General features: G+C 37.3%; 3 protein-coding genes across 9 annotated transcripts in view; 2 read left to right on the top strand and 1 right to left on the bottom strand.

The window, feature by feature from the left end:
- The first annotated feature begins 13,253 nt into the window (after positions 1 to 13,253).
- On the top strand, positions 13,254 to 59,532 carry LOC117425788 (mitogen-activated protein kinase kinase kinase 1). Of its 3 annotated transcripts, none has more exons than XM_034924256.2 (20): positions 13,254 to 13,768; positions 36,515 to 36,665; positions 37,560 to 37,787; positions 40,166 to 40,366; positions 40,662 to 40,778; positions 41,880 to 42,028; positions 42,478 to 42,599; positions 42,882 to 42,963; positions 43,813 to 43,999; positions 44,260 to 44,538; positions 47,836 to 47,957; positions 48,275 to 48,366; positions 48,875 to 49,067; positions 49,693 to 50,968; positions 51,738 to 51,890; positions 53,316 to 53,478; positions 54,260 to 54,391; positions 54,737 to 54,879; positions 56,384 to 56,515; positions 56,633 to 59,532. In XM_034924256.2, exons 1-20 carry the CDS (start codon positions 13,299 to 13,301, stop codon positions 56,780 to 56,782), a joined length of 4,542 nt encoding a protein of 1,513 aa, XP_034780147.2. In that variant the 5' UTR covers positions 13,254 to 13,298; the 3' UTR covers positions 56,783 to 59,532. The 3 variants fall into 3 exon arrangements, with proteins under 3 accessions (XP_034780147.2, XP_034780146.2, XP_033898990.3); XM_034924255.2 differs by having other exon boundaries at positions 43,810 to 43,999; XM_034043099.3 differs by lacking the exon at positions 13,254 to 13,768 and adding an exon at positions 34,632 to 34,744 and having other exon boundaries at positions 43,810 to 43,999.
- A 3,579-nt stretch (positions 59,533 to 63,111) lies between these two features.
- On the top strand, positions 63,112 to 69,795 carry LOC117425345 (SET domain-containing protein 9). Of its 2 annotated transcripts, none has more exons than XM_034042247.3 (6): positions 63,112 to 63,275; positions 66,328 to 66,692; positions 67,302 to 67,425; positions 67,877 to 67,992; positions 68,407 to 68,512; positions 68,720 to 69,782. In XM_034042247.3, the coding sequence occupies exons 1-6, from the start codon at positions 63,178 to 63,180 to the stop codon at positions 68,805 to 68,807; spliced, it is 897 nt and encodes a 298-aa protein (XP_033898138.3). In that variant the 5' UTR covers positions 63,112 to 63,177; the 3' UTR covers positions 68,808 to 69,782. The 2 variants fall into 2 exon arrangements, with proteins under 2 accessions (XP_033898138.3, XP_058868730.1); XM_059012747.1 differs by lacking the exon at positions 63,112 to 63,275 and adding an exon at positions 64,450 to 65,435 and having other exon boundaries at positions 68,720 to 69,795.
- A 774-nt stretch (positions 69,796 to 70,569) lies between these two features.
- LOC117425013 (mesoderm induction early response protein 3-like) overlaps positions 70,570 to 72,089 on the bottom strand; it is an 11,347-nt gene continuing 9,827 nt past the window's right edge. For all 4 annotated transcript variants that reach the window (XM_034041669.3, XM_059012736.1, XM_059012734.1 and 1 more), the window contains exon 13: positions 70,570 to 72,089. This exon is cut by the window's right edge and continues 2,449 nt beyond it. The gene's annotated coding sequence lies outside the window, so the exon portion shown is untranslated.

Below are 72,089 nucleotides of genomic sequence, written 5' to 3'. Positions count from 1 at the left end.
CAGATGATAGAAGAAGAATATAGTAATACTGTATGATTACTAAAGGAATCTCAAAATAATTAAAATAATCCCACTAAAAGATTCTTATGTCCCAATTTATTATGAGAATTTTGATTCTGATAGTAGTACTCTGTCATTGTTATACAAATCCTTAAAATATTATAAATATATAATTAGTCGTCTTCTTATTCTTAATACTACCACTATGACTACTACGACTACTACTAATAATCTATGGTAGTATGTTCCAAGTGTAATATAAAAAAGGGAAATGGTTATGGTCTTCAGTATATCGTCACAACACATCATGTTATTAGGGCTGAAAAAATTAAACAAATGTAGTTATTTCAGTTGGCTCTGCTGAAAAGTGAAAAAGACATGAACATTTATATTTTAGATAAGTATTTTTTCAGGAAGCACCTGTTGGGAGATCAAACAAAGACATAGTTAGTTGAGAGCTATCAACTAGCGAATTCGACTGAATTAAAAATAAATACTAATTCAACCTGAACACTAGCACATATCACCAATAGGGGTAGGTATATAGATACAGGAAATAATAAGAAACAAGAGTTTGCACATCATTATTTTAAAGTATAGTCCTCATGTCTTTACATGTATTTATTTAAATAATTTAGAAGGAGGTACACTTTCAAGCACCTTTTACGCTGTGGTTTTATTATACCAGAAATGAGGGACAGACCGCCTCTACTGCACGCAGACGTATAGTATATGGTCTTAAAAGGGCATGTTGAATTTGAAGCACTTCTAATCCTTAGACTGTATTACAGAAAATGAGAAGCCTTCAGAGCATGTGCTGCAGGGCAGTGCAGAAGGTCACCCCTTTGATATCTGATCTGGGTATTGACACCTTAGTCAACTGGGCTGTGAATGTTGGGTTTAAAGGAGAGGTTTAACATCCATTTTTCTTCTCCTTATTGGAACTAGCAAAATTATCACTGCTGTCACCCATATTGTTGTTTTAACGTTCTTTTGGTTATTTGTTTGTTTTTTATACTTTTAATTTGCTATTTGCATTTTTTTTAAATACATGACTGCTGCGTGTTATGTTATGTGTTGTAGTTCAAACTCACTCCAATGGTCTAGCAGTAATCAAACCATGTGAACTACAGCAAAAGCATGGGAATGCAGAAGTATATCTACAGCATATCTTTGCATATTATAGATAATTTATTATAGAATTATAGAATTAATGTAAGTATAAACAGATGCATCATACATGAACTCTGGGAAATGAACAGAGGGAATAACACAATGATTAATGCTGTACTTAGAACATTGCTGAGCCTGCAATAAAGGCAGACCCTGCTTTTAACCTAATCCTCAAATGACTGCTTTAGCTGTAAGCACCACACAGACACAAGGATTAGACGGCATGTGTGGTGCACAAACCTTGTAGTGGTAACCTAAAAAAACATGAGGGGATGAGACACAAGCTTCAAGAGATGCCCTCGTTTACACTGTAAAAATCCATGTGTCAGGAAAATTGCTTCATGAATTCACAATGATCTCATACAGTATATTTTAGCTGTTGCATTTCATTTCTGCCTGTGTCTTTATATTCCTCCTTGCAATATAATGTGTCAGCTGCCACAAGCCGTCCCATAGTTATCATCAGTGTAAGCTAAGGAAGTTGGGATACTGGAGGAATCTGGTAAATTTATCTTAACAGTGGCAGATCTAATCTAAATGCAGTCACTTTATTAAACATTAACATCTGATACAGAAACACAAAAATCTAGCAAAACAGCATAAAACATGTGTAAAATGCCAGTATTGTTATACAGTAGATCAATTTCAATAGACCCCAGAGTCTGCAGTTAATACTTGTTTATGACAACAGGAAAATGTCAGTTTTTTGACCAGGCAAATTTACAAACTAAACAGGTGCACATGGTCTTTTTGAAAACTGTATTATTATAGCTTTATACTGAATTAGTAGTGTGGTATATTTCAGAGGCCCGTGGCTGTAAGTATTAATCATGTCCATACACAACAAATAAGGGAAAGTTGACTTATTTATTTATTTATTTATTTATTTAAATACGGTAAAATTATGCAATACATTCCTAAATTTTTTCTTGATGTTTTGAATATATTGCAAACATCTCGGGAGTGAAGTGTAGTTTAGTTTAGTTTGCAGTTAGACCAACAACGTGGATTGTATTTTTTTTTTATTTTTTTTTATTATTTAATAGGTGGCCCACTGGTCTCACCCTACTGAATGTTCTGAATGACGAGTTCTCCGGGTGAATTTGATGCCACCATTGGTGTCACTTGTATAGCACCTGAAGTGTTAGTGACAACTCAGCGATTAGTCCCTAATTTAAAACTTGCCTCATGAAATTTACACTGACCAGAGATCAGAGGTCTCTGTCAGCCACTTTAAAATCAGTTTATTTATCAAATTCCAGTACTTTTGGAACGTTGCAGAGGATTCTACAAAAATAAAATAGTAAATTAAACATGGTAATGAAATCATGTTGCAACCCTGAAAGTTTTTGCCCTGTCTTCAAAACACAAGTGGGGTTAGATAGATGCAGGGTTACATATAGTACAGAGTATTCAGGCCCGGGACTTTTGCTTTTTGTTAATGACCTCATTTGTTTTTGCCAGACCCTGATAATGAACTTGAAGGTTCTGTTCTATATGTCAGCTTAACGCTTGTATTTTCCATTACCACAACTGCTTACAATTGCCTTTTCTATTTATAGTTCTAGATAATTTAAAAGAATTAGTGTGAAAATCTTTGACCTCGAGGACCAGTGTGAGGCATTTTGGTTGTTTTTAATGCATTGTATGCCTGCTAAAAGCATTCAGAACATTACAAAAATACAAACTAGTAAAAACAGGTTTGGGCAAAATTTGAAGTTATAGAGTTACATGGATTTTTTTTATGTTGTATTCTGTAAGATAAACCTACATAGGGTTGAGAAAAGACATGAGGTTGAAATTTGGCTTTAATATTAATAAAAATGATTTGGTGAAACAATACAAAGAGTGTGGTGTTATTTCTGAGTGCAGAAAATGTGGGTGTTTAATTGCTAGATTAAGTGCTTGTACGATGCAATAATACAGAAGTGATGTAAGTGTAATTCTGATTTTGTACAATACGCCGATATCTTATCCAAGGGTAAAAGGAATTAACTGTGTGTGGCTGTTCCGCTTCCCCTAGCTTTAAATCAACGTTTATAAGCTTCTTATTCTGTAGACTAGGCTTTGGTGACTCAGTTATGAGTTAAATCCCATTATATCATATACACTACTGTTCAGACATTAGAATCGACTGTCTGTTATAAATGTTAAAGAAGATAAGACCACCTAAAGCCCCGAAAATTATTAAAGACAACAGTGATAAAACAGAATTGAAGCCATCTGTATTAATGATGGTAATGAGATGTAGCCCAGAGACTGTGAAGGCATGTACAGATAGGATAGGTGTTTCTGAAACAAAAAACTGGCAAAGGAGAGAACAAAAAAATGATACATGGTGAAAACAGTTAAAACCTCAGCTAAATGTGTAGGTGGACACACAATCTTCTTGAGAACATGAAATAACCCAGGGGCTTAGAATGCTGTAATTCGAGATGTGAACCTACAGTATCTATCTGTAACAGGGATTTGATGTGGAGACTCACTCAAGCATATGCTCAGTTTATAGCTCCAACATTCAATCAAAAATCTGTTAAAAATAAATAAATAAATAAAAGAACTAAACCATGACGGGTCTTGGACTTCTTCTATTTGTGTCGTTTATACCAGTGTAAAGTTTGCACCATCTTAATAGAAAAACCGACAGTGATTGTAATTTTAGAAATTACTTTTTTCCCTTTTTCTTTTTTTCAAATGTCAGCTGCTGTTTTGCTATGATTGTAATTCTCTTATTCCATTTGTATGCAGCAAAATTGTTTCAAAATACATTGTGAAGATAAGTGCGTCTTCCCACATTAAAAGCTTAGTAAAGCTTACAGCTTAAGTAAGGCAAACCACAGACATGCATTGTTAAGATTAAACACAGTAAAGTGTGGTAAACACATGGTATCGGCATGATACAGCAAAACTACTGTGCAAATATACCACGCTGAACTACCACGATAAACCTAAGGTGAGGTAAGAAAACCGGGATTATCCTGAATTGAGGGTTTCCTAAATTTAAGACAGTCAAGGGTGTTAAATTGTTGTCTCCTTTTATTCTCTGAAGTTGTACTGTGGCTGCTGGTTTTTAATAAAAAAAGACAGCTACCAGTAAGTCCTTCAATGGAATCAGTCATTGGGCTCTGCGACAGGCTGCTGTTACTATGCTATCAATGGTTTCTTTATGGCAGGTGCTTATCCAAACTGTACCATGTTGTGTGTTGGAATCCCAGTGAAAGTGAATGGCACAGAGATTCTGCTCATCGTATAATGGGGTATTTATTTAAAATTGTGAAACACTGTTTCTTCTTTTCGAAGAAAAAAAAATGGTGAAAACTTTATAATAGAAAATGCTTCGTGGATCAGGCCCAATCTGTCTCATTCTGGGCAAGAGCCCAGACAATCGCAACAGATGCCCACTTCACCTCATGCAAGAGCTTACTGTTCACAGCATGAGCTGCTGTCTGAAACGGAGAACTGGGATTTCAATTTTATGGAGAATTAACATGTGGTTAAACATGACCATAAAACATTCATCAAGTGGCTATTACAAAATATACACATATAACAGTGGAGGGTGGCTTTAAAGAGTGCCAAAGCGCTGGCATTCCTACAGCGGGAAGCTGAAAACAAATTCAAAAAGAGTTGTTATCCTTTTTGAGGTAGGTACTGTAGTCCCCTACAGTTCACGGAAAAACCAATAAGACTGTCAGTTTTCTATCTGCCTCTCTTTCCCTATGACCTTTGGCAGCAATGCATTTTGCAGAATTTCAGAATTTTCTATATTGCAATCGCTATAGTTTTCCATTGGGATCAATGGGGCCAAGTGGCAAGCTGTTGTCACCGTGGTGATTTATTTTGTTGTACACAGTTCATAGACTACCCTTTGCAACAGCAGCCATCAGGTTAAGGCACCTATGTGTATAATTGTTATTACAACATGAAACAATTCTATCAAACTACTTGGTACATTATTTTTCTTTCTGTTATGCCATGCAGTTGGTTGTACTTAATTAATGCAGCAAAGGCTTTTGAAGGGTTTATTTTTAATACTGTAAAGTGTTCAACAACAAAGACGAAAAGAGTGAAAGACTAGGATTCTAATTATCAAAGTCAGCTGATATCCAGTTTGTACATAAAGCCTAAAATGGAAAGCAGTGATAAGAGCAAGCAGTTGGTGAGACTGGTATGTCCCTTATCTGAGTAAACATATGAGTGTATGATAAGTATTGGCCATTAAATCAAGCGAAACGGGCAGCTTCCCAAAAGGAATAGCTGCTTCACATGTCTGCTATGGTAGTTTTTAAAATTGACTGTATCAGTTTTCTGGTTATTAAATCAACCAAGATATAATTTAGTGGGGCACAGTACAAAGAGGTGATTGTTAAACTGCATAAACAATATATTTTGATAAGAATAAATTGCTCAAGAAGTATTCAGACTTCCTGTGCTGTACATTATTTGGATCTTATTTTCTGCTGGGTGCCGACTTCATGGTCTCCCTAAAGTTCAGCACAGCAATGGTTTAGCTCCCATATTAAAGAACAAAAAATGACCTGCAATTGTCTGTGCATGTAAAGTAAACCTTTCAACCTCTTTCTATTGGTTTTACCTCAGTATAGGATTAGCTCAGCCAGCAGACAGTAAATGGGAGGTACGGTTACATTTTAAAACAGACACATGCTTTTGACACTAATTTTAATTTTAGCTGCACTCAACAGTCTATAACGGTAACCGCAAAAATATGATGAAAGAAAAATAGGAATTGAAACTTGTCACTTGCTTGTTCCTGTGCTGTTGCTTCTTTCAGACTAAGCAGTTTATTTTGTGCATGTCAAAACCCATAAAGGAGTTAAGAGGTGTTTTAGGCCAGGTTTTAAAGATGCCAACACTTTTATGTGCTTGTGTGTCTATTGTATCCAGAGTAGTCGTAGTAGTCTCTATTTGAACATGTTCGCTGTTTCTATTGTTCTGTGAAACAAAGCAAAGAGATTCTAAAATGGATCCAGAAATAAAAATATCTCAAGAATGCAATATGAATGCAAAGCCTGAATTCATATTTCCTGTGGGAAGAGCATAAGCTCCATGATACCAAGCCCTCTGAGTTGTCTGTTTATGATACGCGTGTCTTTATCTTCATCCATCATTTGGAAGGCCAGCGCATACTGCATGTTTCTGCAAAACATGTGGCAAACACAACACTCAGCCAAGTATACAGTTACAACTATTTTGGCTTTTCGTTCCCATTGTAAAGGTCTGTAGTCACAGCGGCTAGATAGAAGGTTGAGATGAAGGTCAGGCCACCCAAAGGGCAGAATGCTACCAATAACAACATTTCCTGTGTCACGATGAGAAACCATATAAATGGGTTAAAGATTGAGGAAATACACACTTTGGAGGCAATATAAGCCCTACTTTGTTTATGTCTAAAGACAGTAAATCATTGGCTATTGTGGCAAATGTTTTAGTACACTATGAGGTAAGTCAGAGGTTTTATACCATAGGTAATTTTCTTCTTAAATTTGTGAAGACAACTGAATGTGCTCTTCTACCAGTTCATATTGAGATGTCCCAGCAACAGAAGAGCGGCCAATTTGAGCATATCCCCCCCAAGAGGCAGTGGTGAAAGGGTTGAGCAAACTGGTGAGGAAGTGCCAACGATGGATCATTACTGCTCTTTATGAGAAAGAAAGAAAGAAAGGAAGAAAGAAAGGAAAAAGATTATTTAAAATAATAGTGACATTTAATTTAAAACATTAACATCGTATTAACAGCTTTGTTGCCACTATGTAAAGACCAAGTAACTGCAAAAACAATAGATCAGTCTGTGGCTCTGTAATATGCTGGCTATATGTACATCAGCCAACTGTCTCTCTTTCCGAACAGTAGCCATCAATAATTTCTTGCTGTGGTCCATCTGATAGGAAGCCAGCCACAGCCTCTGGAATCTCTGCATTCCTTGCTGCTATGTTTTTGCAGTTGTCGTCTTGGTTTATAAATTGTTCATTTATAGCAAAGCCAGCACCTGCCCCAAACACCTCACGCTGCCAAGTCGTTGAGCTGGCAAAAGGGGCTGCTGAAGCTGCCGGGTTGTTAGGTTGCAAGCAACAAATATAGCTGGATTAGCATGTTGCTTTGCTAATTTACACTGGGGTCTGGATTATTATTTTAATTATATATACACTGACTTTCACAAGAATGATTACATTTTTAATATATCTAAACGGAGACGACGACTGCAACCCTTTGACGTTTTTTGTGTTGTCTATTTACATAGCAGCCTTCTAACTGTAGGTCCTTCATGATGTTGTTTTTATATTGCTAGTACTGTACCATAAGACCTGCACATATTTAACAGGACTGTATATCACTATAGCACTTCAGTATACATAAGATTCCTCAAGTGCATCCTTGTACTAGACCCAGTGGCACCAGTCATTAATTAAATGTCAAACATATACAGTCCTAACATGTATGTGTGTACTTACACCACATGAGTGACTGACTGGGTCAAATTAGTGAAGGCGGTCAGAACCATGTTTGGAATACTGAAGTTCAGAACTGTGCAAGATGGTTTACACTACCTTAGTTAACTTTACATATTCCTGGTTGTCAATTAGAGACCCCTTTTAAAGCTGAAGTGTTCAAAATCATGCTAAGAGTTACACTCTAATCTAATTATTTGGTATCTGTTTACAACATTCTTCCATAGCCTTGACAACCGTCTTGCATGTCTAAAACCCATTTTGGTTTGGTTTGGTTACAGTCTTCCTTAAAAGTGTATGTTCATGAGTTTGTTATTATGTGCATTACGTGGAATCTGGATATACGGTATGTTTAATTTGAGATGTACTTATGAAGTACTTGATGTTTATTCGTATATGTTCTATTTTGAAATCAAATATATATGTTAGCCTACTGTTGTTTTTATCAAATCAGTGGTTCTGGTAAGTCAATCAGAAACAGATTGTATTGCATACCCGGTTCAGTTCTATACAACATGTTATTACAATGAAATGATTAGATATGAAGTGAAGTGTTATTTCCTATTGAATTGGTTTTACAGTTCTCCCAGGAAACTCTACTCTTTGTGTAAATGTAAAGTGTTACCTTATAAATTGTTACCATCTTTATTGTGTATAAACAATTACTCAAAAACTCAATGAAATCCAATGCTAACTCTGAATAGATCGACACACATACAGGCAGAGCATTGTCCAATCCACGTGTCTCTACAGAATTAAATAAAGAAGGAAGCTCTCTGAAGCAGCAGGAAGCCGGGACTGGCTTAGAACAGAGTGTAGTGATAAACTGAACCCACATTGACAGGAAATTGGATTTAGTGGCTGTCCTGTGCTGCTCTTCTTCCTTCTGCTGTTTTGAATTCATTAGCTAAACTAAATGAAGTGACTGTTTCACTAACTTTCTTTTCTCTGTACTGCTTTATTCAGCTGTGCTGAGTACTTATGTTGTGGGCTTTGAGTGAATGTTTTATTCTATTTAATCTGTTACTTTTTTGAAGGAAAATTCATATCTTTGCAGCTGCTTGAAGTAAACGGCATGATATTTGTTGGAGGGTATTGTATTTTAATATTCAAATGCTTAATTACTTCACCCCATAATAGAGCAGTAATCATTAAGATTGCCTTATAAGTCACTATTATTGTAAGTCAATTATTTTTTTAATTAAAAGGTTTTTTCCAATCAGTTGGATTTTCCTGCTGTAAATGGTTACATTTAAGATTAAGTTCTAAGGTGCTTCAGATGTGTGGGCTAGTGCTGATACAGCAACACAAGCTCTGCTACTGTAGCAAGCAGTGACCCAGCATTCATACCAAGCAAGATCTGAGATTTCTATTGAGTTGTGTGTTATTGTTCACAGGTTTTTTAGTTGTACAGTATAAGAGCACTCGTGTTGATTGAAGACGATCAAAATTAGACAGCATAAATTAAAGGACTGAAGGACAAAATGATCTCAGATTAACAGCACACTAATAAAGAGGTGTTTACAGCTCTTGAACTTTGAACACTCTGTCACAGGCAATTCAGTCACCAAAGAATACAGATCTCCGGCATGAATCAAACACAGTCATAATAATTTTATAAACTTTTTAATTCAAGTTTCCCTAGAGGGACACTTTATCCAAAAATTCAACCACTGACTTTTTGTTTAAAAAGGAGCTGTAATTACAGCTGACTTTATTGATATACAAAAGCGGATCTGCTCAGATTTATTCTCCGGTAAACCTCTTTTTAAGGGGTAGATTCTGGAAAACCATTCTTTCATGAAAGTAGCTCCCTGTTTAACTGGTATGTGGTGGAGAATCATATACAGTACTGTACAACTGTGCAGCTTTGAACGATGAAGTCCCATTGAGGTCCAAGGACATTTTTTAGCTGCTATGGTTTCAAGTTGTCCACCGCTTGACATATAATACAAGTGAATGCCATCCGCTCAACTGGCTAAAATTAGCAAAAATAAACATCTCACCTCAAGCTATAACTGACTTTTTAACCTAGTACACTTGTAAATGTCAGACGACCGAAGTGAACCCACCATTTGAAACTGTTATATTCAATATAATTCTGAAACTGTCAGTTCTCTTGCCAATTCAGTAATGACAAATGTATATGAAAGAGTATTCTGTTATTGCTACCAGCAATATAATAACCATTTCTAATAACTTCAAGAGTAAAATTAGGCACAAGAAAGAACATAAAAATGTAATAATAAATGCATGACCAGGGGCAAATTGTTTGAGAAAAAAATCCTTATCTTGCTTACATTTACAATGAACACCCAGGTTACATTAACTGCTATTTGGACTATTAAACAGGCTCAAATTAGAGGAAAGAACAAATATAAGGAATATTTTATTATATAAACATTACGACCAGTTCTGGTAGAATAACTCCCAAAATACACTGCTCTTTTGTACTGTTGTATCTTCTAGTAGCACTCCTGGGCTGTTCTGTGATTTACATTGCTATTAACTACTTTTGTAATACAAATAGTACGGTAAAGACAACCAAAGCTAACATTTCGACTGAAGAATAGATGGGCTCCTGATGGCAAATGGCTGCATCTTTGTCAAATACAGTCCTATTTGAAGGCAATGCAAAGTTAATGGCATTTTTTTTCCCCTGAATGAAATCAAACAACTAGAATGGTATAAAATTAGCAAGAAATAACTTTTCAAAAGGAGCAGTTCAGTTATTGAATAGCTTCTTACGACAGTATAGGAATGATTTTGCCCCAGTGGTTTTGATCACTATATGCGGTTGATTCTTATATCAATGATTCTTATAAACGGATTGCACTTATAAACGGTTAACATAGTGACTGACCTGCCCTATCCAGCACATGTATTTGAAGCTATATCCAAATGTTGAATGAATATGTTTCGGTGATCCAAGTACCTTTGAATGAAATGATGCTCATTACCTCTCACTGCATTGGACTGATTGGACCATCTATAGATTTGAACATTACTTTGGTTTTCTGACCTTGTTCATTGGTTAACATCAAATAAAGTGCCTTAAGAAGAAGGGCTCTGGTGCTGTCGCTCTTGGCGGAGCTGGCAGAGTGTTCACCCAATGACCTCAGGTTTGTGGGGTCAAACCTCCCTTCTGTAATGACTCTTGGTTATTTGTTAATTAATTAGAGGGGCTGCTTGGGTGAAGCCTAGAGGCAAACATAGCTTTAGTGGAGAAAAAAGATTACCATCATTAACGAAAATCAATAAAGCTGATAACCAGTAACAATGATGAACGACTGAGAAGCACATGAACTGGAATTACAGCCAAGGGAAATCTATATTTCAAAACAAGTAGGCTTGCAATCTTTAGGTGCATTAACACATAAATAAATAAATCGGATGTGTCCACAATATTATATCTATGTGATCACTTAGATGCAACAAAATGAGTTTACTAAGTGACAGCTGGAGGAAGACCAATACAAATGGATGGAATTCTCAAACTACAAATGCAATTAAGAAGGTGCAAACGTGGATATAATAGATGGCTTACATGCTCACTAATTAATCATATTAGTTAGCACTGTATACCTTTATTTAACGGCCTAGAGATCCATTTTAAGCCTGTGCTTGAAATCTGTACTTTCTTCTTCTAAAATGTGTGTTCAAGAAAAAACTAAGAGTATACAGAATGTTTTAGTGATAGTTTGCATTTAGGCTGCAAGTCTAATGTCTTTTAACTATATATGCAGTATATATATATATATATATATATATATATATATATATATATATATATATATATAGTTAAAAGACATGCTATTCACACCTCCACCAGCGTTCGTGTTATCTTTTCATAAAGGTAACTGTAGCTAACACATGTTTTCCATAAAACCTCCACCATGCATATCCACTCATTTATATAGGTCTCAAGTATGCAGTTTTGAAAGACACATTTGTCATATCAAATATGTATTTTCATTTCAAAACACACAGTCTCATCTGGTACTACACTAGATTACACTGATTTAGACTCTTGTACAGTACTTCCTGGCAGGGCCATAACCAGAGCTGACATTCTACCGAGGTCACACTTAGGTTTCAGGCTATAGCTGGCAGTATTTATATGACTGCTTGGTATTTACTAATCAACCTACAAATCTATGTTTCATGGCAAACCAACAGAGAAAATTAAGGAGTCTTTTGTACTTCACCAGAATATTTACATGAGCATCAGCATTGATGATGCAAAACAACAACCGAGGACACAACCTCGGTGTCCCCATAGCTAATTACAGCCATGCTTCCTGGGTCATTTCACCTGGAGAATGAAATTGTCCCCACCCCTTGGTTATTCTGGTCAGCTGCTTCTCCTATTGACGGACATGCCTGCAACCAGTAACATGCTTTGACCCAGAAGACACTGCTGAGGTGAAATGACCCAGCAAGTTCAAGTCCAAACAGATAACACACAAACACGGCATAGAAAGAGAGTTTCCGTTACCCTAAAGTAGTACCAGATATCATGTTTTGAAATGAAAACAGATGTGTTTCTTTTAAAGCTGCACACAAGACCTATGTTCTATAGGTATGGAAGAACAAACTGGCTAAGATTAATGGAACTGTTTTGTTAGTTATAATTACTTTAAAAGCCCATGTGTTTGCGCCTCTGGGTTTATTTGTCTGGTTTGTGAAACTGTTAGGCCATGTTTCAGATAGATTACAATGTTTGGAGCATATGGACATGCACACAAAACATGACTTGTGATCATCTTCAGGGAATCCACCATGCTGATAATTGTTTATATTGCTTTGCATAACGTCAGACATTTGCCCTGAGGAATTGAGCAATATGTACCTTTGTTTAAAAACAGAAACTTGACTGCTTTAACATGCACTGTTTACTACAGTCTGGCTTTTAAAGCTAGTAGATTATGGTGCATAAATAACCTTGATATATATTGGACTACATCCATAATTGTTCTAATATATCAAAATATATAATTATCCACATGGTGTGTTCTTGTGAGCTGCATTAGGGGATACTACTAATTTACTTTGTGTCAACCTTTCTCCCCAAAAGGGGGGGACGGGGGACGGGACTGGGGGGTGTAGTTCATTTAATCCCCAACCAATAGTCCAATAGTATGGCTGTCATTTAAGATTGTGGCTTTCAAAAAACGTGATTCTCTCAATCCACACATGTAAATCATTGTGACCTACCTGGGTGTTATACTTATAGCAGTGCACGGATAGTTAAGGTAATACACAAATATGACAACAGTATATGACTTTCTTCACCTATATTATAATAACTTAAAGATTGCTTTATAACAGTTGATTATACGTGTGTGGTTTCGAAAAAATATATATTAAATGCATTTGTGACATCTCCTATTTCTGTGTGTTTCACCACGTCATTTCTAACACCACACTGGCAGTTTGTTTGAACGTACCATCGGTTTTTCGTGAATCCCTCTACGTTACTCATTCATTACAGTGCAAACCCTTTGTGGTACTTACGCAAAACATGTGGCTCTAGTTACGCTCTTTACGGTTGTATGTAAACACCGCCAGGCCCTCTTGCTCCTCCCCTCTCCCCCTCCCCCACTTCACTCTACTCCCTCTCCCAAAGATCCTAAATGATAAACTCGCTGACAGAAAATGGCGGCGACGGGGAGCCGGACCTCGCCGTCGGGAATTAGTGAGCTGAGTAACGACAGTAACGCTGGGAACTCTTATCAGAGTAATACTACTAGCGCCCCCGTTCCCCCTAACAGCCCCGAGGCAGCTAGGCAAAAATCGTGGAGGCGTAAAGAACTACGGAAAGTCAGGAGCGTTGATCTGGATAAACCCGAGTCTCTGCTCCTGTCGCCCGAGTCCGGAATTGCTCCTGTACCAGCGCAGCTTCACTTCTTATCGGCTTCTTCGCCCGGCGGATTTCAGCCGACCTTGCTGCAGCAAAGCTACGCTCAGCAGAGTAATTCTTTGAATAACCGCTCTCTTTCTAATACGAGTAACACCAGTCCATTTACCGCTACTCAGGAATTGTTGAACATTAAATGCAATACAGAGAACAGTTCTGATTATGGAGCATCTGGGGCTTCATTGGAAATGACCTCTTCTCCAAATAGGTATTGCACTTTTTTTGCTTGTTTTTGTTTTGGACGTTTCTTCAGAAGTGTGGTTGTATTTAGATCGGGATGAGTGCTGCTGTTTATGGCTGATGGGAATGGTTTTACATTGCGGTTGGATATGGCTTGGCTAATGTGATTTGAAGATTTATTTTTATTTTTTAATCAGAAAGTACAATCTCTATCTATCTATCTATCTATCTATCTATCTATCTATCTATCTATCTATCTATCTATCTATCTATCTAGTGAATAGGCTAGTGTTGCTATATATTTTATTTAACCTTGACTGATAGTACTTTACATTGCACGTACATATTTTGCTTTGATCGTATTATTATCTGGAAACTTTAGGAATGATAGCGATCGTCTGTCTATTCCTGGGGCTCCAGGTTGCAGTATGATTTACATTGTAACTGATGGTGAAAAATATGTTGATACAAAAACATACGTTCTGTGGCCAGAATATTACACGTTTTCTGTGTCATTCATTAGTTTGCAATTAATCTGCAAATCTGTTTGGATTTTCTCGGATTTGAGCATACGGGTATTTGCTTTCCCATTTTGACAAGGAAAAATGATTAGGCTTCTCCGGAAATGTTGTAAATGTGTTACTTTTCATACACAATCAAACAGAATGTTTTTGGCATTCACTTCTTATTGGTAGTATAATAACCAGTATGTTTTTATTCGTTCTCTTCTTGGAACGTTGATTGTTCTTCAGTTTGTATAAATCATTAAGTGTGTATATTTAAGTAAAATTCATCAAGAACAGTTTTGTTTAGCTGTCCGGCTCCCTACAGAGACCGGATGTATGGATGCAAAGCATTATTACGTTAAACCACATATCTACACATTATCTGTTCTTGGATAGGAGTGTAAGATAAAGAACTTCAATACTGTGTATGTGTGTGTGTGTATAAATAAGTAAAATATGCATGTGTTAGCTACCTATTTAGTCAGATCCTTAATTCAACTTCTCGTTTTAAATATTTGAATTGATCATGTTCTGCATCCGTTGGATTTTTTTAATAGATAAAACTGGTCCAGCTTTGTAAATCAGTTTTGTTGATTTGTTGTAAATTATATATACAATTATATATATATGGAAAGTTTTATTTATTTTGACGCTGTATGCTAAGACAACAGAAACAGTTTTTTTTTTCTTTAGCTTTACGTGGTATCCTTCTTGGTGCTGGGTGAGGTTATGTTCTTTGTTTGTATAATAATGTATTTGATAGTGTGTGAACTGAACGTCTTCATAGTTAACATTCCTAAATTGCCTACTTTTGTCAGACTCGAGTTAACCGATTAAACAAGGAAACTGTTTTTGTTTTTTTAAACTGTGCTGCCTGAACTTGGACTATGAGCCTCAATAACACGTGAGCAGACACCAGTTCTCCATTACTGTAATATCCTGCTGTGCACCACTGCATACAAACTTGATGCCGAAAACATATGGTTAGTATAGAAAGTACCCCAATGAGTCGCAGGCTGATTTGTTCCCCCTTTTAGTAATAATGTTTGTATTGTTGGGTTTTAACTGTTTGATACTCCCGCAGGCAGACATGAGGGAGACATTACAGGTAACTGTTATTCAATAATTATACCTATAAATTCGGTTGTGTCAGACTTTACTATAAAGGCTATTTGAATTACTGCAGTATGTTGACTATTTGTATTTGCAGGAAGGGTAGGAGTAATCACAAAGTGTAAGGGGGACTGGAAATAAGGTGAAGGAATAGGGTAAAGGTTTGTAGCAGTATGGTGATTGATATTTTGAGGTTGGAGCAGTAGTGAACAGATAATGGATGACTTGGGTGTCTCAGTACTTTGGCAGGGTTCCATTGGTAACACTGTTGTCTCTGATATCTTGAAAGGTAAATTATCTGGGCTCCACCTCATTCACACAGGCAAGACAGCAACCTGCATCATTAATGAGTCATTGTTGAAGAATGGAAAATGTGGCTTGAACTGTGCTCTGTTCTTTAAAATATCTCTATGTACTGTGTGAAACCGTTTGTATGGTAGACAAAGCCCTATTCATGATTTGCCAAAAACAATCCAAATGTAGTCGTTGAGAGGTTACGTTCAAATATGATTCTGTATGTTGATGGAATTCATGGTATGGTGCTTACTAGAACTGTTCATTGCTACCTGTGATCTTTTCCCAGTCCCATCAGAATGCAGCATGTCATGCAGGCTGTATTGTATTTATTTGCCTTTTTTTACAAGCTTTTAGAATATAATTTTTAAAACTATTGTTTACTACAGTATGCCAGTATCATATTTAGAAAGAACATAAAACAGATTATTTGAAAGAAATAAAAAGAAAAGCACTGCTGTCGAGTCACTTGAAATCAAAAAGAGAGCAAAAAACTGACCAAACCATTTTTACAGACACTTAAAATGGGAAAGAGGTCAAGTTTCCACATTTTGCCTTGCTCGCAACTTAATATACTGATAGCACACTGCAGAATGATGCTGACCAGACATCTTGGCACTGTGCTAGGTTCTTTTTTTTTTTAACCCTTTCAGTCCTGGCAAGACCTCCAGTTTCTGCCTTAGCACCATACGTTAACATATGCCCTCAGAAATCAGTGGAAACTCATGGGACTTACTGTAGGTCCCAGTCTGAGGTCATGTATACTGTAGTCGTCAGATGGCTGAGGCATCTTTATGGGCAGTAAACATGTTTTGAATTGTATAACTTAATTGATATAATATACGCTAGCTGATCATATTGCAGGGCAGGATGCATATTGTCATTTGAACAAAACAACTCCTAATGAAATGTCTCCTGTTCCAAATAGAGGGGGGAAAAATCCTTTAAAATGTTAGCGACTGAATCATGAAAACCAAGCAAGGCATTCTCCATATTTACACTCGACACACAAGTCTCAAATATTTATTGGCAGAAAGTACCTGGAGCTCAGTGCTTTGAGACTGTAGTTCCTTAACTTGCATGTACAGATATAAAGCACCTCCTATACCGTCGTAGGGGTACTGATTTTCCACGATTGCAGAATTAGGCATTGGGAACTGAATTGGCATTTTGGGAACGGAATTCTGCTTTGCAACTGTACCATTTAAAAAAAAAAAAAAAAAAAAATAATAATAATAATAATAATAATAATAATAATAATAATAATAATAATAATAATAATAATAATAAAAATAAATAAATAAATAAATAAATACAAAAAACTGCGCAAAGAGTCTTTTACCGCAGTTATTCTCCTATAAAAAATAATGGATTACGTTAAACTACACTACCCAGAAGCCCAGCGATTACGCTAGTGTAAAACATTTTTGTATGTTTTATTTGGATAATCAGATAACGAGAAAACAGGAGGTTTTGTAGGCGTTACGCTGATGGACTGTCTGTCTCTGCTGCGGCACTGCCTGTGTCGAGGTGTTTAAAAAAGCAGCTAGCTGTTTTGTGAGTTGTTATTATTATTATTTGTTTATTTAGCAGACGCCTTTATCCAAGCGACTTGCAGAGACTAGGGTGTGTGAACACTTACAATTACGTCTCGCCTGAAAGACGGAGCACAAGGAGATTAAGTGACTTGCTCAGGGTCACACAATGAGTCAGTGGCTGAGGTGGGATTTGAACCGGGGACCTCCTGGTTACAAGCCCTTTTTCTTTAATCACTGGACCACACCGAGTTCTTTTCTGTGGAATAATTTTGAAGTTGTATATACAGAAAAGTGAAAAGTACCTGAAAAAAACGATCGTCAACCCACCTGATTTAAAAAAAAAAAAAAAATTGAATTTATGTATTCATTTATTTAGTTATCGCAAATCCCCGTCACCCGCTAAACACAAGGAAACAACATGGTGGTTGAGGTGAAACCTTTAGTTTTATAACTTATTATTTCAAAATTTATCATTCACTCCTTAATAATACTACGTACTCAGAGTGATTTTTAGTTTTTTTTACTCATATTGCTATAACATGTCTCTCTCTACTCTAGCTACTGTAGTAAGAACTGAAAATTGTAGATTCAACGAGTGGACCAATAAATACTTATTTATTTTACCAGCTGTACCGAATGCAAAGCCAGTGTGTTTATTGTGCAATGATTGTGTGTCAGTGGTTAAGGAATACAATATGAAAAGGCATTTTGAAACCAAACAAGGCTTTTAGAAATATGTATCCAGAGGGCACAGTAGTTAGAAGCTCAAAAATAGAAGCAGTTATACTATTAATATGTCACAAACATTTTTAAATGTTTATAGTGGTACTCTGTTAAATTCTCACACTGTTCTATACTTAAAGTAGTATTCATATGGTAAAATGTGTAAGTCTTATATGAACATTAATCTATATAATATTTATTATTGCTTAAAAATGTGCAGAGTAAAATACTCCTAACTTTTTTCCAATCTGGCCCTCTTAAATTAAAAAAAAAAACAAAAACAAAAACTAGTTGAAGAGCCCTGCTCTAACTAAGACAACTCTATCTGTCCAGGGTATACGAGAAACACATGCAAGCAGTTTCACAGTGTTGTTGCAGATGAAACTACAGATGAGAGAGAGAAGTGTCCTGAACATTGTATTTAATTTGTAATTTTATGAAAATTGTATATTTTTGTAATAATGCCCCTTGTTTTCAACTAGTCTGTATATTGTAATGCCAGCAATAAGCTGTTTTTTCAAAACACCATTATTTGTTGACTGACCTACAGTACATTGTTACTAGTGGACTGCTTTAAGAAAGATTTTTCCTGAAAACTACAGTATCTCAGGGACTTAAATAAAAATTCCCGAGAATGGAAAACCAGGAGCCCTATATACCAGTACTTGCATGTCACTTGTATAAAGAATAATAGCACAGACTTTCTGCGAAACAGGTTGTTAATAATGGCATCTGTATTTGATAGCAGCACAAAACAAGCCTTTAATAAATGATACAGACTTCTCAGCTGTTCAGTCTCATGCCCTAATTTCTATTTCTTCGCCATGCTGAAATGTTGTACTCTTGGCACTTGCTTCTTCACAGTTTCAAGTAGTGTGCAGTATGCAGAGTCACAGAATTGAGAAGTAGATTTTGCATTTAGCATTTTGATTTTGGCATATAAAAAAAACACAGCCCATAGGAACAGATCAGAACCAAGTTTAAAAAAAAAAAAAAAGAAAACATGACTAAAGAAATATATGTTTTTTACTGCAGTCTTGCTTTTTTGAGTTGAATAAGGCAAAGTTAAAAAGGGTCAGCTGAGTGTGAGTACAGTAAAGTTGTTTTTATTTTTGTAGACTCCCTTCCCAGTCTCCGGAGAATATTACATCGCTAGGTCACCATTTCCCCTAAGCTCACTGACTACTGTATGCTCAAGAGGATCGAAGTTACATTAAGAAGGTTATGATGTCCTATAAACACAGGGCTGGAATTTCATCTCGGGAGTCGCGCATTTTCCAAGTTGTTCCCGCATATCTGCAACTTTCAGTGCAGGAAAATCCTGCAGAGATATTTTAAGACACCAAGCTACTGTATTTTTTACCCAATTTAGAATGCCTGCAACGCTACAACAACCTATAAGGAAGTGGGTGTCGGTGACGAAAACACTATGAGCCGCATTCTGAGGAGTTCTGGTTAAAATAAATAAATAAAAGTAGTGCTGGATATTTTAAGTGCTGCGAGACTTTATTCTCTTGTACGTGATTCTCGGCCGGTATCTTTAGGCATTATAGAAACTCAGTACACTGCAGTAAGTAAACAGTTTTGAAAAAAATATATATATATATATGTTAAGTCCATCTAGGTGTTGTTTTGCAAGTGGTGGCTTTCGCTTTAACTCTTAAAACTCAGCCCCATTCATTTTGGGGAGCCAGTGCCCCAAAGATTCCGTACATATTACTCAGGCACTGTAAAAGCCACCTACCTGGCTTGTTTAAAAGTATAGACTATGGGCTTTTCAAAGACGTATTCAGTGTGTGTGCGGTACTCCTAGCCGGAAATACGACTGCCTGAATTAAGCCTCTTTATCATGTGATAGAGTTCACAGCTTAGGTTTCGTTTTTGAGTCTATTGCTCCGTCATTGTAGCAGCTAGACTGGAACGGGTGGTATCGTTAGGAAGCTTAGAAGCTCAGCTCTCCCCCCATGTCCATTTCATAGAGGTTCAATGGTGCATTTTTTTTGCCATCTATATATAGCAGTGACCAAACATTATTTCTTTGAAAGTTTTTTTTTTTTTACATATATTTTCTCATCTCTACCACATATAGTATGCCTGATCCTGTTGCAACTTACATAATATGAAAGGAATCTTTGTGGCCTTTCATTTGATATGTTACATGCATGCAGTACAAACTATCCAGCAGTTAAACATACTTAAATGAAAACCGTGAACAACAGACGGAAATAGGGCTGAGTTTAAAGAGTTTAAAAAAAAAAAGAAATGGAGCGCTGGTTAAAAAGAAAAGCACCTTTTTCTTCTGCTGCATGAAGTAAGATGTATTGTCTTTTGTGTGTTGTCAAATCTGAAGATTTTGTCAAAAACCAGTGGAAAATTATTGGAGAAATTGTGGCAGGCACTTAAACTAGACCCATGGCTAGGGGCAATAGAAATAAATTGATTTTCTGATTTAAATTCTTAAAATGTTCCCTTGCTTTATTTCTATTTGCCAACAATATCATTGAACCGTTTTTACCCAATTTCTGAAGTGTCATTCCTTTCAGAAGATGTGCCTACTGTAGCTTCAAAATCGGTACATCCATTTTAACTCAGCAAGACCCTATTACTCTATGTTGGCTTCACATTATACCCAGAAGTCATTTCATATTTATTATGTTTTATTTAGAGCATCTATTTTGAGTAAGGAGCCTTTTTTTACTCAAAAATGAGCCTACAAGGTTCCTTGAACATGTTTGGAATACTTTGCCATCTAAAAATAACCCTGCACTGTGTACTAGCAACTATCCGTTTTTATCTTTTTTTAATATAAATTCTTCAAAGTTTTTGCAGTTTTAACCGTTTTATTGAGTCTAATGTTTGTCTTAATATAAGGGTTACTGTGCTTGAAAGTTTGAAAAGCTAAACACATTAACAGTGTACCTGTAGCAACTGTTTTAGGTTACATTGTTTGTTATGAAAGTAATTAAAGGGGCATTGTCCTTTTTCTGATCAGCATTTTCAATAAAAACCTCACAACAGGTATTCATTTTAAAAGCTTAACTCTCTCAGTGACTACAAGCTGATAAGATGGGATTCTAGTAAATATGACTTTGTAATTCCAAACAACATAATGTTTTCTTGGCAGACATTTTATTGTGGAAATGCCTGATAGCCCAATTCACAGTTTTAATGAGTTTTTAAAAGTATGCTTTTTATGAATAAATTATAGTTTGATAGTGAGGGAACTGTTACAGTTGCCAGCTTCTTTTAACAACAGGCTAGAGCAGTTTCTTGAAAACCTGATTTATTTCACAATATAAACAGACTTTGAAAAACATTCTTTACACTTTCAACACTGCAGACCTATTTGTGGTCAAGGAAAAATAACTCCATTCAGCATAAAAGACCAGTTAACCTGTCTAGGTTTTTTTTTTATCACTTTTCTGTAACTTATTTCTATATAGGACAGTAGACTAAATAGAGAAGTACGGGTTTGGGCTTTTGCAGTAATACTGAAAGAGTCAAAGAAGTCCAAACTTAGTTTTGTGAATACGGCCCTGCTATTCTTCAAGCACTGAAGTGTGAAATGTACAAATTGTCACCAATCCCAACCCCAAACTGCTCTTCAAACGGAAGAATCGACAGTGTAGGATTTTTCAGATGGGCGCTGCCAGCTGTTTTGAGTTTAGTTCCTGTGGGGGTTCAAACATTCTGATTTGTATAGCATTGTGTACGTGTAGGTGGCTTTTCTTAATCCTGACACATCATTTTAATGCAGTAATTACTTCCACTAGTACAGTAAAACTTTTTGAATAATTGAAACCTATTTTTTTTTCATAAATGCTTTAGGAAACCCGAATGTCAAAGGAACAGTTATTTGCAAAATGATTCTTTTTGCAAATCTTGCAAAACACCTTCTGTATTTATTCTATTATCTCATGCTATGAACTCCATACTCCTATCCATTGTTCCTGCATAACAAAAAATATGGATTGGCTGATGGATGGTGTTGGACTATAGCTGTATCATCAAGTCTTTGGAACTGTTCTGGTTAACAGTGTTACCCTTTATAACACTGACTGCAATGCAATCTGACACCACTGTGTCTACTCAAGTGTTTATGTTTGTGCTAGTGCAGAGACAGACTACTTTAGTATGGACTGATGTATTTCTTTATTTTAATTCAAATGTTGCGCCCATTACATGTTTAGCCTAAGGAATTCAAAATGTAATCAAACAAAACAAAAAAGTATGTTGTGTTTTAAATTCACAGTAAGTAGGCTAACCCTGTTTTAACAGATTGGTGTCAGTGGGTCTGGAATGGTATTGCGGTGTACTTCTGAAAGTTCGTACCCAGTGGCTGTGTGTGTTTTCTTTTGCAGAAACGTGCCCCTTACTGTATGTGTGCAGATGTATTGTACAGTAAGCATCCAGTAAGCATGCTGCTGTAAATACTGCCCAGCTCTTCCCATCTGCAGTGCTGGAGAGTATTAACTTGTAGGCCTTGTCATTGTGGTTTTGTCTGCTTCATAGTCGTGGTTATTTAGCTTAAAGATCAAACACATTAGTTGGTTATTTACAGTAGCACAAAATTAACATTACCACATCTAAATTGCCCTATTTTAATATGTTACTTGTGTTCAGCTTTATTTTTTAGCTGATAGTGGCATGTAGAAGTCTCTGAGGACTACATGTCCAGTAAATTAGCTTAAAGTAATCTTATGTAGTTTGAACGATTGACTGCAGGGACTAAAGGTTGCTAGAGATCCTCAAATTATCTTCTTTTGAGTTTCTTCTTTTACTGTTAACAGGAGCCCGCTGCTGCTGCTGCTGCTCTGTTTTTGTGAGCCAATTCCTGTACGTCAGCCTGTCAATTTGTACGGCTCCAGATATTAACATTAGGAATGCTAACAATGAGCAGTCTGTTAGAGTACATTGATGAGTGAGTCCTAAAACTGGCTTAACGTAGAATAGCCTACACTTTACAAAGATACACTGTTTAATTATTGTTTAGAATGAATAAATACATTTGTTTACCTATTCTGGTTGACAGTGGTGGTTGTAATTAAGAGAGTCTTGTATGTACAGCATTACTGTGTTTCTGCTCTTTTTACAGTAATATATTGTTAACTCCCCTCCCCCCCTCCCCCAAATCTGCATTTATTACTTACTGCAGAACTCTGCTGCATTTCAAATATGCTGACACTTGATCACAGGCATTGCAATATGCTGGCAATACTGAAGGTTGCAGCAGTGTGTTCATACTGTCTCAAGTAAACATTGTGTCTTTTGGTACAGAGCTGTAAATTCTGCAAATGCTTTTTTAAGCTTTTAGGTTTTAAGGTGGGTAACAAGTAGACGAGATCACAGTTGACAGGATACCTGCAAATTATACTTGTAGAATTGTTCTATTTTTATATTATTCTACAAAGAAATCTACCTTTCAGTGACGCACATAAGATGCGTCACAGGAAATTGCCCCAGAACACACAATAATGAAAGCTGCTTAATCTGTTTAAGCAAGCATTTGTTAGAAATCTAAATTCAATAATAATAGGAACGACGCTATTTCAAATACAATGTAGGTGAGTGGCACTCTTCTGTAACAATCTTCTGCTGCCATTTTATTCTTAGCAATATGTTTTTCTGAGGCCACAAAAAATATTTGTGAAAGTGTTGTAGATTGCAAGTGTTACTGGATGTGCGGTAAGCTGTAGTAAAGTCACAGTAGTGCTTTGTGTTCTGGGCTTGGCACTGGCCTGATAGTTTAGTACAGTGAGGCCTTGGTGTATCCAGGAATATATTTGGGGTTGTTCCTTTTGTTACAGCTGGGCTGCTTGATGCTCAAGGAGGTGCATTGACTTAAAACACCATAGAGCTGCTCTGTAACAACGCAGCTGAGCTGGAGTAGCAATCTGAAACCAGGATCTTTAGAATGGGGCCACTGCAGTAGTGACCCTCATTAAAACATATGAATGATGTTGACTGCTCAGTAAGGATTACAAATGTTAGTACCCGATTTAAAAGCAGAGCTAAAACCATTAGGAATGCACTTGGTTGAAGTTGCTGTGCAGTGTTAATTTGTTTTATTTATTTTATATTAAGTTGCTGTCCTTTTCTTAAATGTATCAATAAAATGTAATTAAGTAATTGAAATTAGATTTGGGTCTACGTGTACCATTGTTGGTTACCTCGTATCAAATACCGTAGTGTGCTGAAGGCTAAGAGTTTTAAACTGAATTATGGGAAGTGTGAGCCAAAGGTATTTTAATTGCTTTTCTGGTGGTCATCTGGACTTCCCCTGAAGTTAATCCTTGTTAATGCTGTTATGTTTTGCAACAAACTGTAGACATTTCTGGTAAACATTCACTTGTGCACTTTATTTTTTCAAACCTGGTGAACTGACACACTGCATTGGAATTTGAAAGTGCTGTTCCGCCCTCTGATTGGGTGGTTATCCTGGGTGTGTCTGTGTGTATCCCATGCCAGTACTAGAAACGTCCAGGTGTATACAAACTGTCACATACCCCACAGGCACTAGCATTAGTGCTTACATATTTGTTACAACACAAGCAGCCAGGATATAAAGATGGCATCGACAGGAATGGAAATCTGCAATCCTTTTTTATTTATTTTTTTAACCTGTCAGTAAAATAAAAATAACCTCCAACCATGTCAATACTGTAGCCTGCTCCTGCTATATTCAATAAGCAAAACTGTATTTTGCTCTCCAGTATAAAAAAAGAATCTGCTCACTGTAGGAAATTTCTTTATATACTTCACTGTTTAACATTCACTATGATTGTAGGGGGTTGTATGTTTTATCATGAGAAGTTCAAGTAGTTACAGTATGGAGCCTGAACCATTAAAAATGCTTTGTTGCTAGGCAGCATGAGGGGGGGGGGGGGGGGGAAATACCCTCAGATGTAATTCTTCAGAGATCAAAAGTCGGCTGCTTTGTCACTTGGCACTTTCCATTTAGTAACTGAATAGAAGAAAGCTATTGAGGGAACAGGGTTACGATTTAAGAGACTTTAATGGTTTCTAGTAAATACTGTACATGTTATAGTTTTGTATTGTTACTTGGATAAAGGCATCTGCCAAATAAAGCAATAATAATACTAAATAGCTGCATGAAAACACATTAAGATAAGTCATAACAGTTTGAATTTGCCTGGAAATATTTTCCCTTTGACAGTACAGTGCTGCTGTGTACTGTAGACAGGCTTTCTCTGTCAGGTGATGGGAGCTGCAAACATTTATTCAAAGATTAGAAATCTACATTTAAAAGAGGAATAGTAGAACATCTTTTACAGTTTATATTTATACCGTATCTGTAGCCTAGCCTTTCACTTTGGATTTTGATGTACTGCTAATTTGGTGCACCAGCACATTGCTTTTTAAAGTTTCTCAGTTATTGCTCAGTATTTATTTATTTATTTATTTATTTATTTATTTATTTTAATTTTTGAGAATTAAACTTTATGATTATGTACAGTATTTCCCCAGCTGATTGGTCAGATTGTGAAATGACGGTAGACTGATGCCAGTGCCGCCACTATTTAGGCTACATCTGCATTACCAGGAACTTACACAGAAGTAACGTGTTACTGTATTATCCATTGCAGTAGCAGTATATAACATGTGAGAACACATTTTTTGTGAGAAGGTACAGTCATGTTTTAACGTGGTTACATGGATAGTTGCATATTATTACAGTTGTGTGTAGTTGATGAATTTGCATTTTAATGTAACATTTTAAAATCCATTACCAGTCAACAGTGTATTGGCTAAATAATAATTCAAACAATTACAAGACTTCAGCTGTGATGGTTTCCACTCAGCTTGTTTCCATGTACTGTAGGCTTTGTGTGAAACGCATGGACTTGTGGAGTTTGTAGCTCGCAGAGCCTGTGTTCAGAGCCAAATGCACACAGTGGGACGTGTCTGTGGGCATGCCTGACCAGCTCTACTTTTATGAGGAATGTATCAAGTCATCTGCTTGGTTCTGTTGGCTGAACCATTTGCACTGTAGCTCTGTGTGTTATTACTCAATAATTACAAGTGTGGAAAGAGGTTAAAACACGTACATTGTGTTTAGTTTGCTTTAAATGTCTATGTTGTGTTTTCATTTAAGTTACCTGTAGCCATTAAAGTCGTGTTTAATACTTTCACTGTAAAATGGCTTTGGAGAGTTAACACAAAAAAATATACTGTGCTGTCATGACTCTAGATGCTGAACTATTGATTGTAAATATTAAATACAAATAATTTTGTGTTATTCAGTCGCTGTTGTCCAAGAAGATACAGTACAGCCTATATTTCACTGTGGGCATTTTTTATTTCTCTATTTAACTTTAGTCTAGTTAGCAGAATGAGCAAGCTCTAGATTCTATGTGGAAGTCAACATTAAATATGTAATCCTCCATAGATTTGTTTAAACATGAAGATGAATTGCAGTACATTCTACTGCTTGTAGTCATATTCTTATAATGAATGACATTGAAAAGATGAAATGCAGTGTACTGTTGTACAGTAGGTGAGAACCAAACGTCAGAATGAATTCTACTATTTTCACAGATCTAGATTTATACATCCTTTTGAAGCTATTTTAATAGCTACAGTAACCGTGAGTGCATTTTATTGTAAGGCTGTGTTCGCACTGAGTTTGTTAGGGTGATTTGGTTTGTTTGGAGTGGAGTGTGAACAACAAAGTTAACTTGACAAATAAACCAAACTGAGTCTAGTTAGAGGTGGGCTCAGTTAGTTTGGTTCGCTTGCTACACTTCAATGTGAACAACAGGGGAACTTGGTTCATTTGCACACAGGAAACAAACCATGCACTTTAACCTTTGCAGCTAGATGAGGAGGAAGTGAAGTATCCTGGTTATTGTTGTGTAGTTGGTTGGTAGTGCTGCGCGCCTCGTGTGTGGTATTCTGCAAAATTGAAAAGTATAAACATAAGTTCAGTCACAAAATGTCAAGTGAAATAATATGGACAGTGAGAGAAACTTGACAAAGTTTCTCCAGCTCAGCATTATAGCCCTCCAGCTCAGCATTACTCATTTCAGTAGCGACAAAAATGATTGAACAAAAAACAGATTCACCCCCCCAGTCAGATATCAAGATGCACTGCAGACAGTGTAAACATCCTGTCCACTAATCATGAGAAAACAGTTCACTTGCAAATTGCAATATGAACACAAATAAACCAACAAACAAACTCTGTATCGCACCCAAACAAACAAACTCTGTACATTTGCTTCCAGGTAAGTGTGAACACCAAGCAAATTGATTAAAAAAAGTATATATATTTAAACCAAAAGAATTGAACTGAGTTTGTTTGTTTGTTTGTATCAAACCCAATGTGAACAAGACCTAACAAATAAAATGCTTCATGGACGTAACTCCTCTGAAATGAACTGGACAGTTTATTAATGCGGTGCTATGGGGCAAGATGCTGCAGCATCACTGCAGACCTATTTTGCTTCATTGTTCTACTGTAATACTTCCATTCATTTCCATTCAGTTTTTTTTTTTTTATAAAAACCATTAAGTGGAATGTCATGGTTTGTCTTGCAGTAGCTACTGGAACGTTACAGTAGTACTGTAGGCTGGATTTGTAGTTTCAGTATTACATTTACTTTTAGGGAGATCAACATTCTGAATTGCAACTAAAAAGAATGACCTGTTTCACCTCCCATATATTTTTGTATAATTTGTAGCATGATTCGAGTGCCTTGATTTTTGAGTTGCTTATCACTAATTGTTTCAAGGTTCTTTGGGTCATTTTTATTATTGGTTTTGTCTGGTCTCTGTTTATTGATTTTGATTTTACATGAAAAGGCATTGTGCAGCCTGAGGAACTCACCAAGTATGACACCTCCCCTCTAGTTTAAACACACAATCACATGCAGTGTAACGATGGGAACCTGGTCAGTCATAACCAGCTTTCAAGCCCTGAAGCCTTGGGTTATATTGGGTATGCTAATCACTTATGGTACAAGCTACAGCATGTAAAATGCATACCATACTCCATGAACTTGAAAGATTTGTGCTTTTTATTTAAGGTACTCAAGGATAGAACGATTTTATACATATGCAGTAACTACAACAAAGCAGTACAGTAGCCATTTAAACTTTCCTTTTTCTGGTAACTTAATGTAAAACATCAACACTCTGAAGTAAGTGAACTGTGTGATGTGGTTTAGTATTTCTTCCAATATAAAAATGTGCATTGGCAGAGGCTAGACATGTGATTTGAGCATTGAATTGGCCCAGAGTTGTTGTTTGCTTCAACCGAGTACACTATTTAACTCATGTGACTTGGAAGCTGAACAAAAGCAAAAGGGGGGAAATGTCCTATGCAACTGATACAGTGAAGCACCTGTGGAGTAACAGAAGCAGAGGGATTGAGTGCTGTGTTTCTCGGGTGTTGTCAGACAGTGCAATATTTACAGAGAGCACTCAATTCATTTTGAGGATTTTGCTTTGTAATATAAGAGGTTCTGTGTTTTTTGTGCACATTACCCATGGTCTGTGAGCAGAGTGCCTTTCCCCTTGTCAGCTCGCATCAGTGCAGAGGAGGCTGATGTGAACACTGAGGGCTGACCACAAATGACATTTTTACTCTGCTGCATGCTGCAGTATACAGAATTTTCACTTCATTATGTATTTAAATTACATTTTGATATATTTTGCTACAAGGGAGGGTGCAGGGTGCTTGTGCTGTGCTGTGCTGTGCTGTAGTTCCTGTGACTTAAGTGTTTTTGTTACAGTATTATATGTGCTTGTTCAGCACCTGTGTTCCAGGGCTTAGAATCCCTAGAACAGATCTTTCACTTTCTATTGGGAAAAGTCTAAACATTATACAAAATAGTCTGCACTGTAAATGTTTATCACGTTACTATTTACTTCCCACCTCGGCATAATTGTGTGTTCCGTTTAAAATGTTTACAGTATCAAAAACATTACCCTCAAGATAAAACTATAATTAATTACCAACTAAAAATGATCCAAAGGGACTCATGTATCAAACACCGAACACATATTCAACCAGCCCCTATTGCTGTTAATAAAATACAGCTGCGGTAATAAACAAAACCTGTCAAAGTATGAGTATTGTGATGACTGTGTATGTTTACCAGAGCATTTATACTTCTAAACGCAGAAACACTGGGCTTCACTGATACGACAAGTTGAAAACAGCAAAGATCATGAGCAGCATGTACTGCTCTCCAGGCACAATCGCCAGACGCCTGCTTCACCTATCAGAGTGGAAATACACGCAATCGAAATCGCGTATGTGTACAGGTGGAAAATGTGGACAGTTACTCTAGATAGTTATTGTCTTAATACTTTTGTACAAGGCTGTGTTCTGTGATTATCTAAGTAAAGTTTACCAGTGTTGTCCAGTGAAAAATAACTGTTTGCCTGCTACATTGTACAAAATAATGTGTTCTACATTGTTTAAATGCAAAATCATCAGTTTGGTGGTTCACTGAAGTATCGGTTTGTTCAGTGGCCTTGAAAAGCATACTGTACACTAGACTAGTTTGTACTGCAAGTCAGTGATGGCCAGTCTTTCATCATGGCTTTATCTCTGAAAAGGTTTAGTTTTTTAATTCAGTCCCATACAGTAAAGGCATGACTTTGGGCATATTAGGAAACAGGATGTGCCTCTTCCTGTAATTTTCTTACTGGCTTTACATTTACCCCACCAGTTAATGGAAAGAGGAAGGTTTGCTTGGCAGTGTTTACTTTTAAAATACAGGCCAAATCTGTTCAACACTCAATTGAATTTTTGAGCAAGAAACACCTTTCTTTTCAAATTTGATGTACTATCCTTATTTACTTATAATTTTCTTTTTAAATTTTCAAACTTTTTTCTTCAAAGCCATTGTTTAGCATTGCAGACAAACTACATTCTCTCACATGCAGAATAATATTTAAAACGTAACATTTTCTGTCCAGTACTACTGTACACATTACAATGTGAATGAAAGAGATGCTGTAATTTGTGTACATTTTAACATATTTTAGTACAAGGCTAGAGATCTTCTTAAGGTTTATAGCCTATTGTACAGTGTGTGTTGGATCATTCCCCCTGTGTTAGTGACGGCTACTGTACAAACTGTATACTCTGTTGTGGCTGTCGCTCAGGGAACACTAAACATAAAACAGGAAGGCATTCTGTAACCATGTCACTTCCTGACATTGCGAACCCTGGTTTATAATCTTAGGCCCTAATGCTATATTTTTTGAGCACGTTGAAAAGGAAGCAAATACATTTGATCTTTTTTTATCAACATTTAGAAAACAGGATTTTAAACATGTATGACTGTCTAGATTTGCTTTGTGATTTTATTACATTAGGTTCAGACATACTTTTGCCATCTTATAGTAAAATAATCTGTTTGGCAACAATGTTCCAGTTTCTTGAACTGCACTCCTTCCTGACTCTACTGTACAGTAGTTTTAGCAAACATTCTAAGAGGTTAGATATCTCCAGTTACAGTCCCTACTTCCCTGGATAACCTTCAATGCTGTCGCAGTCACAGCATCCGGCCCATGCTATCCAGCCCATGACAAATACAGTATGCTCTGTCAATGTGTGCAGATTCTTAATACTTAGGCTGCTGTACAGATTTTACAAGGCTATGCTGCTTGAAAACTACCAAATGGTGGCACTGCGGTAAAATAAAGTAATACAGGGCATTTTTTATGGAACTTAATTTAAATATTTCAAAATTGGATGAAAGTAGGTCAAATCTTGTATATTTTGATTGTAAGTGAGCTGAAGGACAAAATAGAACACTTTTTGTCAAGTTGTTTGCTAGGCGAACGAGGCATCAAGTGTATCCAGATCAAGCTCCCTCCTGCAACGATGCTAATGCTCGGATTGTTCCCACAAAAAAGAAGTTGCGACTTTGTTTTAACCTGCAAATCAGAGATCACATGTATGCAAATTCCTGTTGCAGATGCATGGAAAGGAAAGCCTTCATCTTACTGGAAGTCCAGGTTGGTGCACAGTGCACAAACCATTGGTCTTGCTGATACAAAGCGTATGCTTCAATAAATGAGCTGAAGTTTCATGTGCAGTGTATGGATGAGAGCACACACGCTGAAAATGGCTTTCAAATACAGTACACCCTTTAGCTTAGATCTTATTTGGTTGTTGTTATTTACAACTCTGCTGGTTCACTTGGTAATTAATCTGCACTTGTCTCCATCAGTAAATAGAGACCTCTCCAAAACCATGTGTCAATAAACAATATCCCAATGGTTTTCACAGATGGTCTACAGCACGTTAAAGATGCCAAGTTTAGCTCGGTAGCATGTGACTGTAAAGTCCAATGTTTAATTTAAACTGTGAATACATATAGACTGCATTTCTATTTGCAGCCCAGCTTTGCTTACAAACGCATTTCATTTGTTTTAGAGTGTTTTATCTCTTACTGCAAATGAGTGCTGGGACTAACATGGAATTTTCATGTTAGGATATTCGTTCAAGATTTCGATATTCATTTGCAAAAGGTAATCAAAGCCATTATATGCAACACGTTATTTAAATAAATAAAAAAAATGATCCCAAGAGCAAGAATAGGTTGTGAAGACCTTACTTAACCCCCCTGAATTAACTACAAAACACAGGATGCCATATAGGAGTAACGGTTAAATAAAAATACAAAACAATCCTGGGTGTATGTATTGCAGGTAAAAACAGTACTAAAGTAGACACCACATTTATTTAAAAAAATAAATAAATAAAAAAATTAAAACCCTGATATAGAAAACGTAAATGCTGATCACAATAGGAAACATTTCCTTTGTAAGTTGGCCCGTGTTGCAAAACGTGAGGCATTTTGAAGTGACGTACTCTACCTGATCTGTATCACATCGCAGGGGGACATGTACCCAGACTGAATCTGATGCAGGTTTATGTAGAGATCACTATTTAGCAGCTTTTGTTGCGTGCGTATTTTAATCTGGACTCCATTTAAAATGCTGAGGTTTGACAGCCAGAGTAAATATAGGACTAAAAGTGGCTGTGTTGATCTTCTGTATTTTAATAGAAATCCCACACAGACTGAGCAATTTCAGTGTTTCCATTTTAGAAAGTGCTGCACATGTTCTGGCAGTGTGGTAAATCAGTGCAAGTCCAAACTCGTTATGGCCCGTATTTCTCATTTTTATCGATTGTCATTTCTGGCGGACACGGGCGTAGTTTTTTGCGTTCGAATACAGGTAAACAAAATGTTTGTTCGGATATTTGTACCAGCACTACTGTAAATGCATCCTCAAAAAACAACGGTCTGGATTTCAAAATCCACGATTTGTTCATTTATTTTTTTCAGTATAGTGCCCATTTAAGGAACCAAACCATCACTTTGTGTGTGTGTGTGTGTGTGTTTTGAGTAAAGTGATATTTGCTTTAATGCATCCAGCTGTAATGATTTTTTGGGGTTTTTGCCTTCCTGATCATGAATTAGAGTTCATTCGTATCTTGTAAACTTGTTTTAATTGTATTTGTTTCTTACCGATCAGAAGTATAATTGGTTGTTTCTTTTGCCACAAATTTACAGTACTCTCCTATATCACAATAAAAATGATACAATCCGTGATGAATTTACACCGCTGCCCATTGCATACAATTGTAATAATACCCATTGATACTTTGATACTGTACTCTAAATCCTGTTCAGTGTTCATACCTTCCTCTGGTACTGTATTCTAAAGAGAGCCCTGTTTGCAAGAAACTACAACAGTACTGTAGCATAGTGGAGAAAGTGTTGGTTACGATACAGTACAGTCTGTGCTGAACCATTATGTGATATAATGTACAGGCTACAGTAGTAGTCTTGCTCAAGTCATACAGTACGTGCTGCACTGAGTTTCATTTGGCCACAGTTTTGTAAACTGGATCATTCAGAGTGCGAATTACAGTACATAACCAGCTGTTAATATTTCTTGTACAGTAAGGGTTTGTTTAAACTGGAAACATGGCCGTTTGGTGATTCCTCTGATGCAACACAGCTGTAATGGAGGTTTGCAGTATGTCTGCTGCAAAGCCAAGAAATTGACAGCTCTCTGGTGCCATACTGTATGTAAGCAAGTGTAAGGGGAGGAGACGTGTTTTATCAGTAATGGACATTGAAATAGCAATTGCTAATATTTACATTAAAGCAATTGCAATTGAAATTGATTTTGATAGCTTTAGTGAGAGAGGTGGTTCGTTTGTACCGGTAGAAGCACTACTGCTTTCATTCTGTTCGGTGCCATTTTTCTGACTTTTGAGAGACTGCTCCATAATTCCTGCACTCGTTTGTACACTGTGTGATTGTAAATGCAGCATACAGCATACCTGCCTGTAAAGGTAACAGGGAGCACTATGGTTTATTTTATTTATGTACAGGAGGGGGAAGAAAATATCTCAAGAACTTCTACCAAAACCATGCATTGGCAGAAATGTTATGTTTATAAAGTGCATTAACATAATTGCCTATTTTGTTCTCCTTACAATTACTCTGTTTTGTTGTATACAATACTGTTAGCGTGGGCACAAGCTGACGTCAACGCTACATTCGAAATCAGTCCAAGCAGCAGCATTTGTGAAAATGAACCGATCACCTGGTCTGGGAGAGATTTTGTCGAGTCATTTGGGAAAGGAAATGTGTGTATGTGCTTCAGCCCTCTTGAAACCACTACTGGTTTAGACCCCACTACTGTCTGCCTGTCGCCTGTGTTCAGTAATTAAAGTTAAAGCTTTCTTCAGCAATCTACATTATAACAGGCAATCTATATCTCCTATCAGCTGTGATATTTAAAGTCTGTATGTCCAGCAGCAGCAGAAAATAGTCTTTCAGAAGGTTGTTTTATGAGCAAGGATGTCAAAAGAATCTTTCCTGTGAATATCCGTGTGTCTCGTTTTACGTGGAAGTTTGAAACGTAGCCTCAGCTGGCACTGCCTCCACGTCCCACCTGCATGGACAACACAAAGGTCCTTTGTTTAGAACCCAGTAAACTGAGATGGCCGTCATGTGATAGGCAATGACCGCCACTGTGCTGCTGCTGAGTCTGGAGATTGTAAGCTTGCACTATTTTAGTTCATTGTTTCTGGATCCAAGGCCAGGACTCACTGAAAGACTTGCTGTGTTATCGCTTGGGAAGCTCATAAATGAGACAGGAGCAAACAAAATACTACAGTAGCAGTACACTACACGTACAGTATCTTATAAACTTGAGTATTCACAGCTCATTTGCTATATTTTTTTCTTATTTTAAGCAGGTGAATTGGGTGTATAACAGTGAATATTGTATCTTCAGTTTGAAAATCTATGAATCATGTTGTCTTCATTCAAGAATGTACAATATGTTGGTCCAAAGAGTTCCCCACTGTTTCAGCAAGTATCTAAAAGTAGTCTGCAGGTAGCTAGATTTCTCTATTGTCACAAAGCAGCTCCATACAGTGCACAAGTCAAACAGGTTATTTCTGGTGTGTGGTTGGCCACCCTTCATTTGTGTGCAGTAGTTTAGTATTGTAGTCTGGTTGGATTAAGTTTTCAGTATCTGCATTTTATGTTGATGCAGATTTCCTGTTTGAAGTTCTTACACCTGCTTGTGATATATTCTGCATTTTAACAGGAAACTACTGTTTCCTCTTCAATATTGTTGTTTCCTTTGACAATATTACAAGAAGCAGAAGCTTTTTACCCTTCTCAGTTTGAAAAGACTTGGACTATGTTTATTTAAAATGCTTTCATCGACGACTACCTGTTCCTGTTTGAACCATTGTTTTATTGCTGAACATTTTGGTGATAAGCCAACGTTCAGTACAGTGGAGGGTTTTTGGTAAGAGGTTTGCCTTCTTGAAGAATTGTGTGTGTGTGTGTGTGTGTGTGTGTGTGTGTTCTAAAAGTTTTTTTTTGTTTAGCTTTTTTTCAAGGGTATTTGTCCTATAAGGTGTTTTTAAAGAGCTTTTTGTGGGTTTTGTAGGATGTCAAAGAAAATTAAGAGGATAATTAAAAAAGAAAATTACATTCAAGACAGACTGTAGAGAGCTAATGTACAGACCAGCAGTACTTACATCAAAGTTAACAAAACAAAGCTCGCCATTACATTTCAATGAATTTGTCTGCATTGGTTGACAAGTGATGTTTTACAGTTACTAAGTTAAGGGGGGGTTAATCAATTCCCTGATTTTGTGAGTAATCAAACACCCTTTGAATTGATTATATTTTGCAACCAGTTAATCAAATGTGAGTTGAATGTGCATTTGCTGATTTGTGGTATTGTACTCACAGTATTGTAGTGATTGTATTGGGATAGGCTACAATAAAGCGGATGTGGATTTGGACTGAGCTGTAGCTGTTGAGTTTCGTTCTGATGGAGATAATGGGTGATAATTCGGCTTTGTAAGTCTGTAAAAAAAACTTTGAGAATTGTGTGTGATTGCAATACAAACGAAGTTTGACTGTACAGTAGTTTATATTTATATCTGTTTCTGACGGATACTAAAAGTTACAACAGCGCTTTTGTCAATGTCTGTTTTACAGTAGCTGAGATGAGATCCATGTCATGTTGCCTACAATACACTGCATGGCCTAGTTTGTGGCCTGTGGGGCTGTACCTTGTCACTTCAGAATAGTGGAAAATATCCTACAATGTAGCAGTGTGCTAGGGACTGTGTGTATCCTACCTTTTGTCCTTCGTGCGTCTCCACTGTCTCTTTTATCTTCATTATTATTGCCCTTGGATTAGTTTGGTTGCTCTTAGTACCAGAACTGAACTCCATGTGTAGTCCCACCAGTGCTTTCTGTTTCTCTTTTTAACTCCCTTATGTAATTAGTTACTGTAAAATATTTACTTTGGTATCTTTTAAGGATTTCTCTATCTCGGGTACACTTGCTTTTGTTTTTCTTTTAAATAGGGCTACAGTACATTGTACTGCATTGTTCTGTAAGCTGAAAAAACAATTGATGAGAATAGACCTGCCTGCCCACATTTGTATGATATCCTGTAAATTTAATAGGCTCAGACAACTATACTTTCTCATCAAAACGTCTTTTCACATGTGCAGCACCCTGTTACAAAAAATAAGTGGGACTGACAAAGAGTTGAATGTACCATCATTTTCCCAAGTAGAGTGTTTTTTTTTTTTTGTACATGGACTTTAGTAGTGTGCACTGGGGAGTACAATTAGACCACCAAATTAATTTCACTTGTGATGTGAGCTGGATTTGAATAAAAAATAGTAATCAAAAACTGCTGAATTAGGACAACGTGACCCTCCTGTCCACTTTCAATTTACACTCTTAACGTTTCCTTTGTAGCACTTACACCGGTTGTCAAGTGTGTTTGCTCGTTGGCTGCTGTCCCTCTAATTACATAGCACTTTACTGATTGGCTCGTTACTATTCTAAAATATCCCACTGTAGCCAATTGGAATCGAGTTGTGACCTTGATTGTAAATGTTGGTGAGGGGGTTGAGGAAAGATGAATGGAGGTACAGGATAGGTGACGCTGGCACTCTCCTTGCATTCTTCAATAGCTTTAATGCTTTTAATTATAATGAAGCCTTCACTGTCACATTCCTAATTCATCTTTTTTTACTCTCCGTAGCCGTGACATGGAGAATAAAGAAACTCTCCGGGGGTTGCAGAAAATGGATGACCGCCCAGAGGAGCGCATGATCAGGGAGAAACTCAAAGCAACATGTATGCCAGCCTGGAAACATGAATGGCTTGAGAGGCGGAACAGGAGAGGACCGGTGGTAAGTACAGGAGCTTTGCTGTAACGAGACCCCTAACCAGCAACAGATACAGTACTGCAGGAGTAATTCATACCCATATATACAAAAATACTGTATGGAATGCTATAGTAAACTCTTGAGTTTTCACCACCATAGAACACTATAGCTTTTTTTTATATATGGGTGTCTCTTCTTGATTTTACAGTACTGAAAATTAAATGCCACATCCATACATGTTGTGTCTTCGGATCAATGTATATTGATGTTGCTGGTTCCTCCAGTGGGGAGCCTAAAATGCTATTGACCCACAGGAAATTTGTCGCATTGAGAAGTTTCAACATTAGAATCCATAAAATGGCAAGCCCGAGATTTTTATGATGGTACAAAAGTCCAAGCTTTAGGTAGAAGTGGAAATTTAAAGAAACCTATGTTACTGTTTACATTTGTGTATGTAGAGAAATGTATCTATGTTATAAAAAAAACCAAAAAAAACAACAGCATTCCGTTCCCCTGGTAACTCAATGGGATGAATAGTGACGTAACTGGAGTAGTAACAAATTACAGGTAATATAAAGGGCAATAGGTTTGTAAGAGGAACAATTGGTATAATATAACATAGTGAGATTTTCTCGATTTTAGTCTATGGTGATACTTGACAGATTTTAAGTTCCCTTTTAAGAGCTTTAACATTAAGATCCTCTATACTGTGGTCTGATCATAAAAAATACAAATAAAATGTCTGGAGTATCTATAACGCTGTTAAGGATGGTATATTTGTGCATGCATTACCAATATCTCCAATTCAAAGGGCACCTTGCGCAGCAGATCATGTGTACAATATTTACAGCTGAAAGAAAGCAAGCTGCTGCTCATGCGTATATGAAAACCCACAAGTCTGTGCTGTGTATCACGCAGGTTGTGAAACCGATTCCGGTGAAATCAGAGGACTCCGAAGCAAACAAGCCAGGCTCAGAGTCCCCTGGCGAGCCGCAGAGCAGCGCTTCCCAGCAGTCCAGGGGCCGCCACAGTCCCTCTCCCAGCAGCTCGGGCTCCTCCGTCACCACCTCCTCATCTTCATCGTCAAAAAACACTGTCAAATCTGAGTCTCCTGGCGTGAGGAGGAAGAGGGCGTCCCCTGTACCTGTGAGTTGATCCGGTCTTAATGGTCACCTGTGATATGTATCTTGACCGCAGACACCAGAGCTTATTAAACAGACACTTTCTTCCATAGAGTTCTATAAAAAAAAGTTCTGAAAATTCAGTAATGTATACAGAGATACTAAGATCATTTATATCTATGCAATAGTCTTATAGGTCGGATACAGGTTTTTAGGCTCCATGCAAAGGCACAAATAATGGAAATTTCTTTATTTCTTGGACTCAATTAATACCGCAGCAGAAATGTCTTACTGTTAATACATTAACGTTCTGAATGATAACCATATTTTTTAATCCACCGACTATCATCAGAAACTTTACATTACTTCCTCTACAGAGTAGAATCAAATAATTTCCGTTGTTGGCTAACTTTTGTCCATTTTGTAGGTATTTAATAACTTTGACTATTGTATTGATATCACATTGCTGATTGATTAGGCATGTAGTTTTATGTCAGATTCAGGTTTTTCAAACAGATTACCATCATAAACAAAAATAACAGCTTTTGGCGAAAGTTCAGTGTGTTTGAAAGGGTGAGCACAGGCTAACTGGTAGAAATCCTGGTGCAATTTTGATTTAATGATTTAATCCTTTGACTAGCAGGCAGTGGTTTAAGAGTATGCATATTAAAATTGACTAAGAAATTTCACAGATGTGACACATTGTTGTGCAAATAACAACACTGCTTTTGTAATTCAATTTTGACAGTCTTTTTTATTTTTAATTGATGTCATCAGAGTCAGACTGTTTGTTTTGAGTTTCCTGATATTCTCACTCTGACCCTAAATACAGTGTGCAGAGATTTTTAAAACCTTGATACCTGAACCTTATGCTGTGGGACATCCAGTGTGCTGAACTCATACCAGGGTTCTGTGGTCTGTTCAGTTGCACCTCTGTCACTTTTGAGCTACAGTAACTGCTTCTAGCCAGCTTTGCAGAGCTCAGTGCAAAGACACAACGGAAACGGCAAGGTTTCAGTAACCAATTATTTTGTGGACTAAATTAATGACAGGGCAGAAATATCTTGAATACAATAACATTCTCAATGATATCCATATTTGTTATACCTGAACAGTAGCAGTTAAGCCAACAACTTTTATTAAATTCCTACCTCTCTTTTTATTCAATTCCTACCTCTTTTTATTCAATTCCTACCTCTTTTTATTCAATTCCTACCTCTTTTTATTCAATCCCTACCTCTTTTTATTCAATTCCTACCTCTTTTTATTCAATTCCTACCTCTCTTTTTTATTAAATTCCTACCTCTCTTTTTATTCAATTCCTACCTCTTTTTATTCAATTCCTACCTCTTTTTATTCAATTCCTACCTCTTTTTATTCAATTCCTACCTCTCTTTTTTATTCAATTCCTCTCTCTTTTTTATTCAATTCCTCTCTCTTTTTATTCAATTCCTACCTCTTTTTATTCAATTCCTACCTCTTTTTATTCAATTCCTACCTCTTTTTATTCAATTCCTACCTCTCTTTTTTATTCAATTCCTACCTCGTTTTATTCAATTCCTACCTCGTTTTATTCAATTCCTACCTCTTTTTATTCAATTCCTACCTCTTTTTATTCAATTCCTACCTCTCTTTATTCAATTCCTACCTCTCTTTTTTATTAAATTCCTACCTCGTTTTATTCAATTCCTACCTCTCTTTTTATTCAATTCCTACCTCGTTTTATTAAATTCCTACCTCTCTTTTTTATTAAATTCCTACCTCGTTTTATTCAATTCCTACCTCTCTTTTTATTCAATTCCTACCTCGTTTTATTAAATTCCTACCTCTCTTTTTATTCAATTCCTACCTCTTTTTATTCAATTCCTACCTCTTTTTATTCAATTCCTACCTCTTTTTATTCAATTCCTACCTCTCTTTTTTATTCAATTCCTACCTCTTTTTATTCAATTCCTACCTCTTTTTATTCAATTCCTACCTCTTTTTATTCAATTCCTACCTCTTTTTATTCAATTCCTACCTCTCTTTATTCAATTCCTACCTCTCTTTTTTATTAAATTCCTACCTCGTTTTATTCAATTCCTACCTCTCTTTTTATTCAATTCCTACCTCGTTTTATTAAATTCCTACCTCTCTTTTTATTCAATTCCTACCTCTTTTTATTAAATTCCTAGCTTTTTCCCCATTTGTAGGTATTTAAAAAAAAACAAAAAAAAAAAAAAAAACTTGTGCAACATTTTTTTTTTTTAATAGTCTAGTAACTATTTAATTACTAAAAGGTGACTGCCTACACTCTTTTATTATTATTATGATTATTATTATAAAAAAATTCTAACAATTCTTTGTTAATTGAGCAGCTATCTGCAGGGTTGTCTCTTGTAAATAATAATGGCTTGTGTTCAGTTTCAGAGTGGACGAGTCACTCCTCCCAGGCGGGCTCCCTCACCAGACGGGTTTTCACCTTATAGCCCGGAGGAAACACAGCGCAGAGTCAGCAAAGTCATGCGAGCACGACTGTACTTGCTACAGCAGATTGGACCCAACTCCTTCCTTATTGGAGGAGACAGCCCAGACAATAAGTACCGGGTCTTCATCGGGCCTCAGGTAAGCTTGAACACTGACCTCACTGTTTGATCTCAGATCAGCATCCTTTTTAACATTTTTACTGGATTAGTGCTGACTTTCACTACAGCGGGGTTATGGAAAGGGACATGCCAGATTATCGCCACCTCGTGTACAGAGATGGTACTACACTGTTACATATACAGATGGGCCATGCAATACCTAGACAAGTAACTTCAAAGGCTTTCTTGCATCTTGTTTAAAAGGTGCTTTATGAGGGAGAGACCATGTGTGTGCAGCCTTTTTTATAGCGTTTTGTTTTATGTATTTATTGCAGACCTGCAGCTGTGGTCGTGGAACATTCTGTATCCATGTCTTGTTCGTCATGCTGAGAGTTTTCCAGCTCGAGCCTTGTGATCCCATGCTGTGGAGAAAGACTCTTAAAAACTTTGAGGTAATCTCATGGAAAGGTTCTAAGATTCTATACAGTAGTGTGTGTGTGTGTGTGTGTGTGTGTGTGTGTGTGTGTCCCTTTGTCACAGACAAGACACACATGCAATTCATGCCTCAGGATTAACCATTTCAACACTTTCCAAAGCGAGCGAGCATAGGTGGGCTGAATGGCCTTTCCTCATTCTTGAATTTCTTCAGTAGTGCTGGGACGACCGTGGTATTTTAATGTTCAGAAATCTGTTCAAAATTCAGACAAGTGTTTGGATATTTGTTCATTTGCAAAACATAATGAAAGTCATTACATGTAGCACTGTAGTAAAGTAAAAATAATTTATCTCAGAACAGTAGGTTGAGTGTATTTAAAACAAAACATTGATCACTATACATAACGTTTCCCTTGCAAGTTGGGCTAGCGTTGGAAACCATGAGGCATTTTGGCGTGCGGTACCTACATCTGCATCTCCACATACTGACTCTCTTCCCAATTATATGGCAAATTGGTTGTGCTTCCTAATTTGGACCATTTATTTCTTGCTGCCAACATCTTCTTAAATAGGAAGTCAAGAGCAGCTGTGCTGATCCTCTGTTTATTAATTCCACACGTCAGACGGAGCTGTTTTTTTAACTTGACATTTTAGAAACTGGCCCACAAATTCTGGCAAGGTGGCAAATCGGTGCAAGGCCAACCGCTTTGATGCGTATTTTGAATTTCAATCCAATATCCGGCAGACACGTGAATGGATTTTTGCCTTCGAATACACGTGGAGCAATGTTCGTACAAATACTCTGATACATGTCCCAACACTACTTTCAAGTAACCACAATATAGACAAATCTAACCCTGATGTTACTCACTAAATAGTTTAATTTGATTGTGAAAAAGTCATAAACATGTTGCAGTGTCAATGCTCTATGTGATTGTAATGGTCTGCTGTGTTTAGTGTTCCAAGGCTGCAGCTGTGGTCTTTCCTAGACCCGTAGAAAGGCCGGCAGCACTGAAAGAGTTAAATACAGAAATTGTACTTGGACAGTGGTGCAGAAAGCGTAACTACTTTTTAATGAATTTTATATACATGTTCGATCTTCTCTCCAAATTGAACAGGTTGAGAGTTTGTTTCAGAAGTACCACAACCGGCGCAGCTCAAGGATCAAAGCTCCCTCTCGCAGTACAATCCAAAAATTTGTGTCTCGCATGTCGAACTCCCACACGTCCTCTTCATCCAGCACTTCCACTTCAAGCAACGAGAACAGGTGGGCTTTTACCTCAGATTGAAGCCATTCCACATCATTGTTGGTGGATAGGCACCTTGTTTTAGTCCAGTAATTACCTCCCCAAAACAATTCTCTATAGAAGAACCAAAGTACTTGGATCATCAAAATTTCTGTGATGCTTGATCTAGCTTTACTAGCTGTGATTTTTGGATAGATGAGTGATTTTGATTGGATGTTTGTTTTAAAAGTGATCTTTATACATTAACATGTACCTTCAATGTAAATATTGAAGACAGATCTCCCACATAAACCCTTTTGTTTCATTGAGATACGTGCCACTGAAAAGTTTTACAGGTGCATCTTTCTTTAATTTACTGTAATATATATATATATATATATATATATATATATATATATATATATATATATATATATATATAATATATATTGCTGCAAGTGTCACTGGGATTTTGCTCTTTGTTTTGTAGTATGAAGGATGAGGAGGAGCAGATGTGTCCCATCTGCTTACTGGACATGCTTGATGAAGAGAGCCTGACTGTATGTGAGGAGGGCTGCAGGAACAAGCTTCATCACCACTGCATGTCTATTTGTAAGTGAATTTCAGACATCCGTGGCTTATAAGCAAAGGAGAGTATCTCTACTCTAAAACAGAATCCGAAGTGTTACACAGTCAAATAAACAGCTTCTTTACACCCAAGTAAATTACATGGATAGAAGAGAAAGGATGGAACTCAAGAGTGTGTTGTAAATTACAATTAAATAACATTTTACCGCAGACAAGCACTTAAATGAATCTGTGTCTCATCTGACAGTTGGTCACAAGACATTTTGGTTTTCGCTGTAACGAGTTTCATGTTGTATTGCATTTCAGGGGCGGAAGAATGTAGAAGAACCCGAGAGACGCTTATCTGCCCTCTTTGTAGAGCAAAGTGGAAATCGCACGATTTTTACAGGTATTGAGCAGTTTCATTAATTAGTAAACGTCTTTTTTTAATTTCCATTATGCTTCTTAACATTTTTTTAAAAATCTGTTCATATAGTCAAATGGGACAAGAGTATTAAATCAAATGGTTGCACCATTCTTTGTGAACTATCTATGATGACAGTGGGTTAAACCAAAGTACCTAAACTCGTACTACACTACAATGTTTTGCATGTCCTAGCCACAGTTTAGAATTACAGTATTCAGTAGCTTCTCTGTCTGCTTTCAGAGACCTACTCCAAGCAGCAAATGTCTGATTATGGGAGGGACTATCAGTTATGAATCAAGATCTTGTTTGTTGAGCTGGCTTTCATCCTCACAAATACAGGATCCAGACTACCGGGCACCAATGCTTGTTTGCATGTTATCACTAGTGCCAAATGTTTGCTGTGATCACTAATGCCATAAGATATTAGCTTGGAAAAAAACATTTTCTGAAGACATGTAGGCAAATGCGTCTTTTTTTCTGGGACACTGCAGAAACAAAGTGTCACCCCTTGCTCTCCTAAAAATAGACTATTTACTGTTTGCAGGGATGGAAATAAGACCCATTGCACAGCGGTGTGAGCCTTTCCTGGTTTTACTATGAGTTTAATAACACACCCGAGCTTGTTACATCAAGCTTGTATTAAAACCTAGAATGGGTGAAAATGTTATGCAAAAGGAGTCTTATTTCCATCCCTAGTTTGATGTGTGTTCATTCTTAACGCTGTCAAAAGCCATTATTTAAGAAAGTGGAAAATGGGTCAGTATCATAAAATGCTTGAAGTGTGGGTAAAGAATCAAAGGCCTGACATTTTAAATAATTGTTTCTCAGCAGCCATGAGATGCCGAGCCCTTTGGATGCTTCTTCAGGTCGACCTGTCCATTCTCAGTCACACCAGCATCACCAGCCATCCCCCACAGACACGCAGCGGAGCCAGCAGGAGAGCGACTTCAACCTGCCACAATATGGAGCTCAGCAGATCCCTCCCGCTTACAAAGAGCTTGCAGAGCCCTGGATAAAGGTGAAGCTCTTATAGAAGCCTGGTGTAAATTATTATGCCTTAGTACAATTCCAACGGTCTGTAACTCCCCTTCCCTTCCCTTCTGAGATTATCCTTACTCTTGCTCTCTTGTGGTCCCCCCCCCCCCCCCCCAAACATGTCTAAAATTAAATGATTCAAGATTCTAGGAGGAATTGTTGGAAATTTTAAATAGTAAGGCAGCATAGAAGTTTGTTCAGTTCATGAGAGACTAATCTTTTACACTTTTCACTGTTGGACAGGTCTTTGGAATCGAGCTGGTTGGCTGTCTCTTTTCTCGGAACTGGAATATTCGAGAGATGGCCCTGAGGCGCTTGTCACATGATGTCAGTGGAGCTTTGCTTTTGGCCAATGGCGAGCGCAGTGGCAATTCCGGCTCTAACAATGGAAACAGCCTGGGTGCAGCAGCCAGCGGGCCATCTCATAGTGATATCTCAGGAGACGTGGTGGTCGAGTCGTGCTGCAGTGTGCTGTCCATGGTCTGTGCCGACCCGGTCTACAAAGTCTATGTCGCTGCACTGGTACGCTGATTCTCTTGCATTTCCCCAACACAGAAACAAAATCCATATGACATTTACACATTCTGAAAGGGTTGAGCTGCATCCACACTGGATGCGAGCGAATCATTTAGAAGTCACTGCAGTCAAATGGGAGTATTGTTTGCTTTTATGATAAATAACGCTTTGTTCACTAAATTGTTCTGTGGCACAAATCTGTGAAAAGAAGAATGTCTTTACATATGCATAAAGCGAACATATGCATAAAGAGATTCGCCAAACACAAAAATATCATCAAGGTCCTACTATTCTATACGTTGTAAAACAAAGCCAGCAACACGTTTGTATTCTATGTGACACGTCCCAACATTACCAAGTTCACAGTTTTGAAGATTATGCGCCATATGTGTTCACCGGACTGTTTTAAAAGGAAAATGCCTTGTTCTATGTATAATTATTCATAAGTAAATTAAGTCAGAGACGGCTCAAACCACTCACCCATGATCTGATGTGTCACAGTCTTCAACAGCGTTTACGATAAAGTAGAATAATAGATTTGCAGAACGGCATCGATAGTAATACAAGGTAAGTGGTGACTTGTGCATAATAACACGGATGATGATGATGATGATGATGATGATGATGATGATAATAATAATATAGTGATTTATGTATGTTTAACAACAACGTAATAATAATAATGATGATGATGATGATGATGATGATGATGATGATGATGATGATGATGTTGCACTTTAAAATAGAAGTTAATAAAAAGGATCAATGAAGGAATTTGTAAAGACACACAATTGAGATTGCAGTTTTATATATATATATAGATATATATATATATATATATTTATATATATATTTATATATATACACATACACATATATAAAACTGCAATATATACATACAAAATTATTTTATTGTTATATATATATATATATATATATATATATATATATATATATATATATATATAACAATAAAATAATTTTGTTGAAAATATCAGTTAAATTATACTACTATTGTCCAGTTGTCTGCTGACAGCTGGAGATGTACCGGGCTTCAAATCAGACTACTACAACTACTACTGGTACCACGAAAAAAAATAACTGTACAATTACTAATAATAATAATGATAACAATAAAGCTGTTGGATGTATAGGGATGTTCAGTAACTCTGATCATAGATTTTACAAGTCCAGCCTTTATTTTACAAGGGAGTTGCCGGAGGTCAGGGTGGTAACCTTTTATCAAAACAAGACCTGTTTTGTAATGGGAATGCATGGGCGGGGTCATGTATTTATTTCCAGTCTTTTGGATCATTTCCAAGTCTGGTGTGGATTGACATTCGGCGACTTCGTCGCTCGGGTCGAGTGTGGATGCAGATTTAGTCTTTCATTCAAACACACATACACACACAAAAAAAAAGTCATGCAGTTTAATCATAAGACTGGAGCTAATGATCCTGAAATGGTTTGTGATACCATGTGATGAAAATGACACAAACAAGCATAAGAATAAACATTTCAAATTGTATTTGTTATGCAGGCGTTTTAATAAATTTAAATACACTTAAAAAACATATGCCTGTTCTGAGAAGTCATGTAAAGTTCCTTGTTTGTGGTTTAGTCGTTTAAAAATGTTTTGTGAATTTGGGGGGACAGGGGGGGGCACATACCTTTTCTATTGTACTAATTTGCTCCTAAATTTAACTCTGGTCTCTAAATGAGATTGAATCACCAGTTTTATAAACACGTGCCTTACTGTCCTGTGCTTCTGGTAAAACTCTTTGATAGTTTCACTACAGCACTTTGAGCTCTAGTTCTTTTCAGGGTGTACTATATTTGCTTTTCAGTGCTATAGGGTATAGAGAGAAAGGCGCCAGGAGAGGTTTCTAACCTAATTATTCTTCTCTGTAGTAAAAAGTCTTGTTCTTTTGAATTCAGGCCTTTAGAGGGTTGACATTTGCCTGTGGCATTTTACTTAGAGAGGTTGGCATTTCTGAGCACAAGAAAAGTTTTGTTCTTTTTGTTTTTCAGGCATGTGTTTGTCAGAAAGGGTCTTGTGTTGAGCTTATTCTTCTATTATTCTCTACAGTAGAGGGGAGGTAGCTTTGTGCTGTAAATAACCGCTACAGGGTTGATGTTTGAGAGCCTTTGGACTTAATCGCTGCTTTGTTTGGAGCTAGTTTAAGAAGAAGAGAGTACATTGTAAGAGGACTAGATGCTGATGTAAATATGGTTCTGAACTACAATCCTCTTCAAGCTTTTAGTCTGCTGTTGCAGAAAGATGCATGATTTGGCCTGAATATTACCTAATATCTAATTAAGGTTCTTTCTTATCCTTTCACACAAAATGGTGTACAGTAGACTGCACTGTGGAATAAAAAGCTAACCATGAATTGGGTCAGTTTGAGTTGTAGCTACTGTACTGTATTTCAACTACAGTTATATTATTGGCAAAGTATTTCTTCCTTTCAAAACCATGTTTGTTATACTTTACCCAGTATTTTAACATTTTTGTTTTAACAGCCTATTGAAAAAGTTTGTTTGCATGCGATTCCCGTATCCACATCTGTGGTTTATAGAAAGGACCTAAATAGCAGATAAGCATGAGAAGAGAGGGTTTGGCTGAGCAAAAAAGTGACAGGTGCAAACCTGCACTTTCACCCAAAGCATTTATGGCAAGTGGTGTTCAAGTAAGGTGTCTTTTTATATAAAGCAGATGGACCTCCCTGTGGTGCTGAAAGCTGTTTTCTGCTGAACCTCAGAGCCATTTCAATTGGCAGTCCTAATTTAATTCCCTGGGTCACAGCTGTCCCTTTCAATCCATACTGCCAGACAGTGTAGTGGTCTTTTTTGTTTTAATGATGAGCCGCCTTTGGTAAAAAGAGAGTACAGACATGTACTGTATTTTATTATAACTGTACCATATGTACACTCCAGCCTGCACGTAATTGCTTTTCCCATTAGTAATTGAGCATTCCCTCTTCATAGTGGAGCATTCTCTCTCCTCCTCCTCCTCCCCCTCTCTCTCTCTCTCTCTCTCTCTCTCTCTCTCTCTCTCTCTCTCTCTCTCTCTCTCTCTCTCGACAGTAATTTATTGGTTGAAGGCCAAGTACATGTGCTACTACAACACAGTCTCAAATTCAAAATAGTATGCTTCTAATTTTAAATAATGAATTAATTTCAGTAGCCACTACATAAAATGCTGGATAAGCTTTTTATTGTACCTTTCATTTTCTTCGGCAAGTCTTTGTGGTTTTGACATGCAAAATTTGTGTAACTTTTTTTTTTTTTTTTCCTTCACAGAAAACATTACGAGCCATGCTGGTTTACACTCCGTGCCACAGTCATACAGAAAGAACAAGACTGCAGCAGCTTCTCAGGCCAGTAGTGGAGACCATATTGGTTAAGTGTGCAGATGCTAACAGGTACACACATCTTACTTTAAAAGGGTTCCCCTAATTTGCTTTATTAGAGGGCGAATCTTACCATTTTCATTTATTTGTGTAAATCAGATGTGCATGTTTTATTTTCTGTTCAAGTGCCCTTAAACCTTTTGCCTGAAGATCTGGTTGTAAACAGTGCCACCTTCTGGTCGATTTGTGTTCCTTCATTAAAGAAGTAACATTACCATTGTGAATATTTTTGAAGAGAAATAGTTTTATGTGCAGAAGACACAGATCTGTTTATGTTTGAAATTGCAGTGGTTGCAATGCTAATGTGTGTAAAATGTTTGTTCTTACAGCCGTACAAGTCAGCTCTCTGTTTCCACGTTGCTGGAATTGTGTAAAGGTCAGGTCGGGGAGCTGGCTGTTGGGAGAGAAATACTTAAAGCAGGTAAGACTGATGGTGTGACTGAGCAAATCCGCCCTGAATGCAAATACAACTTGGTGAGGTTTATGCCAGCAAGTGTTTGATTTCCTCTGGTTTGGGTATGAACCTTGTTCTTTTGGAGTTGCCGTCATTCTTTTTATTTATTGTTTCTATGGTAGGAAAAAATTGCTGCGGTTTGTTTTTAAAACTGCAGATGTGAAAGCATCATAGCGCAGGAAGACATGAATTACTGCAGTATAATTTCTGCATTTACCTTCCTGTGAACATGAAGAATGCAAGGATGTAAGCGTTCCCATGGTAACATAGAATACATGTATATATGTGTATCTTTTTAAGACCTAAATATTGAAGCCTGGTTTGCTTGTTTGTATCTCCAGAGGACTAACCCGTTTGCATAATTTATAAATGAAGTGTACAGTAAGAGGTACTCATGCCCTCTTAGAAATATTTGTCTCCTATCTAGCTATCTATATCTATCTATCTAGGTTAACTATTTCTTGTGTCTTTGCAGGGTCCATTGGTATTGAAGGTGTGGACTATGTCTTAAATTGTATTCTCGGCACTCGGACGGAAGCCAGCAACTGGCAGTGTTTGCTGGGCCGTCTTTGCCTCATTGATAGGCTCTTACTGGAATTTCCTGCTGAGTTTTACCCGCATATTGTTTCCAGTGGGGATTGCCAGAAGTCAGAAGCTGTTGCAGAAAGGTACTGTTTTTCTACAGTTCAGACTTTCCTTAACTTATATAAACAAACAAAGCAAATCTCTTGCAAAGAATCTGTTCTGTATCCCCTCGTGATTGATTTGAACTGGGCCTCTATCTGTATTTTTAGGAAATGTTACCTATTAATGTTTAATACACATGAAATAGAATTATTTGCTTGTGCAGTAATCATTTCTGTAAGCCACAAATTCATTTACGTGCATTATAGAAATGTTTTAATAACCCTTGAACAGTGCACTTTGAAAACGTGCAGACTTGCACATAACAACGCTGGTTATGCATAAACGCATCAAATTTATTCAGCAGTAGAATTAATACAACTTTACAACAACATTGTATTGCCTTCCATGAGCCGCCACACCTAGGACAAGGTGCTCTCACCAATGCAGAGTTGCTGCCTCTGTTTGAAGGTCAGGGAACAGCTTCTTTTGATTGGTATATGTGGAGAGACACAGGCGGCAATTTGCGTGGAGGATGGGAGATAAAGTGGGGGCCAGTGGTGTTACATCAGTGTGGTTCAAATGTATAATTTATTAAATGTGTTTTTTTTTTTTTGTTTGTTTTTTACAGTCATTGATGTTGGTTTGTTTGGTTCCTTTTTTTTACAGATATCAGAAGCTGTTATCTCTTTTGAGCTTTGCACTTCAGTCCATAGACAACTCCCACTCCATGGTTGGCAAGCTGTCCAGGAGAGTCTTCCTGAGTGCTGCTAGGATGGTTGCGAGGGTGCCCCATGTGTTTGTGAAGCTCTTGGACATGTTGAGTGTGACCAGCTCTACGCATTACACACGCATGCGGCGCCGTCTCATGGCCATCGCGGAAGAGATGGACATTATTGAAGCCATTCAGTTGGGCATGGAGGATGTGCACGCCGCAGCTGGACGACATGATGAATTTGTAGAGCCTTCAGCCCCGCAGAACTCGCCAAGCGTCACAGAAAATAATACGCCTGTCCACACTGTCCAGTTACCTGGAAGAATAGCAAGGGCTCTTGGCAATATTAAAGCTGGTGCCAGTCCAGAGGACATTGCAGAAAGGTTAGCTGGCATTTCTGTTGGACTTCCAGTGCCAAGCACTTCTGCTGAACAGCCAAAGGCTCCCGTTCAGGCAAAGAGCAGGCCGCGAAGTCAGTGTCTGAACTCCCCCTCATCAAATCGTTCCCCAACTTCATTCCCAACTTTGCCTTCTCCTTCTTCTAACCCCCCAAATCTGCCTGTAACTGAGAATGCCAAGGTTAGACCTCAGGGTTTTGTCCCCAGCAAGCTGGCATCTGCCTCCCCAAGCACCCAACGTAAGTTCTCCCTCCAGGTTCAAAAGTGCTCCCCCGGAAGCAGAGAGCCTGAGAAACTGTCTCCCGTTTTCACCCAGGCGAGGCCTCTGCCTTGCAGCCAGATCCACAGACCAAAACCCTCACGGCCATCTCCGAGTGACAGCGGGAAGCAGCTTTACGAAGCGAAGAAAAGCAACATGAAGCTTGACCTGAAAGACCTTTCGCACTGTGAGAGTAGTTCTAGCAGCAACACCGTGTTGATTCCCAGCGAGGACACAGTCTTCACACCGGTGGAGGAGAAGTACCATCGTCTGGATACCTCAGCGGAGCTAAACTCCAGCATGGAGGACCTGCTGGAAGCCTCCCTGCCCGCCAGTGACAGCACGGTCACCTTCAAGTCCGAAGTGGCAGTGCTGTCCCCTGAGAGGACCGAGAGCAATGACTCGTACAGCGATGACATGAAGCAGCACCAGCAGTGCAAAGAGAAGATGGAGGCTGAGGAGGAGGAAGCACTGGCTGTGGTCCTGGCAATGTCTGCATCCCAGGATGCACTGCCAACTATCCCTCAACTTCAGGTGGACAAAGGAGAGGATGTCATTATTATTCAGATGGATGTAAGTGCTACTTTTGGGATTACTATTGATCTGTATATTATGACAGCGACTGGGTTTTTCTTAGCATTCTGTAAATGTGTTGCATGGGCAACTTTATTGAAGTGGGTATATTGAAGTGGGGATTATACACTGTACAATATTAAAAGTAGTCCAGAGGACAATCATAAGTGTTTTTTAGCAGCCTATTAGGATTTTTAACGACGCTAAATTATCTGTGTATCTTGGAACTCAAGTTCCCTTTTTTTGTTTGCCTGATTGTATACCACGGAACATTTAATAACCTACAGAACCAGATTGAGAAGAACACACATTTTTTAGAGACCATGGATAAATTCCTAGAATACTTGGTCTGAGTCCAAGTCAGTTTCTTTCTGAAGAAATGTCTTCAGTTTCAATGTTAGTTTTTTTTTTCTTCTATTTAACAGTTGTTCACTATATTGCACTACGCTGTAGGATATTTTCATATCATAATAACTTTTGGATATTTTCCCATGCTCTGATATCCTTGAAGTCTCCCAGGACTCACTCGCCTACATTCAGAAGTCTCTAGGGATTTAACGGAATGCAAGTAGTTTCCATTAGTATCACTGGTAGAGTACATGTTCCAATCTATTCCTGCAAGAAAGACTTTCAATGTTTGGTATATTATAATAGCAAGTAAAGGCTGTTGTTGAAAAAGAAGAAATTACCTATGTATGTAATGATATAATTGTTCAATAACCAAGCTATGGAGAACATTATTAACTGTTTATTTCTTTGAAATGTTCAGACCCCAGAAACTTTGCCTGGACATACCAAAGCAAAACACCCTTACAGAGAGGGTGCAGAATGGCTCAAAGGACAACAGATAGGTCTTGGAGCTTTTTCATCCTGTTACCAGGCTCAAGATGTGGGGACAGGGACATTAATGGCTGTCAAACAGGTAATCCCTGATTTCATTTTCTTCAATTGTTTTCACACAATAAGAGCACTAGGTATTCAACATCAATTTATTGAGAAGACCAGAAATATAAAAATTGTATTTTAATATTATCATGTATTCCAACTGTTTTTCATACCAGCCTCCAAAGCACACAGAGTAACCTCCGATCCCAGACACCAAGTTAACACTGCTATGTATATTATGGTAGAAAGAGGTCTGAGACAGAGCAAGTATTAAAATCAAAGATGAAAACCAGTAGGTCATTGAGATCTTTGCATACATTTAAGATACTCCTCCTCTAACTACTGTATTTCATAAAGCAACGCTGTACAGCTTGAAATACCGTACACACGCATGCAATTTTCTATATTTCTTTTCGGAACATAACTGAGGTTGTGTTTCAGATATTCAAACAAATCTAGTTCCTTCATAATGTGGTTGTAGCTAGCAGAATAATACTAGAAATCTTGCCTGGCAAGCATTTCCATTCTCTATACTGGTCTCGGTTTGAAAGGAAAACACATATAGCAATAGTGTATGAATTTGAAATGTGAGCTCTGGTACAACACAAGGTTAACAAAACCTGTTTGCAAGCCTACTTTCAGGTAGTCTTGCACTTCCTTGGTCATTTCATTTGGAGATTTTAATGTCTCCACCGCCTCAAGCCTTCTTCCCAGTCATTAACCAACCAGCAGATTCCCTATTGAAATGCGTTGCAGCCAGTAAACTGCTGAACCTGAACACACTGTTAAGACATGACCTATAAAGAGAATCGATGAGAACCTAGTGTAGTACCAGATTTCATACTTTTAAAATGAATTATTTCAAAACTGCACATTTCATACCTAAATAATTAAATTGAAGTGTCCAACAGGTCTGATTTTATTTTTTTTATTTTTTTTTGTTAGCTACAAACACTTTATTGGTCCATTCAAAAATGTACTTGATGTGACATACAGTAGTTTCTGATCTGATTTTGCTCAGTATTTTGATATGTTCTCACCTCATTTTGCTGAATGTGAGATCTGTATGTATTTCCAGTAGTATTTTAACCGCTTAACAAAAGTAGCACCTTTTTTCATTTATGTATATTTCTCTTTGGCTTCCCTGAGATTCTAGATGTGTTAACTTCCTGCTTGTGGCAAATTGGCTTTGAGGAGGGAGAAAAGTGCCTGTGCCTGTTGAATCGGAATTAATTGGAAAGCTAAAAATGTCTAGTTTACAAACAAGTACACTATAGGCTAAACTACAGGGAACAAATCAAGTGAACATTTAGCCAGGATTCATACTTCAATAGAAACTTGAATATGAGTATGGGGCACTGCAGCTTTAAATTGGACTGTTAATAAGTCAATGCATTCCTATAATGCATACTGTAATCATAACTTCAATGCATAGAAAGATGTCTTCTGATTCTCGACTCAGGTTACCTATGTGAGGAACACCTCTTCTGAGCAGGAAGAGGTGGTAGAAGCTTTAAGAGAAGAGATCAGGATGATGGGCCATCTGAACCACCCTAACATCATTCGAATGTTGGGGGCAACGTGTGAAAAGAACAATTATAATCTCTTTGTGGAGTGGATGGCAGGTGAGTCGACACAGCATTACAGAACAAAGCGTGCAGGCTCTGCAGGATAGTGTTGGGTAACGAAATAGTTAAAGCTTACCTAATTGGTGATATATAAAGTACACCAGATCATTGTATCCACACAGCTCTTTGAAAACTAGCAGCTGCACTTTAATTACTGCCTGCTAAATCCCTTTGAAATTGGAGTTTATTGGACATTATTAAAAACAAGTCTGTTTTATGTTATGGGAAATATGTTGGTAAAAATGAAGGCTTTTGAAGCAGATTTTTTTTTAAAACCAAATATATTAAATGGCTCTCCTATTGGACTAGACACCTTTAAAAAGCTGCATGAAGGCTGTTGAACTATGTACAAAACAGTGCTTTACCTCTGATTACACATGCTGTAGCTGGAATCTGTGGTCTTTAGTCATGCCTTGCAAGCATAGAAATCTCAGAGAAACAAATAGAAAATGCTGTAGTAGGAAGTATGTACTGCTCTTAAACAAAATCATAATAGTACTTTATAAAATGCTGAATAACAGTAACCTAGGTTGTTTTATTTATTCTGTTAATATTGGCATGTGCCTTACTTTAACTTTTGCTTTGTTATTTAATAAAAAAAACACCTATGTCTTTTAATCCATTCTGTGTTTTTAATGGGTAAAGTCAAAATGTAACACTGACAGCTGTAGGAAGTTACAGCTTGGCTCTTGGAGAAACGGCATCTGAGGAGCAGCGTGGCTCAAGAAACGGCTCATTAAAAGTGAAGGATTACTTTCTTTCCTTTCTTTTCTTTCAGGTGGATCAGTTTCTCATTTACTGAACAAGTATGGAGCCTTCAAGGAAGCGGTTATCATAAACTACACAGAGCAGCTGCTGCGTGGCCTCTCTTATCTCCATGAGAACCAGATTATCCATCGAGACATCAAAGGTGCGAAAGGCTAGTTCAGAAGGCAAATTGATGGAGCAGGAGTGTTTCCTACAGAGAATAGCGGTGCATTGTGCTGCTGCCAGAGCCCAGCGAGGTCTTGGTCTCGCGGTGACCCTTCGGCCCTGAAGCCTTGAACTGAGTACAAGCCATATCTAATGACATGCTTGCAGCGTTTAGGAGTGCATGCTTCCCTGCAGTTGTCAGGGAAAAGGTGGGGGGATCTCGCTGGAATGTGTGTGTGGTGTTTGGGGGAATATGGAGGGTAGTAACTAGGGAAATGGATTTTCCTCCCCTGCTGTTGCCTCTTTGGTAACCACCAGCACTTTTTGTTGTGTTTTATTGTAGGTGCCAATCTGCTAATTGACAGCACAGGGCAGAGACTAAGAATAGCGGACTTTGGAGCTGCTGCCAGGTTGGCATCAAAAGGCACCGGTGCTGGTGAGTTTCAGGGACAGCTTCTGGGAACCATCGCGTTTATGGCGCCAGAGGTAAGACTGTGTGTGTGTGTGTGTGCATTCCATACTACTTTTATAATACTATAACATTTGCAAGCACACATTGCTGTGTTAAGCAAACACCCTTCTAGTACTCTGTGTTTCAGTATTTTTGTCATCTGAAGCTTAATTGCTGATCAAGTAGGACTGCTTTATAAAGACAGGTCCTTGGAGTTACTCAAAGTAAAATAGAAAAAAGAAGGCAACTGCATGCTGACAGTATGGAAATCCATCATTCCAGTACTGAGCATTTCAACTTTTAGAAAAGGCATGCACTGTAGGATTGTGTGTCTTGCTTACATGCAGCATGGTAATAAACCAGTTATATTTTGTCTGATGCTGTTTACAAGTTTATAGCTCAAAAAAAGATTAGAGAAATTCAGCCAATGGTATGTAAAGCATTCCTAGTTGTCTGGTTAAGAACCGGCTGAAGTGGATTTAGAGTTCTCAGTAACTCTGAACAAAAGACACTAGAAATCGCTTTGAGGCCCCAACAATGAATGGGCTCCTAATCCCTTGTTATGATTGTAGTCCAAAACATGTTTAATTAGGAGAGAAATAAGTTATCTGGTTCTTCAAGAATACTACAGTTAATTATATGTATCCTTTATCATTAGCACTGATTTTAATTCAGTGTAAAAACACAAAAATATCCCTTTGTACTTTTCTATTGGGCTTCAATCATAAAAAAACTGATTTCTGCCAATGACTATTACACCGCTAGAGGCTGTACAAAAAAGATTCCTTCACTTACCTAAAATGTTTTGAAAACTGTAAATAGGTTATTTCAAACTAAAACTAACTATTACATTTAGCAGAGGCATGAATAAGATGATAAAGCACTGTATTACTGTAGCTTTTATTAGGCATTATTATAATCAAATCATGGTAAAGTTTTCTGACATTTTAAATATGAATAATAATGATGTTTCACTGACCAGTGAAGATAATAGCCTTAATACAAGTTATGCTTCTAAACCTAAAAACGTAATAAGACGAAAGTAGTAGTGTTAAATTCTGCACAATATAGGAGGCTGTGTGGTCCAGTGGTTAAAGAAAAGGGCTTGTAACTCACTGACTCGTGTGACCCTGAGCAAGTCACTTAACCTCCTTGTGCTCCGTCTTTCGGGTGAGACGTTGTTATAAGTGACTCTGCAGCTGATGCATAGTTCACACACTGTAGTCTCTGTGCCTTGGATAAAGGCATCTGCTAAATAAACTAAATAATAATAATACAGCGGGGTACAATGCTAAAAAAATCCAATTTTTTTAAGAAGGGCCCAGTTTAAGTGTCTCTTTTGAAACGTGTTATTATTATTATTATTATTTATTTCTTAGCAGACACCCTTATCCAGGGCGACTTACAATCGTAGGCAAAAACATTTCAAGCGTTACAATACAAGTAATACAATAAGAGCAAGAGTAATACAATAAGAGCAAAATAACAGCTAAGTGCTTGGAGTGCCTTGCTTGTCTGACATTGCAATCTTTGTGTCAGGTTCTGAGAGGCCTGCAGTATGGCAGGAGCTGTGATGTGTGGAGTGTGGGCTGTGCTATTATAGAGATGTCCTGTGCTAAGCCACCGTGGAATGCAGAGAAGCACTCCAATCACCTTGCACTGATATTTAAGGTATGTCACCACCTGTTTTCTATATTTCGGGTTCTATTTTATACATTTTTGCAATTTTTGTTTTGGAACTCTGTGTTTTGGAGTCTGATGGATTTTTCTTTTTCTTTTAAACCTCAGATTGCAAGCGCCACGAGTGCTCCTACAATCCCAGCCCACCTGTCTCCAGGTCTTAGAGACGTGGTTCTGCGATGTCTGGAACTTCAGCCACTGGACAGGCCTCCGGCGCGAGAGCTCCTCAAACACCCGATCATCCGTACAGCATGGTAGAGGCAGTACCACAAGAGTGGAAGCTAGTCGTGAAAGATACTACTGAACACAGGAAAACGAATTCACAGAACAGCGATGCTGTAGCAGCCTTAAGACAAACCCTGAAAATGAGGTCTCTAAAAGGCTGCTGTGACTGACGCATACAGAGCTGTACCTTACCACAATATGCAAGTTAGTCACAAGTTTAACTTCTAAATTGTGCCTTGAGAAAGATTGGCCTTTAGTGACCATAAGAGCATCTTCTCTCTTTGTTTTTTGTTTTTTTTTTAATGAAAAAAGCAATCATAGAGTGTTAGGGCAGTTCAGCGATGAACATTTTCCTGTTGGTGCACTCTTTTGGCAATATTAGCAGCTGGGGGGCTCAAAATGCGTCATGTTTTGAACCCACAGCTAGATGTCACAGAATTCATGTGTTTCACATTGAGAGTATATTACTGCTCTCTGAATTTTAGTTTTTAACAATTTTATTTTGTTAAACGGGTTAGAGTAAGTCATTGTCAATGGTTTTAATAATTCTGCTACTTCAGTAAACACCATCAGAAAGTGTTGTGTGTTTTTTTATTTTTTTGATCAGTGGTTTTGTGTAAACCACATGTTTTAGCTGCAGTGCATAATGTTGCAGCTGGTTTGTGCATTTTACTGTCGGACCATTTAATCTGGTTTTGTCGTTTGAAAGATAAGACTCTTACATTTAACATTGTTCAGGAAAAGGTGATTTTCTAAAAATAAATACATAAATAAAAATACGAAATAGGCGCAAGCAAATTGGTGCCGAATGTGAAAGCTTATGGAGCTGCAATGAAAGAATTGTCATTTTGCAGTCTTGAAAGGTGTATTTTTTTACAATTAAAAATAAATGCTTTTGAGTATTATTATAAACCTGTTAATGTCAAAGATACCTTTGAACTTGTGAGACCTTTCTTAAAATAAAATGATGGGTTCTTGTTTTAGGGTTCCAAAAGCCATGGTGATCACCCTGCTGTTTTTATTAAAATGTCACTGTTACATTTGAGCCTTGTTGAGTTAATACATATTTTGATGGCATTGTTAGTTCACAAGTCTTTAAAATTAGTCTTGTTACATTTCTTGAAAGAACCAGATTTGATGCTCTTCCTGCTGGTCATATGTTTCTGGCGTTTTCCTTTTCTGCTGTACTGTATTTGCCAGGCTGATCACTTCGATAGAGAATATACAGTATTTTAATTATTTTATTTTAAATCCTCTGTACAGCTATTCACAATAGGTTCTGAATGCTACCAGGATATAAGAATTAGATTTTGTCTTTGTACAAAGGTTATACTTATTTTGGTATTTAACGCAAGCCACTTTTCAATGTTAGTTTATCATATAGCAGATACAGTGTTTTTTTTGTTTTGTTTTTCTTTCTATTTCTGTTAATTGCCGGCTGCAGTATCAAAGGAAAATGGCAGACTTTTATACTACTAATAGATGTCAATACGTTGATTTTATTCAGCTTTATGGCAGGCTGTTAGGGTTTAGAGCATGTACCTAGTTCATGTAATCATTTCAGCTTTAGCTCTTCAAGTGGTGATGTTCTAATTGTAATCCGTTGAGAAAATGAAATGCTCTAAAATGATGCTTGAACTGTGTTAAGTGTTCAGAAACACAAATAACACGAGTGTGTGAAATCATCAGCTTTGTGTTTCGAACCGCTCTGTGCTGAGAAGAGAGACGGCAATAATATGTAATTTATGATTTTAAAAAAATAAAACAAAAAATAGTCACAAGTACTTCTTTATAAACAATTGAAAGTTTTTATGCAAATATATATTTCTTTATGCGGAGTACAAGCTTGACAAAGCTTGAAGAGCTAAAGAGTAAATCAATGTGAAGTTTGGTAGCTAAATTTATTGTACTTGACTCCTGTACTTTTTTTGTACTACTTTTTCAAGATTCTTGAAAGGTGGTGGTTGTATTTTTTTTTATTTTATTTTATTTTTTTTTATTTGTATTTTATTTTCCAAGTTTTTATTTTGTGTAAGCTTTAAAGTATACACTCTTGCCATTTTATATACTGAAAACAAAACAAATTCTGGCAGATTCTTAAAACTGATGAACCTCAGCTAATCAGTATTACTTCATCAATCTCTGTATCTGTAATGTTAAAAGCCTGTGGCTTCTCCTGATACTCTTGGAGTTTGTTAGTATTTTTCAGCTTGCTGGTAATTGTGGTGTATTTTCTATTTTATTTTTTTAATATGGATGTGATGTAATCTTATTCTTTGGATCAGAGCTGGACTGAGATTGTAATGTGTAATTATTTTTGTGTTGTTCTTATGTTACCTGGTGGTACTTTTTATTTGTAAATAACGTCTACTGCTGTTTATTCCAGTTTCTACTACCTCAGGTGTCTCAGATTTTCCTCTACCAAAGTTCACTTTCACTATATATATATTATATATATATATATATATATATATATATATATATATATATATATATATATATATATATATATATATATATATATGCTATGTGACTGTAATTCTTAATACTTCCAGGGCTTAAGGGCTAACTTCTATTAGCACCTTACTGTGCAAGCAAATTGTTATTGAAAACTCTGGGTTAAGAAAAAAAAATGGCTAAATGTATTCTTTGTAATTTTTAAATATATCAAGATATTTTAATTATTAAAGTTTTTACCCCTTTTTGAAGCATTTTATAGCATAATTTGGAATTATTTTGGTGTTTGTCTTTATAGTAAATAAATAAAAGATTTTGAACAAACATTTTGGCTTTTCTTTTACACTGTTCTAACAGCATTGTATATTAGGGGTATTAATAGATTCATGTTTAAACATTATCCAGTTGTTAAATGTGAATTGTTCTTAAATGTAACTATTAGTCAAGAAATACACATGTCAAATATAAATTATACATATGATGTTTCATGGCTATACAGGTTTAAATGTACAATGTATTTATATTTTCATATTCAATATTAATTCAGAGAGAGAGAGGTGTGTTTAGTTACGTCCAAGTTTGTTTTATTTTATTTATTTATTTATTTTAAAGGTTGGGGAAACTAAACAGAACCACCCCAATTATACATCTTATATTTACATGTAACCTCCTGTTTCTCTGCTCACTTCTGTTTTAGTTTCTGACCTCTGTTCCTGTTCCTCTCTGTCCCACTTCTGTTTGTTTCTCACCTCTGTTCCTGTTCCTCTCTGCTCACTTCTGTTTGTTTCTCACCTCTGTTCCTGTTCCTCTCTGTCCCACTTCTGTTTGTTTCTCACCTCTGTTCCTGTTCCTCTCTGTCCCACTTCTGTTTGTTTCTCACCTCTGTTCCTGTTCCTCTCTGTCCCACTTCTGTTTGTTTCTAACCTCTGTTCCTGTTCCTCACTGTCCCACTTCTGTTTGTTTCTGACCTCTGTTCCTGTTCCTCTCTGTCCCACTTCTGTTTGTTTCTCACCTCTGTTCCTGTTCCTCACTGTCCCACTTCTGTTTGTTTCTCACCTCTGTTCCTGTTCCTCTCTGTCCCACTTCTGTTTTTGTTTCTCACCTCTGTTCCTGTTCCTCTCTGTCCCACTTCTGTTTTAGTTTCTGACCTCTGTTCCTGTTCCTCTCTGTCCCACTTCTGTTTGTTTCTCACCTCTGTTCCTGTTCCTCTCTGTCCCACTTCTGTTTGTTTCTCACCTCTGTTCCTGTTCCTCACTGTCCCACTTCTGTTTGTTTCTCACCTCTGTTCCTGTTCCTCTCTGTCCCACTTCTGTTTTAGTTTCTGACCTCTGTTCCTGTTCCTCTCTGTCCCACTTCTGTTTTAGTTTCTGACCTCTGTTCCTGTTCATCTCTGTCCCATTTCTGTTTGTTTCTCACCTCTGTTCCTGTTCCTCACTGTCCCACTTCTGTTTGTTTCTCACCTCTGTTCCTGTTCCTCTCTGTCCCACTTCTGTTTTAGTTTCTGACCTCTGTTCCTGTTCCTCTCTGTCCCACTTCTGTTTTAGTTTCTGACCTCTGTTCCTGTTCATCTCTGTCCCATTTCTGTTTGTTTCTCACCTCTGTTCCTGTTCCTCTCTGTCCCACTTCTGTTTGTTTCTCACCTCTGTTCCTGTTCCTCTCTGCTCACTTCTGTTTGTTTCTCACCTCTGTTCCTGTTCCTCTCTGTCCCACTTCTGTTTGTTTCTGACCTCTGTTCCTGTTCCTCTCTGTCCCACTTCTGTTTGTTTCTCACCTCTCTTCCTGTTCCTCTCTGTCCCACTTCTGTTTGTTTCTAACCTCCTGTTCCTGTTTCTCTCTGCTCACTTCTGTTTGTTTCTCACCTCTGTTCCTGTTTTTCTCTGCTCACTTCTGTTTTAGTTTCTAACCTCCTGTTCACGTTTCTCTCTGTCCCACTTCTGTTTTAGTTTCTAACCTCCTGTTCCTGTTTCTCTCTGCTCACTTCTGTTTTAGTTTGAAATCTCTGCTCCATCACTCCAGATCATCTGTGCTGCTTCACACTATTGCATTTTAACCATTGCTACTCCTTGGATTTTTACCACTTTTATACATATCACTTTAATGGTTGAAATTGCAGCCAATATGTCACTGATTACAAGGATTACGGGAAAAATGTTGCTAAGGCAGACCAAGCAAAGCATGTTTTTCATTGGAAATCAAATGAAAGTCTTTAATTTGCTCCATGTGCCAGTGGAAACAAAACTTCAAGACATAGGTAGGTACAAAACCACTAACATAAACCTAATGTCTGTGATCTGTGATATTGCCTTTTATCGGATAAAATGGAAGGGCAGTACAGGGAAGAACAGTCTCAAATCCACACAACGATTTACACAATAGAAACCCAAACTTCTGTGTTGCCTCATCAGGTGAAGGTAAGATTTCAGTGATGCACACATTGACTGGTTGGATGGAAACAAGACCACATGAGAAATATATATATTTTTTAAAATGTGTACCTAATGTAAACAGCAGGAATGTCTCATGTAGCATGATCAGTCCAGCATTTAAAAAGGATGTAGAGCCTGCATGTAATAAAATGCATTGACAAAGCCCATTGGATAAGCCTACATGAGCTGTTACCATATGGCTACACGATTAGGAGTTCTTAATAAATAAATACCTTCAAACACCATATAAATGGATTCTATATCATTCTGTGTATGATGAATGCAATCATTCTGAGTTCTGTTGCTCAAATGCTGACCATATACTTTTTTAGTAATGGGGTTCATTCTTACAAAAATTACTATGACCACCCTTTCCTTTTCCATGCATATTCTGTTATTTCTCTGACGTCCTTTGCAGTTAGCTTTGCCATTTTTTGTGGATTATGCACAAACATTATTTCAACATATCAATAGGCATATGCAAATGTGTACTTTCAAGAAGCATGGGTTAGACACGTTTGCAACACTTTGTTTCTAATGTAGAGGTATGTTTGGGGCATGTCGTCCTATCACTGGAAATTGTATTGAATAGAGCCTTAAGAGGGGGGAATAATACAGGTAAAAACGCTCTATTTTAGTGTCAGACCTGGGAGATGCAAATAACTGAAATGAAGGCAAAACAGCAGTACTTCTGAATTGACACTAGAGGGCACTGCGTTTAAATCGGCTAAACTCACAACTTAATTTCAGGCGAGATAAAACTGGCACATGTTGTATGATTCTAAAAGGTATTAGCTGAAACATTCATTCTACTTGACTTAGTTTCTCTGAAATTCAGCTAAACAGACAGTAACGCCACGGTTGCCTTTGGGCAATGCATCAGGAATGTAGTGTAAGCACTCATATACAGTTTGATATATCTGAAATAAATCCGACAACTTTAATAAAGAGTGTATGGGGATTGCTTTTAAGGGCCCATGTGTAACATTTCTGAAGAATATATCCCGGAACTATCTCATATGCATGTCTTAGAGCAGAGATAAACAAACAAACACAAATATGTTGGTGATGCCTGTTCATGGGATCATCTGACTAAAATATACCCGGCAACTGCCACTTATGTAGCAAGTGTTCCCTGCAGCCATTTTTTTCAACTACTAGAGGGAGTCTCATTGTGCCAAAGAAGTCTAATCACCCAGATAGTCACCCCATCGTTCATATCACACTTACTGTTCATTTATCCTGTTAAACTTCCTTTTCACGTATGGACAATGGGGTGTTACATTAAATCTTATGACTTTGGTCTCTATTTAATTTTAACTAATGAGTTATTAAAATAATGTTATTTTCAACGAGAACAACAAAAAAGAATAAAATAACATTTTTTTAAAAGTTATGAGAGGTATGATAATAACAATCTTGTGCAATGTGATTCTGGATTATTTAAATAACGCAATATTCTTTCCTGCCACTAGATGTCAGCAGTAAAAGCAAGTGACTTGTGTGTGTTGGAAAGGTGAAGATGTCGCCGTACAGCTTTAAGTTATGATGAAAACAACACTGCAAACATTGGCGAACAAGTGGAACTCTTATAAATACCGGTTTGTGCCATGGATAGCTCTAAACCTGGGCAAAAATGAGAGGTAATGCAGATTGTTAGCCCTGTGATTCGGGGTGTTTGCGCGAGTTAAACCGGAAGCGTGTTTAGGGAGAAAGATAAAAGTGGCGATACAGTGTTGCAATCCTGAACCTCTGTAAGTGTCGCATACTGTATTATTAAATACGACACGCGCTCCTGAATTACACTGTGTCGTGAAGGGATCGAAATCAAAACATTCCTGACATGCACGACTATGAACTGCTGCATGACCTCAGTCAGTTTCACAAGTGTCTTTTTTTTTTTTTACCTACAGCGACACACATTGGTAACAGGAAAATGAATACTGTGTAGGTCAGTCCTGTATTTATTCAAGAGAAAACAGCAAGGAAGATAAAGACAATATTATTTGGAAGGCTAATACATTTGAAAAATCATGTGGTAGATGATATTGTGGTTTTTTTTTTTGTTTTTTTTTCCCCAAAACATATTGTGTATGCATATGCAGACTATGTAACGATAACATTCATAACATGCATAAAATTATTATTATATTTAAATATTCTTTTGAGTTCTCCTGGTAATTTCAATAGAATGATAATTGTTCTGGTTCCTTGCAAGCTTAGAAAAATCTTGCCAAGGTAATAATTTTGCAATGCTACTTAAAAATTGATTTCCTATCAAATACATCAAACTGAATTTGAGTGTTTATACTTTATATCCATACTTTTTCATGTACAGAATGCTGTTTTCAAAAATGTCACATTTTGTATTTTACAATACTATATATGTATGTATGTATGTATGTATGTATATTGTAGCGTGCACTGGGGAAGGCAGCAGCAGGGCTGGTAGGTGATGTAATCAGATAGAGACAGAAGCCTTATATACGCTTCTTGCAAAGGAGCCAGCACTTTTGTACAGCGGTATCGGCGCTATGCTTTAGTGCAAGAGGTCTCGGGTTCGCACCCGCCAGTGTGTGGATTTGCCTCGCTCTCTGTGATGCGCCTGCCTGTGTTAACTGAGATCGCTACAGAAGTATTCACCCCCTACCAACAATGTCACATTTTGTTGAATTACAAATAACGTATGCACAGTTTTTCAAACAAACTCTTTTTTATTCAAAGCTGTAGTGGTTAAACTAAACACTTTTATATGAGGAGAAGATTAAACGTCAGCAAAACTTGCAAAGAAAATGTACAAAATGAAATTTACTGGTTGCATAAGTATTCAGCCCCTTAAGTCAGTACTTGGTGGAAGCACCTTTTGCAGCAGTTACTATTGGATAGGTCTCTACTAGCTTTGCACTGTAGGATGGTGACATTTTTGCCCATTCTTAACAGGAAAATTGCACCAGTTCTGATAAGTTTGTTGGGGATCATCGATGGACTGCAATCTTCAAGTCTCGCCCTAAATTTTCGATTGGATTCAAGACAGGACTTTGACTGGGCCACTCAAGAACATTCATTCTCTTCTTGTTCAAGCACTCCAGTATGGCTTTGGCTTTGTGCTTCGGGTCATTGTCCTGCTGAAATGTGAATTTCCTCTCCAGTTTCAGAGTCTTGGCTGACTCAAACAGGTTTTCCTCAAGGATTCGCCTGTATTTTGCACCATCCATTCTCCCCTCTATCCTGACAAGCTTCCCAGTCCCTGCTGAAGAGAAGCATCCTCATAACATGATGCTGTCACTACCATGCTTGACAGTTGGGATGGTGTTGACTGGGTGATGTGCAGTGTTGGGCTTGCGCCAGACGTAACGCTTGGAATTTAGACCGAAAAGTTCAATTTTTGTCTCGTCTGACCACAAAACCTTTTTCCACATGTCTGCAGTATCACCTGCATGCTTTTTCGCAAACTCCATACGTGCTTTAAGATGAGGCTTTTTGAGTAATGGCTTCTTTCTTACCACCCGTCCATACAGGTCCGCTTTGTGTAGGGACCGACTTGTTGTTGATGCGTCAACACTGACTCCCATCTCAGACACAGAACTTTGCAGATCTCTCAGGGTCATTGTTGGCTTCAGAGTGACATCCCAAACCAGTTCCTGCTTGCCTGCATCTTGATGCATCTTCCACTTCTTAATGATGGACTTCACTGTGCTGAGAGGGAATTTCTTGTACCCTTCTCCTGCTCTGTGCCTCTCTACCACTTTATCCCTGACTTCGAAAGCTCCTTGGTCTTCATGGTTGCTTTGCTGGATCACTATGTGAGTTGCAGCTTGAAAGTCTTTATATACCTGAGGGAAATTATCTACAAGTTAAACCGCTTTGATTAAATGAGCAGGGCACGTGTTGTGACAAGGAAAAGATTGTTTAGCACATGCGCACAACAAACAGGGGCGCTGAATTTCATGGGGAACTGAATATGATACTACACAGGCTCTACAAAGATGCCTCGATCAATTCCAACACACACACGGTGCGTCATCCCAGGAAAAGAAAATTGAAAATCAAAATAAAAACTAAATAAAGCTGATGCGTTTCAACGTATTGTCGTCATCAGGGCATTTTGTTTTTATTTTTACCTTGTTCTTAATAAAATATGAATAATTGAGAGACACTTTGGAGTATAAGTTTTTCATTAAGCGAGAGTTGCCGTAGGCCTATCCAAAAGACAGCAGCTTATTTTAATTCATTTTAGACCTGCATTCAGAATGGAAGGCTGGAAGCAGGGAAGTGCTTTCTGAAATATAGTGCCATTGGTTAATGTTATTGAAAATCATTTTAGATGTGTAAGGTGACTAAATTTATAAACTAAAGCCCTGGCCAGTCATCTGCCTAAGCACTTGTGCAGCAAGGTACATTTGAGTGGCCAAACACTTCCACTGAGCAAAAGGGAAATCCTTTTTTAAAAGCCAGTATAACGAATGTAAAGATCCGGTTTACTGAACACATTAAACACATATCAAACACTAAAACCATGCATTCTTTTACAGGTTATTAAGTCAAACCAGTTTCGCCCTGCTGAACTTCGGCTTTGTATTGTGTCCTTTAGTACTTTTTGATATACATTTCCTGCAGTGCAACTGGAAACAGATACTAAAATGTGTTTATTAGGCTTTGTCCTATCAATGAAATGTGTTTTTGTTTCTATTACAGGACACTGCGCCACGTCAGGGAACGCTCTCAAGACAAACTCATTTCTGATGAAGAAGTTTCTGCATCCTTATTGAAACTCTTCAGGGCTCTATTTAAAAGTGATTTGTTCAGGCAGAAGGAGGTTCTAAGTTTTCTTCCAGCCTCTGTGCAATCTGCATACCAAGACACATTAACTCCCTGTCAGTTCATAAACAGAGCTGATCATTATAATGATAAGGGAGCCTCCTTTTTTTCAAATGAGGTTATGTTGGATACGCTGGGGTTTAGTATTCACAGAGCACCTAGTTCACTCTTGTCTGCAGGAAGAGGAGTCTTTGTTGCCAAGGGGACTGTGCCAAAAGGAACCGTTATGTCCATGTACCCGGGTAGTGTATCATTCTAAAGTGTTAAATCCCTAAACAGGTCATTGTGTTGGCCTTCTGCAATGATGGACAGATTTGGAAAGCTGTAATTACTTGCTTTAATGATTTTTACCTTCCAAATTTCTCACAACTCCAGCGAGATAACTCGCCCTGTATCAGTATGTCTTATTCTTATACTGTGCAATGATCTCTCTAAATTTAAAACAATTTTAAATAATGCAAAATTGAGCTAAGGGTTGCGTTAGCAGGAATTGAGCTCCAGGAATTACTAGGGCACTTGATGACTCGATGACAGTAAAAGTAAAAAAAAACAAAAAAAAACAATGCACTTGGCTAATTTTTTCAAGAGAAGTATTTGTTATCTAACCTGTTGTGTCATAGTGTCTCTAAAGTGATGAGAAACTGCACTGTACATTGATAACAGGAACAGTGACAATACAGCGAAAGCTAATACAATTTAGATAATATATATATATATAATCAAGGTGTTGCAGCATTCCTTTAAACCAGAAACACGTTATTGAAGACAGTTTTAAATGCAGTATTGAAAAAGCTCAGAGATAATGTGTCTTTTTGGCTATTGTTCGTGAAGTATTATGCATTATTTCACAGGTACAGTCTATCAAACACATGAGCCCATCTTCTTCCAGTCCATCCGGAACCCTTTTGTTTTTCGGTGCATAGATGGCGTCCTCATTGACGGTAATGACAACGGAATTTCAAAGGTTGTGTTTAGGTAAGTGTAAAGACAAAAGAAAAACTGACGACAGATTACAGTACAGTAGAGAGATTGTTCATGGGGTAAAAAAGTCTGATGAGTGCATGCCGGGGTACCTGTGTCCACGAGAGAGAGAGAGAATGCAGTAGTTGTTACTCTGGTGAGCATAAGTTTTTTCCTGCCACAGTTCTAAAGTTCTGTGTTGCTTGTTGTGGATTGCTTTTCATCTTGACAGGTCGCTGGGGTTGCATCCGGTTATTACAGGAAACATCAGCCGGATGAGCCCATTCAAAAAATTGCTCACCACTTATTTTGGGGCTGGAATAGTTGCAAGGGCAGTGTCACCTGCTTCGTATATACAGTAAACAGAGAATACAGTAGACTCCAAATTATCCAACCTCTTGGCAATATGATTGGGTCATGGATAATCCAGGTGTAGTGCTTGCTGTTTACTGTTAACAATTTTTAGGTCATGCAGTGGAAGGGACAGACTGGGTCCTTTTAAACTGAGTGACATCACTTGGCTCACCACCGCTCCAGAGAACCCATTGGCTGTGGGTCAATATGTAAACAACTGCTCATATGGTAAGTTCTGCTTTTTATATTTACACCCTGTCTGTCTGGTGTGTCTGCGTCTGTTTAAATGCTAACTGCTTACACAGGTACTGAGCATCTTTTTATAAACAGAGTTATAGTTACATAAAAACAAAAAAGGAGCATCAAAGACAGAATGCCAGTAAGTTTACAGAAAGCCCTCAGAGAACTGAGAGTGCTGTAACAGTTTGAGACAGCCTGCTAAGTGAAACCAGGTACTAGCTTTTATCTAGTTTTTGTTTTAAATGTTTTTTCAGAGCTGTCCTAGTGGTGGCTCTTAAGTGATATGATTATATGAGCTGCAAAATACATATCTCTTGATTTACAATTGGAATAACCTTATAGCTGTTGCAGTGACAAATGCAGGGAACAGCGTAGGATAAGTTTTCTCTTTCTCTTTTTTAGAAAGATCTGCTAATGTTTGCTATCAGGAATTTGACGTGCCTGCAGAATTTCCAGTAGAACTTCGCCAGTACCTCCCCAATGTGAATTACAGGCATGACATACAAAGGTGTGGGTTATTATGGTGAAAACTGATTTTTAACCTTGCATGTTCATTTTGTTTTTTTGTTAAAAAAAATATCAGACTTGCCAATGTATGTGGTCTTGCACAGTGCAGTATTTTACATGTACATTTTTTAGAAATGTATTGTTAGAATTTTGAGTTGTTAAACTAGGGAAAACCACCAGAACTGATGGCTGTTCTTTTCACTTACAGGCCTCTGAGATGTGTAATCCTTGTTGCACTAAGGGACATCCAGCAAGGGGAGGAGCTGTTTTCAAACTACTACACAATTGTACATTAAACTGCCCTCAGAAACACTGGGAGAGATAAACTGCCAACATCTGTGGTAACCTTTTTGTACTGTAATACATTTTATAGTACAACAGTGTTCCTAATAAAAGCAAAAGGAAGACACACAAAATACCAAAGCAGGGGTGCCGATACTTTTGTCATGAACAAATAATTTAAATGAAATAAGTTTTCGTTGTTTTTTAAATTACTAGAAATTGTGTATTTTTTTTCATTAAAAAGTGGTTAAAAGCTTACTAAATGCTTGTCCTTAAATCCGTTACCTTATGGTATAACATGCATAGGGTGCCAATACTTTCGTCTGCAACTGTAAATACTGGAATTACATAGGCTGGGTTTACATGCAGGTGAAAATCGACTCTACAATCATGGCTGTGTGACGTTGTCATGTGAATACATCATGAAACAGCAAAAGCACGTCCTTTGGTCAGCGCGACTTTAAGGGCAGGGTCAATCGCTTTCTCACGATAAAAATAGCTGTAAAACTCATCTAAACCGGAGTAGGAATCGTGCTTGTGGCTCACGAGATTTCAGCAGTCAAGATCCTGTTTAACTGGTGGAATCTCATGTTATTCCCCAGCAAAACTATACCAAACCACACACACACACACACAAGAAAGAACGCAAGAGACGCTGCAAATGTAAACCTCTCGTACAGCCTATTATAAATGTTTGTAAAAATGCATGTTGTTAAACACAACTAACCAAACCTTTAGCCTCATATTATTATTATTATTAGTAGTAATAGTCATATTTTCTTGCTATAGTTCTTTTAAGATGTCACAGGAACAACAGAGCACTCTTCCACCGCACAGAACTGGAATGAATTGTTAGCATCAATTGGCATATTGTGCAATAAGTAATGGATATAGTTAACAAACAACATAAATGTACCTTATCTCTTTAAATAAAGACTTTTGTTTGAATGTTTATAATATTACAAGACATCCACGTTTCATTATAATGTGTGTGTGTTAAGCGGATTCTGCGCCTGGCACTTCTACCGCAGCTGCAGACCAGCAGTCACTGGCTTCTCGGAGCAGAGGCAGTGTATGCAGATTGGCAGATGTGTACAGGAACATTAAGATGCTCAGCCTGGTTGCTCAGCCTATACAATTGCCAGTGCATGAAGCTGCTCAGGAACCTCGTATGTATTTCTACATAGTCCCGTTCTCAATCTTATATTCATATAGGCCTAAGGATCATAGGGTTTTTTATTGTAGTGTAACCCCCGTATTCCCACATTTTCCACATACATTTATAGACTGCTTTAATTAAATAACACCTTTGGATGTTACGCATATCTATTTTTTAAGTAATAAAACTTGTACTTGGTAGAAGTTTTATTTTATATACTTGTGTGTGTGTGTGTTGGAAAGGGAACGAGACACAAACAAGTAATGCGTGAATTCGGAATGTGTGCAACAAGTTCATTCTTTTCTCTTGATTTTTTTTTTACTCTTTATGGCAACGCATGAAGCTCTCCTCATGATATTCAGAGTCGTTCTTTTCCTAATTATTAGGCAGACACAGACATTTAAATATCCCCTCCCCTACATTACTATGAATTGAGTAATCTGCATTGGTATGGCCGACTTGTTTTCCTAAATCAGAACTGCACAGCAACGTATTTCCTGAAAAGTACGGCAAAAACAGTGAGGAAAACTGTCATGACTTGTCCATGTAAGTGCTCTCTTAGTCAATAGACACCTCAGTCTCTGTACATACAAGAATCATCCACAACAAAAAAGCAGTAAGATTTCCAGATTTTTATTTCTGGATATTTACACCAGGTATTAAAAGTACAACAGAAAATACAAAATAATGCTCAACAAAACCAAAAAATAATAATAATAATAATAATTCAGTGTTTATGTACAAATATTAAAACAAAGATTTCCCCTTGAACATTCCTGATACTAAATGCAGTTTTGATTGTCTATAAATCAGGCTTTTTTTGTTGTTTTATTTTTTAACCATCATAATAATAATTCCACTCAGCAATACTGTTAATGTTTTTTCTCCTCTTTGCTCTATTTATTAAAAGTAAAAGGAAAAAAAAAATAAACAAATCCAAAAGTCAAATCAATATACACTAACAAAACAAAGTATACTGACTATTTCTTTAAAATATCACATTTTATTTTACATATTTCAGGGGGAGGGCTTTCAAATATACATATACTTCCCTACAAGTAAATTTCCATTAGTTTAATTCTAATTGTACCCAGGACTGTTTCATACAAGCTTTGGATAAAGCAAATATCACTTGGTTTTGCTGAAGCTAAAGCTCAGCATGGACAAGAGGAAAGAATTGCACAAATCTGAATGACCCAATTGTACACACTTTAGTATTTTCCAACCAGTATCACGGTAATGTACATCCTTCAAGTAAGTTCAATATGAGGGAGAACTAAGTATGTCGGCAAATATGAAAAGGCTTGTTATGAAAAAAAGAAAAGTATTGCTATATCCACAGCACCAGGGACTTATTTTACCAGTCATCCAATTGTCAATAACTTTATACAAATACTTAAAAGCTTTCTAGGTAAGACATTACCTGCTTTTATATGTAAAGGTATATTAATGTATTGTAAAAAGCATTGAAACAAACAGTTTGACAGGTAAGAAAGCTATTAACAAAGCACACAGAGTTTGATAGGTCTAAAAGTTAAGAATCAGACAACCAAGACCTGCACTTAAATCCTACATTAACCAATTTCAAAGCACTTGTTTCCTTTTAGTGTTAAAACTCTTAGGACTCCTTATGCCTTTAACCTTTTTAAAAAGCTCACGATAAAATCATTTCATACGCAACATTAATCTTCAGATCCAAATATTGTGTGTTTCTATAACCACTTGCAAAAAAACACATGATTCCAACCCACTTTTGTTTTATGTGTGATGGAAATGTTCTGAACAGCAAATTTCTTTTCAGAACTGAATGATGATTTCACCTCAAACGATTTTTAGGTCTGTAGAGTTGATGTGGTTTGTTATCTGCATTTACCACATATATGAATCTTTGATGATTAATCCTCAAAATCGTTTACCAAATAGTACAATCTGTATCAAAAGAAGTTATTTTACAGGAACAAATATATAAACTTTAAAAGCAAATGCAACATTAAATAGCTAGGTACAAACGTAAAGCCTTTTTAGTGGTACACTGTGTGAATTTGCAGCTATCATGCATGGACATGCTGCAGAGGACAGAAAACAAAATTTCAAAACAAAGTTTAATCTAAAAAGGTAAAGTCTATACATATTTACA

This window comes from Acipenser ruthenus, chromosome 1, assembly GCF_902713425.1.
Source record: "Acipenser ruthenus chromosome 1, fAciRut3.2 maternal haplotype, whole genome shotgun sequence".
Classification (NCBI taxonomy): Eukaryota; Metazoa; Chordata; class Actinopteri; order Acipenseriformes; family Acipenseridae; genus Acipenser; species Acipenser ruthenus.
This window is presented reverse-complemented; position numbering and strand designations above follow the sequence as displayed.

Bases quoted from the DNA above. Each gene is read 5' to 3' on its own strand.
- LOC117425788 (XM_034924255.2), top strand. From the start codon at position 13,299: ATGGCGGCGACGGGGAGCCGGACCTCGCCGTCGGGAATTAGTGAGCTG. The intron at 54,392-54,736 runs GTGCGAAAGGCT...GTTTTATTGTAG, and splicing joins TATCCATCGAGACATCAAAG to GTGCCAATCTGCTAATTGAC. The intron at 54,880-56,383 runs GTAAGACTGTGT...TCTTTGTGTCAG, and splicing joins TCGCGTTTATGGCGCCAGAG to GTTCTGAGAGGCCTGCAGTA.
- LOC117425345 (XM_059012747.1), top strand. From the start codon at position 65,311: ATGATGGACTTCACTGTGCTGAGAGGGAATTTCTTGTACCCTTCTCCT. The intron at 65,436-66,327 runs GTGAGTTGCAGC...TTTCTATTACAG, and splicing joins TTGCTTTGCTGGATCACTAT to GACACTGCGCCACGTCAGGG. The intron at 66,693-67,301 runs GTAGTGTATCAT...ATTATTTCACAG, and splicing joins CGTTATGTCCATGTACCCGG to GTACAGTCTATCAAACACAT.